Source organism: Bufo gargarizans, chromosome 1 (assembly GCF_014858855.1).
Source record: "Bufo gargarizans isolate SCDJY-AF-19 chromosome 1, ASM1485885v1, whole genome shotgun sequence".
In the NCBI taxonomy this organism is placed as follows: domain Eukaryota; kingdom Metazoa; phylum Chordata; class Amphibia; order Anura; family Bufonidae; genus Bufo; species Bufo gargarizans.
The window spans coordinates 683,028,469-683,100,557 of NC_058080.1; the positions used below are offsets into that span (position 1 = coordinate 683,028,469).

The 72,089-nt window shown below is 44.9% G+C and overlaps 1 protein-coding gene across 1 annotated transcript; it reads left to right on the forward strand.

Moving 5' to 3' along the window:
• Window positions 1-25,950: 25,950 nt before the first annotated feature.
• ELOVL7 (ELOVL fatty acid elongase 7) lies at window positions 25,951-58,453 on the forward strand. The gene is made up of 8 exons (XM_044292434.1): window positions 25,951-26,023; window positions 35,582-35,658; window positions 43,807-43,997; window positions 45,942-46,022; window positions 49,152-49,208; window positions 51,433-51,538; window positions 56,038-56,174; window positions 57,629-58,453. The coding sequence occupies exons 2-8, from the start codon at window positions 35,589-35,591 to the stop codon at window positions 57,854-57,856; spliced, it is 870 nt and encodes a 289-aa protein (XP_044148369.1). The 5' UTR covers window positions 25,951-26,023; window positions 35,582-35,588; the 3' UTR covers window positions 57,857-58,453.
• Window positions 58,454-72,089: the final 13,636 nt, after the last annotated feature.

Genomic DNA, 72,089 nt, shown 5'->3' on the forward strand with positions numbered 1-72,089 from the left:
ACAGAAAAAAAATTCTCTTTCCACCTGACCATGTAGATATTTGCAATCGTGGGGGAAAACTTACTGCCCATAAAGGTAGGTTTTCCACCTCAGAAATTCAATTTCAGCAAAAATTCAACGGCCATAACAAAAAATTCTCAGAGTTCCCTACTGTACATACTATAGATGTCAAGATAATATGAATGAGCAGAAAGGCCCATGTCATAGGGGATAAAAATAAAGGGAGACAACATGGCAGGTAACCCAGGAAAATTCAGGGCCCATGCAATGCCACCAGTTACACCCAGAAGACGTTTGGTATTGCATAGACACCCAGGTCTTTTTTCAACAATAGGCTTAAGATAATGGTCCACCCATGATGCCAGTTGTTCACCAAGAGATCCAATTCTAGCCATGATAAAATGACCAAGTGGAGGTAAGATGTTTTTATGGACATTTGAAAAGGAATGAAAGACTGGCACAGTGGGTTTATCCACATAGAGATAGTCAGCAATGTTATAATTCAGCAAACCCATGGCAAGTCCCTCATCTAATAACCGCCTAAGAACAGCCATTTGTGGATTTGTGGATAAACTAACGGTAAGTAGATAAATCGTCAAGCAAATTTCCATTACCTTTTTTTTTTTTCTATATATATATATATAACCCTGAGTCTAAAATTACTACTCACCCCCCCCCCCTTGTCAGCAGCTCAAAGTACTATATGATTATTCCTTTTCTAAGTGAACTTCTTTCTGAAGGGTAAGATTAGAGATGAGCGAATCGAAGTTGACAAAGTGCAATTCGATCCGAATTTTAGGAAAAATTTTATTCGCACCGAACCCGAATTTCCTCACGATTCATGGTAACAAATCAATTTTTTTCCTAAACTGGCTGCTGCACGTGTGAGGACATGGAGCAAGGAACTCTGCGAAGGTGGGATCACCCATAATGCCATCCATGCAGCCAATCAGCAGCCAGCCAGCCCTGTGATGTCACAGCCCTATAAATAGCCTCAGCCATCTTGGATTCTGCCATTTTCCAGTGTACTTAGTGCAGGGAGAGACGTCGGCAAGCACTAAGAACAGTGCTAGGAAAGACTTAATTGTGCTAAAAAAAACGATTTACAAGTTCAGGGAAAAATTATTCAAGGTGTAGGAAAAGGATAGGGAGGAATCATTCCACAGCATTTATGTAGAACAAGGTTCAGTAGGGGAGGTTACAGCCTGGGTAATAGGAACAATCCTATTACACCTTGCTGCACTGACTGGGGATCCAAATTGCCATTATACAGCTGTGTAATTCCAGCAAACCGTTCTTGTTATTGGGGTGCAAGTGTTGTTTGAGACAGCCATTAACATGGTTTATTACAGGAAATATTTCTACGTCTTATTTGCCCTTGTGCGGTGCAGTTATATGTTCTAAAGCATTTTATGGCTTGCATTAGTGTGAAAAAAGGGCTTATTAGCCGTTGTGTGCTAAAGTGCGAAAATTACAGACTTTTTTGGCGTGTATTAGTGGCAAAAGAAAAATATATTTGCCGTTCAGCAGTGCAGATATATGTTCTAAAGCCCTTTTTGTCATGTATTAGTGGCAAAATAAAAATATATTTGCCGTTCAGCGGTGCAGTTATATGTTCTAAAGCCCTTTTGTGGAGTGTGTAAGTGGAAAAAAGAAAAATATATTTACCGTTCAGCGGTGCAGTTATATGTTCTAAAGCCTTCTGTGCCATGTATAAGTGGAAAAAAATAAGGGCCTATTTGCTATTCAGCGGTGCAGTTATATGTTCTAAAGCCCTTTTTGTCATGTATTAGTGGCAAAAGAAAATATATTTGCCGTTCAGTGGTGCAGTTATATGTCCTAAAACCCTTTTTTGCGTTTATTAGTGGCACAAAAAAAGTATTTGCTGTTGTGTGAAGTGAGAAAATTACAGCCTTTTTTGGCATGTATTAATGGGGGGGAAAAAATGGCTTATTAACTGTTGTGTAGTGAAGTGAGAAAATTAGACTTTTTTGGGGTGTTTTAATTTCCTTTTTATTTATTTATTTGATCTAGCAGTATGTCAGACAGAGAAGTGCCAGGCCCTGCACAGGGGAGTGACAGAGGCCTAAATGTTTCTGGTGCAGACAAAGGTCGCAGCAGAGTAAGGGGGCGTGGCAACAGGAGTCGCAGCGAGAGGCCTGAGCTCCCGGTATCATCTAGCGGTCGTGTCTTGACCAGCAACCCAGCGGTTCTTGAATGGTTGACTCGGTCATCCCCTTTATCCAAAGTGAAATCAGACACCCCCAGCCAAGAGTCAGTGGGTTCGTCAGACACAACCCTTAGTTGGCATGGCTGGGAGCAGGCCCTGTGCCCTCACCTGGCCGCAACCTGCCTCTGTCCTTTTCTGTTCCCTCAGCCAGAGAAGTATTATATGCTGTGGGCTCAGCCCCACTATACAGCGAGGACACGCTACTAGAGGACAGTCAGCAGCTACTGGCCAGCTACTGGCTAGCCAAGATGTGGAGGAGACATCCACCACTTCCTCCGCTAGGCGGGCAAGTAGTGATGAGGAGAGTGGCGTGGGAGATGGTGTTGCGAGCGGTGAGGCTCCTGACCCAGAGACTGTTGAGGAGGACATCAGTGACGTGCAGATGGTACTGGATGATGTAGCTGATCGCACTTGGGAGCCGGGTGAATTAGGGGCTTCATCATCATCGGGAGAAGAGAGTGGACAGCTTGCCCATAAGGCAGCGGCAGAGCCAGCAAGTCACTATTGTGGCCGGGAGTCAGCAGGATGGCAGCAATGGGAGGTCGGTAGCCAAACGTGCCCAGGGTAGACCACTCACTTCGCAGGGGCCTACTGGCCTGGAAAGTAGTGGTGCATGGGTTCACGGAAGCAGAGGCGGTAGCAGTCAGGCAGTGCGTAGTGCTGGGGGTAAAATCACCTACTCGGCGGTGTGGCAGTTTTTTGTTAAGCCGCTGAAGGAGGTGAACATGGCCAAATGTATAATCTGTGGGCAGAAGGTAAAGAGTGGCCAGGATGCAAATGTTGGCACCATGGCCCTGCGTCAACATATGCAGCGTCACCATAAAGTGGCCTTGGAGAACCGTGGCTCCGATGTGGTGGTCCAGCCTGCCGCAGCAACTGCTCCATCACCCAGTGGCACGCACCTGGTTTCAGGCAGTCAAGGCTCCACCACCTCAACCGAAGGGAGCTGTCTGTCCTTCCCATCATCTGCTGTTCCTGATGCCCCTGCTCCTCCTACTCCTTGTCAGTCATTCCGTCAACAATCGATCACCGAAGTGATTGCGAAGAGACAAAAGTATGCGTGCACTCATGAATGTGCTCCTGTCCAAGTTGCTGGTGCTGCCGTCCCTCCCTTTCCAAGTGGTGGACTCTGCACCTTTCAGAGAACTGATGACTTGTGCAGAGCCAAGATGGAGAGTCCCAAGCCGTCATTTCTTTGCCAAAAAGGCAGTACCAGCCCTGCACACACATGTAGAACAGAAAGTGGGCCAGTCCTTGAGCATGTCGGTGTCTGCCAAAGTGCATGGCAGCGCCGATATGTGGAGCTGTAACTACAGTCAGGGACAATACATGTCCTTTAAGGTCCACTGGGTGAATGTGGTTCCTGCACAATCACACCAGCAATTTGGCCAGGTGACGCCGCTTCCGCCTCCACGTTGTCATGCCATTGGTCCTGTGACAATGTCCGCCACTGCCTCCTCATCCTCCACCGTGTCCTCAGCCTCCACTGCAGGGACAATTCACAGTGTCCCTCCAGCATATCACATGTGCAGGGCACAGTGGTGTCCCGCTGTTCTGCACCTCATTTGCCTGGGCGAATGGAGTCACACAGGGGAGGAACTGCTCAGAGTCCTTCATCAACAATTTGTATCCTGGTTTTATCCGCGACAACTCAAAATCAGAACCATGGTGACCGAGAATGGGAAGAACATGCTGTCGGCGCTGCGTCAAGGAGGGCTGAGCAATGTGCCCTGCATGGCACACGTGTTAAATCTGCTTGTCAAGCGGTTCCTGAAGTCTTCCACACATCTGCAAGACATCCTAAAAATGGCCAGGAAACTTTGCATGCACTTCGTAAACCGCAAAGTACACCCTCCTTGAGCTGTAGCGGCAGAACGGCATCCCCCAACATAGGCTGATATGCAACGTTTCCACCCTTTGGAATTACACCCTTCATATGTTGGACAGACTATACGAACAGAGAAAGGCCATAAACAATTTCTTGATGATCCAAGCAGACAGGAGTACTCCTCTATGTAACTTCGATGTCAGCCAGTAGCAGCTGATGCGTGACACCTGTCATTTGCTCAGGCCCTTTGAGGAGGCCACGTTATTTTTCAGTCGCCAGGACTATGTGACGAACAACGTCATTCCAGTGCTTCATGTCCTGGAACAGATGCTGGTAAATCTGGCTTGTCAGGGGACCAGAGACATGGCGCCTAGATCTCATGGCCACATGAGCCCTGTGGGGGATAAACTGGAGATGGAGGACATTAATAGTGATAGAAGAACATCGGCCGGGAGGTTTCGCGAACGCGTGTTCGCGATAAAATGTTCGCGAACCACGCGTTCGCGGCGGGCCCAATTCACTTTAATGGCAGGCGAACCTGAAAAACCTTCAGGTCATATTTGCAGCCACCAAATACTTACTAGAAGTGCACAAATATTCCCACAACACCGAGAGTGACATACCAGAGGGGGATCAATGGCAAACATTCCCACAAAAAATATGTATTTTAATCAGGGGCCATTTTTATGCGTCTTAAAGGGAAACTCTCAAAAATGTGCCCTGCTGAAGCCTAGAAAATTTATATTTTAGGCCACGGGAGTACAGGCCCCAAAAATTAGGCATTAACCTGACAGCAAAGAACAAGTGATTATGTGGCTGGAGGTATATTGGATGGTCAGTGGATAACAATTTTACTGTAGGCCAGTACAGGCTCTAAAAATTAGGCATTTACCTGACAAAAAAGAACAAGTGTTGATGTGGCTGGAGGTACATTAGGCGGTCACTGGATAAAATTTTACTGTAGTCCACTGGAGTAGAGGCCCCAAAAATTCGGCATTCACCTGCCAGAAAAGGTCTTTTATGCTGCTGTATATACATAAGACAAGGACCATTCTTTGTTTTGGGTGGTGGCGGATATGTGTGGGCTGGCATGAGGAAATTCAATTACACATGGTCGTTACAGGTGTTGAATTCCTCCGAGATCCATTACATTTTAGAAATGTCAGGTAGTCCCCACTGTTGTGAGCTAAGCGAGTGCGCTTATCGGTCACGATCCCCCCTGCTGCGCTGAACGTCCTTTCGAACAGGACACTCGACGAGGGGCAAGCCAAGAGTTCCATGGCAAATTGTGCCAGCTCTGGCCACTGGTCAAGCCTGCACACCCAGTAGAAAAAAGGAAGTTTGTAGCAGCACAGCAAAAAGATAGAAAATAAAAAATCCTTTCTAGTGGGGGTGCCAGCAGTGTTGGTTGCCAGTCTGAAGCTCCCCCAGCAACACGTAATACTTGTAAGGAAACCGCAGCACTCACTTGTCTTCAGTTTTTAAAAATGTTATCACCAACACAATGCGACGTTTCGACCAGTATGGTCTTTCTCAAGCAACAAACAGTGTGGACATAGCAAGATATATATACCCTCCCAGAGGGTCACATGACCAAATCAAATATGTTAAATACATACCACCCACTTGTGCGATCTAGTTACTCAGATCAAAATTTACATGTCACCATTCTATTATATATAGTGCCTCTCATAATAAAGTATTAGAACCAAAAACAAGTGCTTACTAAATACTCCTTCGTGGAAACCTGTTGGGCATATCTTAGAAGGTATTATCCGGATCGTTTCTGTATATTCAGAGTGTGCACTCGCCCTGGCGTCCCTCTCTCTGCAATGCACAGGCGCGCCGGGCATATGTATATACTAAGCACGGCATTCCTCCGATCTCCTTGCGCCTGCGCTATAAGCATTCAGTGCGTGCTATGGAAACCATGGAAACAGTTCATTCGGGCATAGCGCATCCAGTCACTTTTGCGCATGCTCCGTACCTCTGTCTGTGCTATCGCTATCCTAATCCTCATATTATGTTTGCCACAGCTCCAGTTAAAACATTTAAACGTATCAGGCAATCATAGCATCGCATCAACAAGAGTCTTTATGGCATTTTATACTCAATTGTATAATAATTATATGTCCATTTTATGTAGATATATGTCATAATTGACTACCTTACCTATTAGGATAATCCAGCAAGTACGTATATCACCAGTATCCAGGTCCCCAGTCAGAAGGTTTCTACAGTGGCAATAAAATTAAAGCCATTTTTGGTATATCTATAAAGCTCATAGGATGGTCTCTGCCATTAAACCAAGGTTCTAGTACCAAAATTATACGATGGTCTCCTCAAATAATGTTCCCTATAGTACATAGAACATAGATAAAATTTATTTACGGGCTCACTTAACCATTTTAACCATTTTAACTATAACCATGTGTTATGTGAGGGTCGTTTCTCTCCCCTTAGTCAGCACATTTTTATCCCTGTAGGGGAGCACATCCCCCCATCGTATGTGGGAGAGATGTACCCCCCTGGGTCATTATACATTCAATCAGTAGGGAGTGTATCCCCCACTCTGTGAGAGAATCGCCCCCAACCCCTATATCAACCAAGATTGACCACCCTGGTAGGGCAGAAGGGCAACCCGTTCCCGGGCTCACCCCCTATCCCCAACAGGGCCGTCACATTCATACCAGCCCTATAGTCAACTATGGAAACCATGGACTATCTATAGCTACAATACTAACAAAGATAGAAAAGAGGCCATTATCCAAAGCGCAAGTATGTATGGTGTAAACAGTAGAGGCCATATTAGGCGGGACAAATGTTCCCAATTAATCTATGCCACAAATAGGTCCCAACTGGCCATGGACTCCTCAGATACCTAGCTATATAACAAAAACAGACAGAGGTATCATATATACTGATAAACTTTATGTTTATTTCTTAAAATAGCTACCGCAAAGTATAAGCAGTCCAAAAAAAGGATCCCTTTCTCAGACTACGCCCCCAGGTGCCATCATCGATGCAAATACCTATATGAAATAACAAATATTAATTCAACAAACACAACCATATAGGGTTGGGTACATTACTTCAATAAAAACATATCCAGTACTAGGACTAGGTATAGTAATCTTATCAAATGAGGAAGAAAACATAATACTGTCCGGTTCAGTAAACTGAACCAACTTTGAATTCACTGTTAAGGCCTTTCGGTTCAAGTGTTTGTAGTTCAAAAATCCACCTTAATTCCAACCTTTTCAATAGCCTTTCTCTATCACCTCCTCTCATTTAGGGAGATACTAAGTTGAGAGACATTATGTCTAAACTTAAAAAAATGCTCAGGTACTGGTAGTTCAGTTCTTGGAGTGTCCACCTGTCTCTCTCCTGAGAGTAATTTCCATATTTGGTAACAATGCTGATTAAGTCTATTTCTGAGTTCCTGTGTTGTTTCTCCCATGTATAGTAATCCACAGGACCATTGCAGTACATAAATTACATACTATAATCTACATGTATAATATCCCCTTATCTGATATTTTTTACCTGTTCTAGGGTGTGTAAAGCAACTGCCCTTTAGCATGCTCTCTCCTGAGAGTAATTTCCGTATTTGGTAACAATGCTGATTAAGTCTATTTCTGAGTTCCTGTGCTGTTTTTCCCACGAATAGTAATCCACAGGACCATTGCAGTACATAAATTACATACTATGATCTACATGTATAATATCCCCTTATTTGATATTTTTTACCTGTTCTAGGGTGTGTAAAGCAACTGCCCTTTAGCATGCTATTGCAGTTGCAACAACCCAAACAGGGAAAACAACCTTTCTTCTTGATCCTGGGTATGTCCAAATGTTTTATATCTGCGTGCATCAATCTATCCCCTAAATTGCGTGACCTGAATATACAAAAATGATCCGGATAATACCTTCTAAGATATGCCCACCAGGTTTCCACCAAGGAGTATTTAGTAAGCACATGTTTTTGGTTCTAATACTTTATTATGAAAGGCACTATATATAATAGAATGGTGACATGTACATTTTGATCTGAGTAACTAGATCGCACAAGTGGGTGGTATGTATTTAACATATTTGATTTGCAATTAACATATTTGATTCGGTCATGTGACCCTCTGGGAGGGTATATATATCTTGCTATGTTCACACTGTTAGTTTCTTGAGAAAGACCATACTGGTCGAAACGTCACATTGTGTTGGTGATTAAATTTAGAAAAACTGAAGACAAGTGAGTGCTGAGGATTCCTTACAAGTATTACATGCACACCCAGTAGTCCAGGGGTTTCTCGCTTCTCAGATCGTCCACATCGGCCATTAATCCGATGTAGTCGGACACCTGTCAGTCTAGGCGTTCCCTGAGGCTGGATCTGGAGGGCGGCTGTCGTTGGGTTGGCTGCAAGAATAATCTCATATCCGAAAAGACCAACACACCTTCCAACCGCCCTCTTCTTGCAGGCGCGGTAGGATTGGTACCCGCACCTGTTTCGATGTTGGTGGAAATTCCTTTGCCAGTGCCCGCAACAGCAGAATGCAGCATTTCTCGCAGCAAGGCCCTCTGTGATTCTGGTAACATGTCCACCAGTTTGTGTTTTGTAAGTACGTTGCCACCCAGTACTGGTCCTTGCCCTTTATGCTTTTTATACTGGGGTCCCTCTTCAAACACTGGAGCATGAAGGCCCCCCTTTGCACTAAATTGGAAGCGGTGGAGTGTCCTGGCTCCAGCTCATCGCCCAGGAGAATGTTGTCCTCGGTCTCCTCCCCCCAGCCACAGACAACACCAGGGATCCCCGAAAAGTTTGAATTCCCCCTCAAAGCCTGCTCTTCTTGCTCCCCCTCCCCCAAGCCACCATCCTCCTCTGACTCCTCTTCAGACTCCTGCTGACTTGTCTCAGATGGAGTATCCCCCCCTGGGAATTCATTCAGCATTGCGACTTCCTCATCTTCCAGCTCCTGCTCCTTGATGGCTTGATCAATGACACAACGCAATGCACGCTCCAGAAATAAGGTGTAAGGTACAATGTCACTGATGGTGCCCTGGCTGTGACTGACCAGTTTGGTGAGCTCATCAAATGGCCGCAGAAGTCTGCATACATCGCGCATGAGCAGCCACTGGCGCGGTGAAAAGAAACCAAGCTCCCCAGAACCTGTCCTGCTGCAGAGTTCGTACAGGAAGTCGTTAACGGCACATTGCTGCTGTAGCAGCCTATCAAGCATATACAAGGTGGAGTTCCAACGTGTCAGGCAGTCACAAATCAGATGTCTGACGGCAGGTGGTGTCGCCGCTGAACGTCCACAAGGCGAGCCATGGCCGTGTAAGATATTCTAAAATAGCCAGAGATTTTCCTGGCCTGCCGCAAGACATCCCGGACTCCGGGTTATTTGGCAACGAATCGGTGCACGACTAAGTTCAGGACGTGTGCCATGCACGGCACGTGTGTCATTTTGCCCTGTTTCAGCGCGCTCAGCAGATTGGCACCGTTGTCGCACACCACTTTACCAATTGTTAAATTGAGCGGGATTTGCCACTGATCGGCCTGTGACAGCAGAGCTGAAAGCAGTGCAGGACCGGTGTGGCTCCTTGCTTCCAGACACAACAGCCGCAGCACAGCATGGCAACGTCTCACCAGGCACGTCGAATAGCTTCTGGGGAGCTTGGGGGGCGCACCGGAAGAGACGGTAGCAGCGGAAAAGGAGGAGTCAGCTAAGGAGGAGACAGAAGATGGAGTAGGAGGAGGAGAAGAAGAGGCAGGCCTGCATGCAATTCGCACAGGTGCCACGGGTTACATGCTTGACGGCCATCAGAAGGTTCACCCAGTGGACAGTAAAAGTTATGTATCTTCCGGGTCAGATGTATCTTGGCACCGACACTGTGTGCCAGGGATATATTCACTTCCCTCTGAATGTGGCCATATAGCTCTGGGATGCCCTTCTGGGAGAAATATTTCCTTCCGGGGACTTTCCATCGCGGTTTGCCAATGGCCACAAATTTTCTAAAGGCCTCCGAGTCCACCAGTTTATATGGCAGTAGTTGGTGGGCTAGCAGTTCCGACAAGCCAGCAGTCAGCCGTTGGGCAAGAGGGTTATCCAGCGTCATCAACTTTTTACTCTTAAACATTTGGGCCAGAGAAGCCTGCCTTCTGGCAGATGAACGCAACAACGGCACGGTGGAGGGTGGAGTGGAGGACAAATGGGAGGAGAGAGGAGAAGGAGAAGAGGCAGGACATGGAGCGCCGGGAGTGTGGCTTTGTGGGTTCTGACAGTGTTGCTCCCACTGGGCTCGGTGATGGGAGACCAGGTGCCTTCTTAAGGCGGTTGTCCCTAGGTGAGTGTTGGGCTTACCGCGTCTTATGCGTTGGCAGCACAGGCTGCAGATGGCAACACTATTGTCAGCAGCTGACACGTTATAAAAAGCCCACACTGCGGAGCCATGTGCCGGCATCCTGGGAGCGCAAGATGTGACCGTGTATGGTGGATGGCTCGCTCCAGATACATTTGCAGTCTTCTTTTTGCCTCCGATGCACTGCGAGTTCTGCCTGCTTCTCCTCCTTATCTGCTGCTCTGTCTCTCCCTCTGAACTCCCCTTCTCGTCCTCTCTTGTGGGCACCCACGTGACGTCCATCGACACGTCATCATCATCACCTTTACCACCACTGACATTAGAGATCTCGGAGTAGGCCGCAACAGCGGGGACCACCCTTCTTGGGCTGATCTGGGTACTGTCGTCAGACCGCTGGGTGACGGCCATTGCTACCTCCCTCTACCTCATTCGATGCCAAGAATGGCTGCGTATCGGTAAGGTCTGGGAATGCATAGGAAAATAATTCCTCTGACTCAAGTGGAGGGGCTATGGTGGTGGTGTCTTTGGGGGTGCACACAGCAGAGAGTGAGGAAGGTGAAGATCCAGAGGATGAGGAGGGTGCAGAAGCAGGTATATCACACCCCTCAATCAGTATTTTGTGGAAGCAGGTGTATCGCATGCCTCAATCAAAATTTGGTGGAAGCAGGTATATCAAACCCCTTAATAAGTATTTTGTGTAAGCAGGTGTATGGCAGGCCTCAATCAATATTTGGTGGAAGCAGGTATATTAATCCCCTTAATCAGTATTTTGTGGAAGCAGGTATATCGCACTCCTCAATCAGCATTTTGTGGAAACAGGTATCTAGAACCCATTAATCAATATTTGGTGGAAGCAGGTATATCACACCCCTCAATCAGTATTTTGTAGAAGATGGTATATAAAACTCCTTAATCAATATTTGGTGGAAGCAGGTATATTGCACCCCTAAATCTGTATTTTGTGGAAGCGGGTATATCAAAACCCTTAATCAGTATTTTGTGGAAGCAGGTATATCACACCCCTCAATTAGTATTTTGTGGAAGCAGGTGTATTGCAGCCCTCAATCGGTATTTTGTATAAAAATCACGTGTTGATCACGGCACTCTATCTGAGCCTGATAGGTTTAGGGTGCGCGTCTAGGTGCGTTCCTTGCTCCACCTCTCGGAACTAGTAAATATTTCAAATAATTTAGACAGCACTCCAGTATGCGGTTAATGCTTTTTATTTGCCGGACATAAGGGTCCTTTTAGGAACTGAGGCAACGTTTCGGGCAAAACACATGCCCTTCATCAGGCTAGTTGCGTGCATGAATGCATGGAGGGCCGGCCCTCCATGCATTCATGCACGCAACTAGCCTGATAAAGGGCATGTGTTTTGCCCGAAACGTTGCCTCAGTTCCTAAAAGGACCCTTATGTCCGGCAAATAAAAAGCATTAACCGCATACTGGAGTGCTGTCTAAATTATTTGAAATCGGTATTTTGTGGAAGCAGGTGTATCGCACCCCTCAATCAGTATTTTGTGGAAGCAGGTATATCAAACCCCTTAATCAGTATTTTGTGGAAGCAGGTATATTGCAGGCCTCAATCAATATTTGGTGGAAGCAGGTATATTAATCCCCTTATTCAGTATTTTGTGAAAGCAGGTGTATCGCAGGCCTCAATCAATATTTGGTGGAAGCAGGTATCTCGCACCCCTCAATGACTATTTTGTGGAAGCAGGCATATAGAAGCCCTTAATCAATATTCGGTGGAAGCAGGTATATCGCACCCCTCAATCAGTATTTTGTAGAAGATGGTATATAAAACCCCTTAATCAATATTTGGTGGAAGCAGGTATATCGCACCCCTAAATCAGTATTTTGTGGAAGCGGGTATATCAAAACCCTTAATCAGTATTTTGCAGAAGCAGGTATATCACACCCCTCAATCAGTATTTTGTGGAAGCAGGTGTATTGCAGGCCTCAATCAGTATTTACTGGAAGCAGGTATATCACAACCCTCAATCAGTATTTTGTGGAAGCAGGTATATCAAACCCCTTAATCAGTATTTTGTGGAAGCAGGTATATTGCAGGCCTCAATCAATATTTGGTGGAAGCAGGTATATTAATCACCTTATTCAGTATTTTGTGGAAGCAGGCATAAACATATAGAACCCCTTAATCAATATTTGGTGGAAGCAGGTATATCGCAACCCTCAATCTGTATTTTGTGGAAGCAGACATATCAAACTCCTTAATCAGTATTTTGTGGAAGCAGGTATATCGCACCCCTCAATCTGTATTTTGTGGAAGCAGGTATATCAAACCCCTTAATCAGTATTTTGTGGGAGCAGGTATATCGCACCCCTCAATCAGTATTTTGTAGAAGCAGGTATATAAAACCCCATAATCAATATTTGGTGGAAGCAGGTATATCAATCCCCTTAAACGGTATTTTGTGGAAGCAGGTGTATCGCAGGCCTCAATCAATATTTGGTGGAAGCAGGTATATCAATCCCCTTAATCAGTATTTTGTGGAAGCAGGTACTGTATATCAAACCCCTTATTCAGTATTTCATGGAAGAAGGTATATCACACCCCTCAATCAGTATTTTGTGGAAGCAGGCATATCAAACCCCTTAATCAGTATTTTGTGGAAGCAGGTATATAAAAACCTCTTAATCAGTATTTTGTGGAAGCAGGTATATCGCACCCCTCAATCAGCATTTTGTTGAAGCAGGTATATCAAACCCCTCAATCAGTTTTTTGGGGGGCAACAGGTATATCACACCCATTGCAAATAGTTGCTCCAATAGCGCTTGTCCCTCTATATACCTGAGGTATCGCAGCAGAACCGCACACAACTGCTGCACAATACAAATGCACTTTATAATTTCTATGTTAGAAAGTATATTATAGGTATATCACACCCCGCAATCAGTTTTTTGGGGGGCAACAGGTATACCACACCAGTTGCAATTAGTTATTCCAATAGCGTTTGCCCCTCTATATAGCTGCGGTATCGCAGCAGAACCGCACACAACTGCTGCACAATACAAATGCACCTTTAATATACTTTCTATGTTAGAAAGTATATTATAAGTATATCACACCCCTCAGTATATCACACCTATCGATAGCACACCTATACCAGTCCTTAAAAGGAGTTTTGTGACCCTATTAGCTAGCGTTTGGTGTCCCTAACAGTCTGTCCCTGCTCCACAAAGCAACCTCTCCCTACACTGGCAAAATGCAGAATGTAAAATGGCTGCCAGATCAGGTTCTGTTATAGGGTGGGGGTGTGTCCATGTGCTGAAACGTCTCAATTTGCTGTTCTGTCCCACCTGATGGATGTGTCATGGGTCAAAGTTCGGCGCAATGCAAAAGAATATGGCGCATGCGAACATCGCCATATGTTTGCATGTTTGGCGAATCATGAACGCGCAAAGTTTGCAGTGAAACGACCGCCAGGCGAACTGCAAGGCCATCTCTAGACATTGGAGCACAAGCAATGTGTAGTGAAATGGGTGGTTTTTACACACAGGTGACAGGAGAGGAGGAGCAGGAGCAGCCAGAGGAGCTACAGGGCGATGAGGAAGACGAGGCAGAGGACCCAAACACACCATGGCAGTATGCAGTGGAGATGGAGGCAGGGAGTCCCTCCGAGTCACTTGCACAAATGGCCCGATGCATGCTCACTTGCTTGCGTAGTGACAGCCGACTTGTCACCATTCGACAGAGGGATGAATTCTGGTTCTCCACCTTGTTGGACCCTCGCTACCGGTCCAAAATGGGGGCCTTTTTTACACCCGCTGAGAGGGAGGACAAACTGAACTACTGTAGAGACATCCTATGTGGTCAGTTGGCCATTGCCTATCTGCACCATCGTCCATCTTCTCGCAGGTCTGACTGGGGGGGCCCTCTGTGCTCACATTCCTCTGCCATGGCTGCTGTGGCAGGGTGGGGTGGTAGGATCAGTTCCAGCGCCATCAGCAGCAACTTGAGTCTGGAGTCGCTGATGAGCAGCTTTCTTCATCTGCCTAGTGAAGAAGCTACTCACCAGCAGCAGCAGCTGCAGGACCTGAACCGGTGGTGGCATACTTGGACAGTACCCTGCCACCCAACATTGAAGATCCGCTGGACTACTGGGCAGCCAAACTGGATTTGTGGCAGCAACTAGCAGAGTTTGCCCAGGAGTAGTGTGGCATCAGAGCGGGTGTTTAGTGCGGCGGGGGCCATAGTTACATCAAGGAGGACTCACCTGTCCACCCAAAATGTGGAGAGACTGACATTTGTCAAGATGAATCAGGCGTGGATCAGCCAGGATTTCCACCCACCAATGCCTGATGCATCAGTCTAGATCATCCATGGTCAGGGCCGGTGCAAGGATTTTTGCCGCCCTAGGAAAAGATCCATTTTGCCGCCCACCCTCATGTCACTCACTCACTGACAGACACACACTGACAGACAGACACGCATTCAGACACTCACTGAATGACGTACACAGAAACTCACTGACACACATACACTCACTGAAAGACACACATACACTCACAGACACACACTCAGACACTCACTGAATGACGTACACAGAAACTCACTGACAGACATACTCACTGACAGACACACATAAACTCACTGACAGACAGACACACACTCACTCACTGACAGACACTCACTGACAGATATACACCTACCCACTGAAACACACACACACAGAAACTCACTGACAGACACTCACTCACTGGCAGACAAACACACACATATACTCACTGACAAATACACAGACGCTTACTGACCGACAGACATCCACACTCACTGACATACACTCACTCACTGACATACACACACAGACACTCAATGAAAGACACACATACATTTACTGACAGAAAGACAGTCATACATACACTCACTCACTGGCATAAATACACAGGCAGACACTCAGTCAAACACTTAAACACTCACCTCCCTGGGATCCAGTGTGGTGCAGCTTCTCAGTCCTCCAGCGCGCCGTTTAGTATGCCTATGGAATGACGTCATATTCCGGCATCACAGAGGGCACACGAGGGAGGAGTGGGGAGCTGCTAGAACAGCCTCCTTTGCCACCCGCCTCCTCTCCGCCGGTAATTTACTGGCAGAGCAGGCACCTCTGCCATATTTAAGAAGGACCTCCACCTCCTGGCCCCCCTGTAACGGCGCTGGGGGCGGCTCAAGAGCCGCTCACCCAGGGCTGCAGCTCCAGTCAGGGGGAGCCCACCAGGGTGCCCCCAGCTGGTCGGCGACCTAGGCGAACGCCTAGTTCGCCTATATGGTTGCACCGGCCCTGTCCATGGTGCCACACCAACACTTTGCCAAAAGAGACCGGTTTCTTCTGGCTACCTGCCTCAGCTACTATTCTGATGCTGCCACCTGCCTGATGCCACACATCTGATGCCAAGTGCTCCTTCTTTCACCCACCATCTTCAGCTGGTACTCGTATTGCCACCCACCTCCCCACTCTGTCACCGGGTCACTTTGTGGTCTCCTGATGCTGCTGCCACCTCCTCACTATGTCACCTTGCCACTCTGTGGTCTCTTGATGCTGCTGCTACCTCCCCACTCTGTCACTGGGTCACTCTGTGGTCTCATGATGCTGCTGCCACCTCCACGCTATGTCACCTTGTCACTCTGTGGCCTCCTGATACTGCTGCTGCCACCTCCACACTGTCTCTGTGGCCTCCTAACCGCACCCCCTTCCCTGTCCCCTCTCCTGTGACTGACAGCCGGCTGTTCGGCAAAGCCAGCCGGCTGTCGGGCATAAGCGCGGTCAGTCACAGTGAAGGAGCAGGGAAGGGGGCACGGTTACCTTGACTTGAAGCAAGGAGGCCACTGCCCCCTTGACTTCAAGCCTGACTGGAAAATAGCGCGGACGGAGGATAAAAGAACGTTTTTCATACTTCCGCCTCATCAGAATGCAGTAACAAAATAATTAGAAACTCACTACCTGCTACTTGAAGGTACTGCTGGCGGTTTGGAATGGGTTTTGCCGCTGACAAGTTCCCTTAAACAAGGTCCCGTTCCACAAGCTCCTGGAGTTTATCCAGAGCGAGTATACGGGACACCACCAGATAAACCTCAAGATTAGGTGTAACAAATGGCTTACCCACATGGTCACTGATTGACACCTACGACTCTGAAGGGTTGATAAATGCTTTTCATCAGGTAGGGGGAAGTATGGTAAAATAAACATTTTGACCACCAACTGTGTCAGTATTACCAAATGACCAAACTCCTTTGAGTTCTTTCGGGATATTGTTTGCCTTCTCTTGTGCTGCATGCAGGACTTTATTTTCTGTCTAAAAAAAAAAATGGATCTTAAATGGAAATGGCTCAAACGGATGCAAAATGTGCATAACTGATGCACAGGATGCTTTTTTCCTTTATTTTTCTGTTCTTCTGATGGATCAGAAGAACAGAAAAATACGTAATCTCCGATCCTCACAAGACCTCCTTCTCTCCTCTCCTTTTCCCACATTTGTCTCCAAGATTTCTCCAGTGCATCCCCCACACTCTAGAATTCTCCACCCCAACACATCAGACTCTCACCTACAGTGGAATCCTTCAAAAGAAACCTAAAAACCCACCTCTTCAGACAAGGCTACAACCAGTGACCCTGCTGCTGCTATACCACCATGACCAGCTTTACCCTCACCTACTGTGTCCTTCCTCCATACCTTGTAGATTGTAAGCCCTCACGGGCAGGGCCCTCTCTCCTTCTGTACCAGTCTGTAACTCGTCTTGTTCATGCTTATTGCAGTTGTCCGTATTATGTATGTATACCCCTTATCCTATGTACAGCGCCATAGAATGAATGGCACTTTAATAATAAATATCAGTGATGTGAACTCTCCTTTAGTTGCAAAGTGCTCCTCCAGCTTTTTTTTTTAGTACCATTTTTGTTACCCCTGTTCTAACTTTTTTTGAAATGTGTTGCTGCCATTAAGTTGTAAATGAGTTATTTTTTTCATGAAATGGTAAATGTCTCACTTCCAACAGCCGAAATGTGTTCTATGATGATCTACTGTGAATAAACTATGGGTTTATGAGACTTAGAATTGGATTTTATATCTACCGTCTTGTAAAACCTAGAGGAAAAGCTATACTTACATGTATATCAATACATGACCTTACATATAGCCATAGCAATTTGGATGAAAGCATGCATTGTGCAACCAGTACATATTGATGACCTGTCCTCAGGATAGGTCATCAATATCTGATTGGTGGGGCCCGACTGCTGGGACACCGTGTAATCACCTATTTCAAGAGAAGACCACTTTAATTGAAATATGCATTAAGGGCCGATTCTCAGCCAAATGATTGCTAACGAGCGTTCATAGTAGCACTCGTTAGCGATTATCTGGCAGTGTAAAGGTGTCGCTAATTAACTGATGAACAAGCAGAGCGCATGTTCATCGGGTAATCGCATCATTCGTGCTGTCACAAAAATCATTGTTTGCCGGCAACAGATCGCGCTGTATAAACAGCCTCTGCTGCCAGCAAAAAAGACTGTATGGGGACGAACAATGGCATTACCGATCGCTCCTCCCCATACTGTGGAGGAAATCGTTGCATGTAAATGCAGCTGTCTCCTCCTCTGACGAGCAGACGCCAATCGCCTGCAAAATTGGCCCGTGTAAAAGGGTCCTAAGATGCTGTGTAATCTGGAGAAGCATCTTATCAGTATATAAATATTTGACTACTTAGTTGAATGGATTAAGTGCCATGACTGCATTATACTGTACTTATGGGCTGATTGTGTCTTTGATTACGGACTTGCATATAAGCTGTTAATTCCTATAAGTGTGAATGAAGCCGAGCTGGTTAATTATTAGTGTCCCCAGTTGACATAGCGATATAGTACTGTATTGTTTGTTCTGCTCGCCTCACAAGCTTCTGCTTCAGTTTGTCTTGCAAATAGTCTCCAGTATTTAGTCAGTGTTGTGCTGCCTTCCCCTGGTACTGAGAAAACTAGATAAGAATGGAACTACTGAGAAACTCTACTTAAGACTCTCCTGACACATATTACTGCTACCAGAGAGTTTTCTTATAGATCAGGGCTGCTCAAACCGTGAGGTGGCCACTAGTTGCCTATTGTCCTAGGATAATCCTAATAATCAGACCTCAGTCCAGTCTGATGTGTGTCACAGGCTTTGACCTAGGTGGCTGGTGCCTTGAGATGGAGATAAGGTGGCTGGAGATCACTGTGGGGTCTTATGAGATTTGACTTCTTTGGGGTCTGGATTCTCAGATGACTGTGGGGGTCTTATGAGATTTGACTTTACTTTGGGGTCTGGATTCTCAGATCACAGTGGGGTTTGGAGTCTTAGACCCCACAGTGATATCAAACCCAGAACCCTCAGTGATCTGTCTGAAATTTGACATTACTGTAGGGTCTGGGTTCTGAGATCTCTGAGGGATTGGAATCTTAGTTCATTGTGGGGTACTGTCTGGGATTTGAAGTCACCATGGGGTCTGAGTTTCATATCACTGTGGGGTTTATCTGAGATCTAACATTATCGTAGGGACCGGGTTCTGAGATATCTGAGGGCTTGCATTTGATAACTTTGTGGAGTCTAAAGTCACTATGGGACCTGTCTGGGGTCTGAGATCACCGATGAATCTATGTACAGTATAGGGTGTGTCGGGATTCATTCAATTGGCGATATTTGGAAGCATGGCTTATAAAAAGAAGTGGCGAATATGCATAGAAATTGTGCTTGGTACTTTACAATTGCCGCTTTGGAGTCCTCCACTATGCTCCATAAATTGCCACTTTGGAGTCCTCCACTATGCTCCATGCCCGCAATATCTATGGCTGTTTGTAACTGGATTTTGGTAACTGTGCAGTTGTTGGTGAAGCTCAGTGTTGGTGAAGGACAGTTTTGACATGTCTCTCTCTGCCTGCAGCAATCTCTTATTTAGGCCCCATGCACACGGCCGTTGTTCACAGCCGTGTGCGGGCCGTGGAACCGCGGCCTGGATCCCTCCTGAGAGCAGGAGCGCACGGCGTCACTGGTTGCTATGACGCCGTGCGCCCCCTGCTGCCGGCACAGTACAGTAATACACTGGTATAGATCGTACCAGTGTATTACTGTACTGTGCCGGCAGCAGGGAGCGCACGGCGTCATAGCAACCAGTGACGCCGTGCGCTCCTGCTCTCAGGAGGGATCCAGGCCGCGGTTCCACGGCCCGCACACGGCTGTGAACAACGGCCGTGTGCATGGGGCCTTAGTGACATAGATGTAGAATTGGTTAAATTGACATGGCCCACTACAGGTTTCTTTTTGCCTAATATTGTTATGCAGACAGGCACTCTACACACGGTCTCACGCAGAAATAAAGAGTTATGAGTGTTAACTATTTTATTATAAATGCAATATAAAATAAGATAAAATGCGATGCAAAAATTCTTTAAGGATAAAAAGGGGAGGGGTGGATAGGAATAGAAATTCAAATAAAAAGTTGAAATAAAAATGATGATAAAACTTCGCCCTTAGGGCAGGAGTGTCTCTTGTAAGAGCAAGATGAAGTGAAGAACGTTGTATATTCCTAAATACGCATAAATGAAACGTTTGCCAACCTTGCAAACATACAGTTATTGACCGCATGTGTAATAATCTGGGTCAAAGTTCATTATAGCCATATGCGGTGGGGTCAAAAGTTTAGTTTAGAAATGTCCACAGAAAGTTCTTTATTTCAGTTGAATTTCACAAAAATAGATATTACATTTCACAAAAGTAAATGTAAGTTCAAATGCTGATATCCATGAGCAGCAGAATTTTGCCTAGGCAGATGCTCTCAATACTCCAAACTGCTGTTACCTCTCTCCTATGGCGCCTTCACGGACTGCTGCCGCTCGTATGGCGTCGTCGCGGACTGCTGAAGACTCCATACACGGCAGCAGTCCGCGAAGACGCCATACAAGCGGCAGCAGTCCACGAAGACGCCGTAGGAGAGAGGTAACAGCAGTTTGGAGTATTGAGAGCGTCGCCACGTGGGACGCCAAGATCGGCTCAATACCCATCTGCTTAAATATACATGTATATGCACACCTGTACATTCTGACAATAGCCTCATGGATCTGTATTAACTACCGTGGGGGGACAAAACAGACTATCGAAGTATATTTACTTTTGTGAAATATAATATCTATTTTTGTGAAATTCAACTGAAATAAAGAACTTTTTGTGGACATTTCTATACTGAACTTTTGACCCCACTTACCGCATATGGCTATAATGAACTTTGACCCAGATTATTACACATGCGGTCAATAACTGTATGTTTGCAAGGTTGGCAAACGTTTCATTTATGCGTATTTAGGAATATACAACGTTCTTCACTTCATCTTGCTCTTACAAGAGACACTCCTGCCCTAAGGGCGAAGTTTTATCATCATTTTTATTTCAACTTTCTATTTGAATTTCTTTTCCTATCCACCCCTCCCCTTTTTATCCTTAAAATAATTTTTGTCAATGCCATTGGAGCTGACTAGCAAGGACGGGTGATTAAAGAGGTTATCTACGACACAAATATACTTAAAACATATCAGCATGGTGAAAATAAATAGAAAAAAAAGGTATGCACACCTTACTGACTCACGCTGCTCCCATTTTGGGGATGACCGGTCCCTTGCCGTTCTCCGTTTTCCGCTGCAGCAATGACGTCCCGACACAGATGACCTACTACAGCTAGTGATTGGCTGCAGCGGTCACATGTCCCTGTGTTGGGACGTTATCACTGCAGCAGGAAATAGAGAACAGTGGCTGACTGGGCATCCTCGAAATGGAACGGCAGGGGATCAGTGAGTATTTTTTCTCACCACGCTGAGACATTTTGGGGGAGCTTTATCATATGACGAAGCTTTGAAGTCTTGCTTGAGTCTGCGTAATTCACGTCAAATTTGTCAAATGTTGCATCTTTAAAATAACACTTTTGTCTAGAGATGTTACTTCAGTTTTTCTGCAACCCCCTAACTGGACCCCTTGATAAATCTGACATGTTCCTAGTTTCCTTGCTAACCATGACCACTTTGCCATCGATTTTTCAAAAGTGTCAGGAGTGCATAAAATTACAAAAAGTTTCTAATTGTTGCACAAAAAAATGGTGCGTACAAAAATTGCCAATAATTTTTTATGCCAGACAACTGCATACAGAGCTTGATAAAATCTCCCCTCTAAATATATTTTTTTCATCTGGACACCCCTTTAATGTCTACCCACGGCACAACTTCATTAAAGGGGTTATCTGGTAATCATTATATTTTATGTAATGTCCGCAGCCTGCCTCCTGGAGCGCACGGCGTCATAGCAACCAATGACGCTGTGCGCTCTTGCAATGCCAGTCCGGTATCTCACGGACCGTGTTCCACGGACCTCTGCATGAGGCTTTACTATGTGTCCCTGCCAAAGTTATCAAAGCATGTTCTGTATTTGTGCCTTTTGTCCAGTAAAACTCATTCATTCAAATGAATAGATCCTAATAGCCGTAGAGGATGTCTCATATCTAGATCGTTCACTTGCTTCTAGTCAACCATGGGATCGAAGGATCCATAAATACCCTGTCCAGACATCAACCAGGCTCAGGCTGGATGATAAATTTGGCTGTCGTTTTTATCCGGCGGCCTCTTAGCATGTTTGCCGTGCTGCAGCCGGATCTCTGTCCCGTCCCGGTTATAGTGAATGGGGCCAGGGCGGACTACCGGCAGCACACGTGTGCAAACGTTAGTACCTAAATCTACATGCCAGATTTTGGCACAATTTACGACAATGTCTAGGTGCACTTACATTAGTAATGCTCAGTTCACACTACAGTTATCTGGTCAGCCATTTCGATCAGTTATTGTGAGCCAAAACTAAGGTGCACATTTATTATGACTGGCGTTTTAGACCTGTGCAGGGCCTGTGCTGGCGGTGGATCCGCCAAAGTTATAAAGAAGCGCCAGCCTCTCCATAACTTCAGCGCAGCTGTCTTACATTTAGACCATTTTCTACACCTAAAACAGGCATAGAAAATGATGAATGAGATGGACCTGCCGGCCCATCCCCGCCCGCAATTTAAAACCTGGCGTGAGCGGGGAGAAGTCGCATCTACGTCTGATATACACCTAATTTAGGTGTATTTCACATTAGTAAATGACCCCCTAGGTGTGGGTCAAAAACACAGAACAGGCGAATATCTTTCCATTACACATGATCTCTGTGGAGTCTTCACTACTGGTTTTGGCTCACAATAACTGATGGAAATATCTTATCAAAAACTGAAGTGTGAACTCAGCCTAAGGCCTCATGCACACGACCGTTCCGTTTTTTGCAGTCCGCAAATTGCGGATCCGCAAAACACGGAAGCCGCCCATGTGCCTTCCGCAATTTGCAGAACGGAACAGGCGGCACATTGTAGAAATGCCTATTCTTGTCCGCAAAACAGACAAGAATAGGACATGTTATATTTTTTGGGCGGGGCCACGGAACAGAGCAACGGATGCTGTCCGCATCTTTTGCATCTCCATTGAAGTGAAAGGGTCCGCACACGAGCCGCAAAAACTGCGGCTCAGATGCGGACCAGAACAAAGGTTGTGTGCATGAGGCCTAAGGGCTTGTTCACACTGTGGACCGCAAATTCTGGTTCGCAATGCACGGGCACGGACCGTGGCCCAGCCGCATGGGGATCGCAGACCCATTCACTTGAATGGGTCAGCGATCCGTCCGTTCTGCAAAAAGATAGAGCATGTTCTATCTTTTTGCGGTGCGGAGGCACAGAACGAAACCCCAGGAAGCACTCCGTAGTGCTTCCGCAGTGTTCCATTCCGCATCTCCGGATTTGCGGTGCCCGTGTATTGCAAATGCGGGCCTCAATACGGCAACGGACAGCACATGTTCGAGTGAATGAGCCCTAAAGGGTGTCAGTTGTGTTTCCTGCATTGCAGTCATGTTCTTAGGACATTGTGGTTTCCAAGGAGTTTTCCACAGCCACACCTGCTTTTGTAAGCCGTCAGATGAGGAGAAGTATATTCAGGATCTGGGTGTAGAAATAACCTCGGGCCATTTTAACTGACATCCAAATGCTTCTTCTGCCATCTCAGCCCAGGACATGATTACCTCTCTGTAAGGCCTCATGCACACGGCCTTTGGATGTTTTACAGTCTGCAAATTGTGGATCTGCAAAACACGAATACCGGCCGTGTGCTTTTTACATAATGGAGCGGCCGGCCTCTAACAGAACAGTCTTAACCTTGTCCGTAATTTTGTGGAACAGAACGGAAAATATGTTTGTGTGCATGAGCCCTCAACGTTGGGAGTTTTCTGCAATTGAAATACATGACATGTTCGATAACCCAGTATTTGGCACAATGAAATATATCTGAAATATTTACACCATTGTATAGTTACACGCTCTGTATAAGGCTCCCAGTGCATACCATAGGGCCACATTCACATGGCGTATGCCAAAAGAGGGTTCATGCTGAAATGGTGTATGGTGGGATCCTTTTCTTTCACTGTATGGAATAGGACAGTAGACTACGCTTTTCCATGGCCAAGTCCTATGGGTGGTACAGTGGCATATATACATTGGTGCCTTCACCCAGAGGTATAGATATGGAGATCCTGATGTAAACCTCCAGCAGAAGATAATAATACAGTGCGAACAGGACCTTTGAGAGTCAATTAATCCCACCAAAAACCAGTATGACTCCATACTAAAGAGATGGGAATTTATCAGCGGCTATACAACCGAAAACTGCCTGCAAAAGCAGTACATTTTGGTGCCTGAAAAGTGAGTGGGGAGGTGGTGTGGCCTTCCATAGCCTGACAGATTAAGGGCTCATGCACAAGACCGTATGCATTTTGCGGTCCGCAAAACCCGGATCCGCAGAAAAAATGGATCGCATCCATGTGACGTCCGTGTTGCATCTGTATTTTTGGGGGATCCATTGTAACAATGCCTGTCCTTGTCTGTAAAATGGACAAGAATAGGACATGTTCTGACTTTTATGGAACGGACATGTGGATGCGGAAAGCACACGGATCACGCATCCGTGTTTTACAGTTGTGTGCATGAGGCCTATTAGGAGGCCTGTGCTTCTTGATAAATTATTTGCATTTAAGGCTCATGCACATGGCTGTCGTTGACCGGTGCCTGTATTGTGGCCTGCAAACAGCAGCTCCGCAATATACGGGCACCAGCCGTTTTTGCACCGCATCATGCATGCGGGACCCCTTCACTTGAATGGGTCTGCAATCCGGTAGGTATGGTGCGGAACGGAGGCACGGAAGCACTACAGAGTGCTTCAGTGGGTTTTCCGTCCACGCATGCGGAACGCAAGTGAACGGGTCCGCACTGCATACGGCAGTCACGTGGTCGCAAAAAAAAAAACGGAAACGACTCCGCGTGCATTCCATTTCCGTATGTCCGCATGGCTGTTGCGCAAAAAGATAGAACATGTCCTATTCTTCTCCATTTTGGGGACAAGTATAGGCGTTTTTACAATGGATCCACAAAAAACCCGGAACCAATATGGATGTCACACGGACGTCATCCGCATTTTTTGTGGATCGCAAAATACATACGTTCGTGTGCATGAGTCCTAAGGCTTAAAGGGGTTATCCCACCTTCTAATTTCATCGCAGCGTCTCCTGTTCGTTCTGTACTAACACCTATTTCCTGGGGCGTTGTCCTTTCTATTGATGGGCAGCTCGTCAGCGCTCTGCTGACCAGTTGACTCCGCGCTCCCGTTATAGCCGAACTTCACTCTGGGAGACGCTGCATCGCTTTCTAAACCCTCTCACGTCCTGCATTCCGCGGCTCTATTTCAGAAGCAGCACAAGGGAATAAAGAACCGCGCATGCGTGGCCGGCGGCGTGCGATTTCATGGAAGAAATGCAGGCACACACTGGAAGGTGGTTTCGCTCGCCGCGCATGCGCGGCCATTGCATTCGGCCAGTGAAAGGTGGCCGTAACTAAGGGAGGACACAGTACAATAATGAGGTAAAAGGGGGAGGTTTTTAGCGAGAAGGGTAGGAATTGGCTTAAACATTACATTTAGGAAAATTATCATTGTCGCAGCGTAGACAAATTAAACTATGATCCTTTTGATGGGATAACCCCTTTAAGTGTGCCTTCAAACACTGCGGATTTTGTTGCAGAACGTCAATCCGTTCCATTCACCTCAATGGGGGCTTGCAGAAGTCCATGTGCTTGCAGAAGTCCATGGAGCTGATTTTAAGTGTAAATTTCTGCAACAAACTTCGTAGCGCGTGAAGGCGTCCTAATATACGGCACACGAAGTGGCACGTCACGTTTCTTGTATGTCAATTAAACCTCCATGTGAACTGACAGCCGTAAGCCTGTTCCACAGCGTGCATGAGCACTTGATTTTAGCATTCCTGAAGATAGTGACCTGCCTGAAAGCTGCTTGTCAGCCTCCCTCCATCCCAGCCTCCTCATGTAAGAGCCACTCCCTGTAGCCATGTGTAATGGGAGAAGGGAGGGTCTGCCAGTGACTCATTGCCCCATCCTGTGTGCAGCTCCTCTGTTCGGTTCTCTCTTCTCACCTGCACCGTGGACAGGTGCTGCTGGTCCTGGGAGGTAAGGAAACTTCTCTGCCTTTATGTCTTTTCTTATCTGTATGGGAAATGTGAGGCTCTACCCTCTAAGTGCATATATAGTAGTAGAGCGACTGCGGGTGTATGGATAAGGGTCCATTCACACGTCCGTATGTGTTTTGTGGATCCGCAAAACACGGACACCAGCAATGTGCATTCCACATTTTGCGGACCGCACGTCACTGGCACTGTCATAGAAAATGCCTTTATTGCGGACAAGAATAGGACATGTTCTAATTTTTTGCGGAACGGAAGTGCGGATGCGGACAGCACATTCCGGCCCCATTAAAAATGAATGGGTCCGCAAAATTGCGCAATGGATGTACAAGGTTCGGGTTACCTAAGAATTCTGTTATGGATTCCGCTACCACGGACCACAGTCCGTGGCGGCGGAATCCATAACGGAATTCTTAGATAACCCGAAATTTGCATGCCGAACTGAAAACACAAGTTCGCTCAATCCTAGCTCCTAAACATCTATCCCAAGTAGATTAGAACCTGCTTTTGTGTTACTTTTTAAGGCTACATTTACACGACGTAGTTTATGGGGTTATCCACACATCGTTTTTTTTTTTTTTTTTTTAGACGACGAATAACAGCCCCCATAAAGTTGAAGGGGCCCGCATTAATTTCAAAAAGTGAATGTAGCCTAAAAATGCATGTCCTAATTTTTTTGGGCAGCGTGGACCGTATTGCATTCAACTGAATGGGTCCGCATCCGCAAACTGTGTGCACACGAACAGTGCTGGTGCATTGCGTACCGCAATCTGCGGTTTGTGTGCATGAGCCCTAAACATTGTCTACGCATTGGACTAGTGTTCCCTGCAGCAGGGGTATTGAGGTTCTGCTCTCTGAAAGGACTGGAATGGGGAGTCCTCCATTCATTCTCCTTCCATGATACTATGGACCCTGTGCGGATATGTGATATATGACAGGGCTGGGTGTCGTCCTGGCACCTGCTTCACTGCTCCGTGTACATTTATAGCCTAGAGCCAATCTGCTTTAGTAAAATATTAATGTCTGTGCTGAGAGCAGAATGTTTTTTTCCTACTGCAGGTTTGAATTTTAAATCATGCGTGGTCCTATTTGAATAAGCCTGCGCTTGATCTTTTGATTTGCCTATTTGAACAGTGAATATTCTTTACTTGTCATGCTGCCGTTTTGACCAGCATGGTGTCTTCAACAGTGATGGCCAGTTCACATTGTTCGCCCACGAACATATGCGGGATGCCATCTTTTTTCACAAGTCCGGGGAGGCACAGGTAAGCCCTTGCCTATGCCTGTGCGCGAGCCAGTCTGAAAACAAGTGCGGTCAGCGGGAGCAGGCAGTTCTGAGAACAGCCACCGGGGGCCTTCATCGGGCTGTTCTCGGAACTGCCTGCTCCCGGTGACCGCATTTGTTTTCAGACCGGCTCGCGGCACAGGCACAGGTAAGGGCTTACCTGTGCCTCATCGGACTTGTGAAAAAAGATGGCAGCCTGCATATGTTCGCGGACGAACAATGCGAACTGGCCATCACTGGTCTCCAACATGAACTCATTGCTGTGTTTTTTGGCTGAGTTTTTTCTTTCTTAATTAGCCTTTATTATATTGTCGTTAAAATCCACAGGGACCAATAGCATATGGTTGTTGTTCCTCACTGTAAGGCGTCATGCACGCGACCGTGTCTGTTTTTCGGTCCGCAAACTATGGATTCCGGCTGTGTGCGTTCTGCATTTTGTGGAACGTAACCTCCGGCTCTCAGTAGAGCAGTCCTATTCATGTCCGTATCCCAGAAAAGGATAGGACATGTTCTATTTTATATTTTTTGCAGGGCCACAGAACTGACATACGGATGCTGTCCGCATCATTTGCGGCCCCATTGAAGTGAATAGGTCCGCACCCGACCCTAAAAAAAAAAATGCGGATCGGATATGGACCCAAACCACAGTGATGTAGATGAGGTCTAATACTAAGGTTATTTATTAAGTTTTAGTTAATAAATGTGGGACGTGAACATGTGTGCACGGTAAGGCCTCGTTCACATTTCCATGTCACATATTCCATTCGTAAAAGGATCCGTGGTTGGTCCCTGTTTCCGTTTTTACCATCCGTGTGTCATCTGTAATTCAAAGAGGTTGCTCAGCTGAAAATTAATTTCCACAGAATCTCTTATTAGTCTTCAGTGAAGAAACGGACGCACCACAGATGCTATTCGTGTTGTCAGTGATTTTCACGGATCCATAGATTTTAATGGGCGTGCTTGGTCCGCATCACGGATCAAAGTAGTGCATGTGTCCGTGATTTTTAATTTTTTTCCCATGGTCAGTAAAAAAAAATACTGAAATGTGAACGAGGCCTAAGGCTCCATGCACACAAACTTATCCGTTTTGCGTTCGTATGCCGCCTGCGTTTTATTTGAGGACCCTTTTCAATGGGTCCATGGCCTCGATTTCATGGGCATAGTCTGTCTTTCCATGGAACAGACAAACGGATGTGGAAAGCACATGCACGATGCAGTTATTCTATCTGTTTGAACACTATTAGGGCTCATGCACACGAACGTATGCCATCCGAGACATACGATCCGTGAGCGGGCCATATTTCCCGGAGCGGCATACATCGTGTGCATGGGAGCGCACTGCATCATAGGTTACTATGATGCTGTGCGCTCCTGTGTGTACGATGTATGCAGCTCCAGGACATATGGCCTGCTCACGGACTGTATGTCTCGGATGGCATACGTTCGTGTGCATGAGCCCTTAGCCAAAATTGTCCCCAGATGACCTGTGAATCACATCACAGGAAAATGTCTTGGGAGGGAGTCTATTCACAGGCTCTACTCTGTCAGTAAGGGTGGTGAAGATTATGCCACTTACCTCGAAAGAACTGTAGACAGGCATCGTCCGATTATCGGGGGACATACTGGTAGCTTCTTGGCTGGAGTGACATTCTCATTGTTTGGATTGGGGGTGGCCCTTTCCAATGTCGGGGCATTTCTGGAAATTAACAGGAGGTTCCTGACATGGGATTGACCTTAGGGGTCACGCATACGACCGTATATTCAGTCCGCATCTGATCTCTCTTTCTTATTTTTTTATTTTTTTATTTTTTTTGCGGATCAGATGCGGACCCAGCTGACAGCTGTTTAACATGTATAGGCATCTGATGTGGAAATTATGGCTATAAACTGCAATCATTTTCTTTTTTACTATAGAAATCAATTCCATGTATCATTCTAAAGTTGGTGTAGTATTAGGGCTCATGCACATGACCGTATGTATTTTGCGAAACAGAACAGCCGGCCCCTGATAGAACAGTACTATCCTTGTTCGTAATGCGGACAATAATAGGACATGTTCTATTTTTATGCGGGACGGACACTCGGAAACGTGCAGTAGCGGCAGCACCAATCCGACAGACTGTTCACCTGCCGGAACAGCCTGTCGGAGTTCCTTGCTGCTAGTGTGAAACTAGCCTTACTAAAAACAAAGCAAAACCCACCGTGCCTCCGTGTAGTTGGGCTGCTTACACTTGGGGTGTTGGCCTTGTTACTGCACACAACACAAAGTGGTCAATGTGATGGTTACTAAGGTGTGATCCGTCTGGCCATAGTGTCATGTTGCACATGCTGTATTCTAGGGACGTGCAATCAATCATCTGGCTTTTACAAATAGTGTAATATGTTTTATTAATATTTACAGATTTTAAAAAATGTGCGTCACATTATTATCTAGAGGTCAGATAACACATAGATATGATGTCTGTGTTATGTATTAATGATGTCAATGAGTGGCATGTGATGTAGAGTATATAGGCAGTCCTTAGATATAGTCCTCTGTACTCCACCTCCTCGAGGACTCAAAAAGCAGTAAGGTGACAACCGGAGATCTCTTTGTATAAGTCCTCAACCGCAACTTTATTGGGTATATTGTACTTTAGGTCAACAGTTTAAGCCCTGAATAAAACTTTTTTTTATCCAATTTAGTGTTTATAGAGTTGGAAATAGTATTTTATGTCAAAATTTAGCTTGATCTTCTTGCATAGCAAAACACTGTGAGAAAAAGATTTTTGAGCGGCCCTTATTGCACCACGGAGGAGGTTCTTTGACCTTTTACCAAGGTAGAACATAAACTATTCTTACATCATTCATTGATCAGACTTCCTGAAAGGGCTTGTCCACATAACAATATCAGTTGATATAAAGATATAACCTGGATCAATAGTTGAGTAACTTTGTAAATAAATGACATGACTTCTGTTGTATTGATTTTATGGTTACAGCTCATTTCATAGTCCTGATCTACATTCATAAATCTGCTGGCTGTCACTGGAAATGGTTATCAAGCATGTCATCGGACCTGTGACTCATATTTACTCGTTGTTGATTTTGTTGTTTAGATTTCAGTGATGTCGTCGTGTGACATGATCTGGACAATACTATTTTGTTAGCATTGAACCACAATATTCAAGGGGTGCTCTCACTTCAGCAAATGGGGCAACCGAGCAGCAAATGTTCAATTCCCTGCAGCGCCACCACAGTCTAAATGAATCATTACACAATTCCCTAACTGTCATTGGAGGGAATACAAGTAAAATCATGATAGCAGTAAGGTAATGATAGTTTTAGATCAAGAGGAGTCACTCCCACATGTGACAGAAAATACCCAAAAAAAAAAAAGCAAAACCTATGACAAAAAAATGCATGTATCGGGGCTATTGCACACGACCGTTGTTGGACGGTGCCCGTATAGCGGCCCACAAACCGGCGGTTTGCGCACTGCATCATGGATGCGGACCCATTCACTTGAATAGTTCCGCAATCCAGACGGTGTGGTGCGGAACGGAGGCGCGGAACTTGTTCTATTTTTGCGGGGCGGATGGATCGTAGACCCATTCAAGTTGAATGGGCCAGCCATACAAGACGGTGCCCGTGCATTGGAGACCGCAATTTGCACAGAACTGGCGGCACACTTTTTTGTGCATGAGCCCTCATATGCAGTTTTTGCCAGAAATGGGTGAGGGGAATCGCATCTCCATTGAGATTTTATGTTGAAGATATTTTAAGCAGCCTGTAGATGAGATTTCTTCATATGTCATCCCCTCTGCTTGTACGGTACAGTGCAGATTGCCAGCATTCAGTGATGTGTGGACGTGGACTGCCTTTAGTTACTGTAGATTTCATAAAAGCATATATAATATCTGTATCTTGCATTAGTTTGTCTAATTCCTATATATATGGTGTGTGTGTATAGATATATAGATATATCACATTTGCGGCACAGCCTTCCGGCAGGCTGTTCCGGTGTAGAATCTCTGCTGGACTCCATTATAGTTAATGGGGCCTTCGGGCATCCTGGTAACATCTGGCAGTGCCGGATCCAGAGAACTCCAGCAGACTGCCGGAATGATGAGCCGGAAATGTGAAACTACCTAAACAAAGTTACCATTAGCTTTACATACTCTCTAAAATGTTTAACTGCAACTTATGTTCCTATTACTATTTTATATGATGACAGGAGATCGGAGCCGTACCGCCCAATCCTGTTCAACTTGATCAACCAGTTTTCTGCACATGTGCTGTATTGTTCCCCGGTCTAGTTTTTCCTGCCACATTTATTTAATCTGCAAAGTAACTTACAGTGCTGTTTTAAAGAAAGTTGTTGATGCCCAAAATGAATCTAAACAATTATATTGATAGAAGAAGGGGGGACTTGAGGTTATCCAGATATTACATTTCATATTACATTTTGTATTTAGTGCATGAGGTTATATATTAAATATCAATAATTGCATAGTAAACAATGCCCAAAATGAATCTAAACACATGTATTGATAGGAGAAGGTGAGACCTGAGGTTATATAGATATTACATTCTAAATATGAAGGGAATGTGTCACTGATCTTGGACAGTTACCTACAGTAATACAGGTAGTACTGCAGGTAAGAAGTCCAGATCACAATTTTTTTTTATTTTTCTACTGCATCCCACCCCCCCTTCCATTTTCCTGCTGTCAGCTCTTAAAGCTGTGCTAAAGTACACATTCGAGACTGCTGCGCGGTGCTAACATAACGCTGGGTTCACACCTGAGCGCTCTGTATGTGCAATTGTACCGGCGTTTGCAATCGCGCATACAGAGACAAGCGAACGCCCATTTTCGCGCGTTCCCAAAAGTCTATGTACGGGAACGCGGGACAAGACGCCCCAAAGAAGCTCATGTACTTCTTGGGGCGTCGGGCATTTTACAGCGCGATCGTACGTGCTGTAAAACGCCCAGGTGAGAACCATTCCCATAGGGAAGCATTGGTTTCTCCTTGTTGAGCGTTTTACAGCACGTAGGAACGCGCTGTAAAACGCTCAGGTGTGAACCCAGCCTAATGGAGAGGACTTGTGTGCGCATGCACATCAGTCCTGACAATGTGTTTCAGTGCAGCTTTGAGTGTTGACCGCTAGGAAACGAAGGGGGGGGGGGGAAATGGGTATCTGGATTCCTTATCTGCAGTAGTAGTCATGTATCAGTCTAAGACCCTGGTGACAGATTCCCTTTAGTAAGCGCATATGCCAGAGATTAATCTAAACACACATATTGATAGAGGTAGTGAGGACCTGAGGTTATCCAGATATTACATTCTAAATTTAATAAGTGCATGGTAAACAATACCCAAAATGAATCTAAACATGTGTATTGATAGAAGTAGGGGAGACCTGGGGTTATACAGATATTACATTCTAAATGTAATAACTGCATATGCCCAAAATGAATCTAAACATGTGTAATGATGAAGGTAGTAGGTAGGGGAGACGCACTGTTTTACAAATATTATGTTCTAAGTTTAATAAGTGGCTGCACACCATTATATATACAAACAACAGAGCTAAGAAATGGGGGTCATTCTAGATAAAAGTGGTACAATTCCGACTATAAATGAGTAAACATGAATAATGGAAGCTCTTAGCGCACATACGTGTCTGGCCCATCTACCAGGCGTTAAGGTGGCTTCCGCAGATGGGTCCCTATCACTAAAGAAACTGCCTCACTTTGGACTTACTTAAGCCTACAATATTCAGGGCAGTGTAGGAACCAGATACAAACATCTTCTGAGCAGAGTATGTTTGTAGCTGGTTCCTACACTGCCCTGAATATTGAAGGCTTAAGTAAGTCCAAAGTGAGGCAGTTTCTTTAGTGATAGGGACCCATCTGCGGAAGCCACCTTGACGCCTGGTAGATGGGCCAGACACGTATGTGCGCTAAGAGCTTCCATTATTCATGTATACTCATTTATAGTCTGTATTGTACCACTTTTATCTAGAATGACCCCCATTTCTTAGCTCTATTGTTTGTATATATAATGGTGTGCAGCCATGAATCTAGGCACATGTATTCATAGAGGTAGCTGAGACCCGAGGTTATACAGATATTAAAATCTAAATTTTAATAAAGTGAATAGTAAACTATGTTAGAAAAAGGAGATAGAGAAGTAGCTGCTGCATCCAGGCCCTTGTATATAAAGGGTCCAAAAGCTCAAAGACACCAGTAGTATAAATGGAAGTAGTGGGGTCTTCTTAGAGATTTCGTTTTCCAGCCCAGTAGATTCAAGAGCTACCTCTAAACCTACCAGTCACCATGTATCACTAAAAGTATTGCTATGTACTAACACTGATGCATGTTAATCATGTTTCTTTGTAGATAAGCAATGCATAGAAAGTCACGATGAAAGAATATTGTGCCCAAAAAAAACAACAACAAACTAATAAATATAGATCCTTTTTTGAACAAAGGGCCATGGAGCTCAAGTCCGTGCTGTGGCCCAATCTAGGGCTGCAACGAGTACTCGACTAAATCGAGTAATTCGACACAAAAAATTCCTCGATGCTATTTTTTTGCATCGAGGATTCGTTTGTGTCACATGACCAGAGAGCGGGAGTGAAGCGCTTGCTATTACTCCCACTCCGTGGTCTCCCGCTGCACTCGGAATACTCACCTTTCCAGCATGGGGCCTCCAGACACTACACAGCACATCCATGATCCCACGTTGCACTGACGTACGCACGCTGTGACCTGACGAGCTGTGTGACGTCAGGCGCAGAGCAGCGCGGAACGATGGAGTGTCGGACGCACCCCTGCTGGAAAGGTAAGTTGGTGCCACTAAGGCCTGGTGCCCGGAGTGCACAGCGTCATAGCAACCAATGACGCTGTGCACTCTGGGTGTCAGGAGGAGCAAGGGGGAGAGCTGATGGCACAAGGGGGGGGGGGATGATGGCAAAAGGTGGGGAGAGCTGAAGGCACTGGGGGAACGGAGCTGATGGCACAAGGGGGGCTGATGGCACTGGGGGATAGTGGAACTGATGCACTTGGGCTGATCGCGCAGGGGGAATGAAAGGTGTTGGGGACTGATGGTAGAGGGTTTGATGAGTTTTTATAAAAGAAAACAGTCTATTAATGAATTTTTTTATTAGATTACTCGATTAATCAATCGCAAAAAATAATCGATATAATACTCAATTTCTAAAATAATTGTTTACTGCAGCCCTAGTCCAATCTATGTTCAGCCCTATATAATTGAGCAGGAGCACTGTGGCCCAGTTTTGCTGATCATGGTGGTCCTGAAGGTTAGACCCCCACCAGTTATCCATTAAAGGGGTTATTCCATAAATAATGTAAAAAAACTGAAAATCATACATAATCTAATACATGACCCAACAAAAGTAGAGCCAGCCCTGTACTTCACATGGATCCAGAGCTTTCCCGTTCATTGCTCCGATTGTTCTGCTAGATTGTTGTCAAGCTGGCCACTCAGAGGGCATATCCTTTCTACGGGTGTGTATTTTCTACTTACAGCTTGTGGCAGTTGAAGGATGGAACTGAGCATGTGCTTCCATCTCAGTGAGCAGGACAGAGAAATTAGAAAAAGAGCAAACAGCAGGTGGCGCTATACAGATAGATTTCAGTGAATAACTCAGTAGCTATACAACATTTTTAATTTCATGAAAATACAAAAGTATTCAGATCCAGGTGCTGGTTTTACAACTGTAGAATATTTTGCGTGGGACAACCCCTTTTAATGACCTATCCAAAGATTAGGCAATCTATGTGATTTCATGGAAAGCAACTTTTGTTACTTTTTTTTGGGTGAAACTATGTATTAGTTTCATCTAACTAGTAACTTTGTGTTTAGTAAGCTTGTATAATGTCTGTATACCAGGGGAGGAATGTGGAGGAATGTAAACAATTTACTTGTGGGAAGATTTCGGTATGTCAAGAATATGTCAAGTTTGCTGCAGGTTCAGTATCTGTATAGATGTAGAAAGGTTAGTTTTCTTATAATCAAGGACAGAGACATTCCATATGGGCATCCTGTGCAGAGAGGCATTTTCATGACACTGTAGATCCAAAGATCCAACAATTCGTCAGATGAACATATCATGGCTGGTAGTCAAGTAAAACCCAAGCGAGGCATGCAGCTGTAAACCATGTGGTTTTCATAACCAGTTTGGCATCTGTTATTATCGGTCTATATTTGCAAGTCTAATTAAACTTCTATAATTTTTTTTTTTTAACAGAACACAAATGAACATGGCCTTCAAGGACTTAACATCAAGAGCAGTGCTGCTTTATGACGAGTGGATTAAAGATGCTGGTGCGTGGCAGAGCGTAAATTCCGTGTATTACTTGTTCTCGTTGCTGATAGTTGTTGCCTGCAGAGAACGGCTTTATGGCGGGGTTCATCTTCACTGCGGTTTATTTCGCTGGCACGTGAAAGTAAAAGGTTATGACTTTCAAGTCCATAGGTCTCTGAACAAAGCCTACTATTGAGAACGTATATTCTATGCCAACATGAGATTCCGCTGTATCACGCCACAGTACAGGAAATATTCCACTTCACTTTCTCAAACAGATATGGCATACACATGATACAATGTACACAATTTAAATAGACCGCCAAAGCGGAAATGACATCAAGTAACCATAGTGATCAATTAAACAAAAAGAAGCAAAAAACAGAAACGCGTGAGGAAACAGCCCAACTGCAGCAGCATCAGTCAAGACAACATTACTTAGAAAATATATGAAATTCTCAAAAAATTGAGACAACTTCCAAGTCAGATGATGCGGTTGTTCTTTCAGAAAATGTGATGAACCCCCAACCGCATCATCTGACTTGGAAGTTGTCTCAATTTTTTGAGAATTTCATATATTTTCTAAGTAATGTTGTCTTGACTGATGCTGCTGCAGTTGGGCTGTTTCCTCACGTGTTTCTGTTTTTGCTTCTTTTTGTTTAATTGATCACTATGGTTACTTGATGTCATTTCCGCTTTGGCGGTCTATTTAAATCGTGTACATTGTATCATGTGTAAGGCTCGTATTGTGAGCCGAAACGCCCGTCACAGAAATTGTATCTTATAAGTGACGAATAAAAGATTTAATTCGCAGAAGACCAAGTGATTGCCGGCCTCTTCCTCTATCCTTAGGATAGATCATCAATATATGAACTGCGGGGGTCTGACTCCCTGCACTATACGTCATCTCCCCTGCAGTGGCGTCGTAGCACAATTACAAGTATTCGCTCCATTTAAGTCAGGCATGTCGAAACTGCGGCCCTCCAGCTGTTGCAAAACTACAACTCCCAGCATGCCTGGATAGCTTACAGCTATTAGGGCATGCTGGGAGTTGTAGTTTTGCAACAGCTGGAGGGCCGCAGTTTGGACATGCCTGATTTAAGTGAAAGGAGTGAGTAATTACACTGCACCTCTGAGACTATGTGCAGTGTAATGAAGAGAAGGCAGCACTCGCATGGAGCGCCGGCTCCTCTTCAAACAGCTGATCGGCGGTGGTGACCCTGCCGATCAGACATTGATTGCCTATCCTGAGGCTAGGTCATCAATGCAATTAGGCTGCAAAACACCTTTGATTTAATGCAAACATAATGATTTTGGAGAAATATACTGATCAGCCAAAGTGTATGAGAGGCCTCCTGACTCTCACCGGACGGCAGACATCGGGATTATTAGATTTTAAAATGTCCAATAATTTTGTTTTCAGTGGAGATACGATCCCACCAGGGCATGTATTGAGGACGCACACATGTGTATGGGCCAGGGGTAGGTGCAACGGGCGCCTCCCCCTAGGGCCCTCTATAACGCGACCCAGGTGTAGGAATGTAACGCCCCAGAGTGGCATTACAACTTCTGCACCCCGCTACTGTCTCCTATAGGCAAATACAATGTCATCTATGCATTTATGTCAGGTCTTAAAAACTGTGTATATTTATTTCTTGTAACTGTTATTGTTCATGTAATTTACCTGGTTCACCAGAAGGTGGCAGCAACCATGGCAGAGAGAATGGAACCCTTCTTTCCATTCTAACCCTTTCTCTAAGGAGGGGAGGGACTAGTTAGTCAGTTGCAGTTTATCCCCTGCCAAGGGAGGGTGTGCAGCAGGTCCCTGCTGGACGTGCCTTGCATAAGTCAGCCAGAGCACCTTCAGCTCTGCTGGATGTGGAGGCCACAGCTTGGAGCCTTTAAAGCCAGGTGGAAAAGTTCCCTGGATTAAGCTAGAGTCAGACTATAAAGAGAGAAGTTGCAGCATACAGCTAAAGCTAAGTTATTCAGTCAGCACAGCAGACACAGAGAGCAGAGTTGAGATTGTTTGTCTGCCAGAGTAAATGCTAAAGCCTGCTGGGAGCCAAGATAAAGCTTGAAGATTGTTTCTGATGAAAGTTTGCCAAAGTAAAGCTGTTATTGAACTTAATCACAAGGTCTGGACTCATTCTTTCATCCCCTACTACTACTACCCCTTTTTTCTGCTTTCGGAAGGCAACGCTTGGGGTCAAGAGTATCCAGGTAGGAGTACCATGACATGTGCACAAGTACACTTAAAGGGACATTGTAGGCCACCCTACACCACTATGGCATTCCTACACCTGGGTACCACCAACACAATTTCTTTAAGGGACTCTGTCCCATTGTTGCTTTGTAGCAACTGACATCACGAAAACATCTACTTTAAGGGACCCCTTGCCATACCCCGCCTGACGACTGCAGTAATGCCGAGTGGTATAGTGAGGTCTAAAATGTCTGTGTGTGATGGTGCTCCTACCTGGATACCGCTGGACCCCGGGCTTTTGCTCCGAAGCAATAAATAGGGGGAATAATTGAGGGATAAAAGAATAACTTGAGTCCAGACCTTGAGATGAAGTTCAATGGCAGCTTTACTTTGCATAAACGTTCTCCAAAACAGTTTACAGGCTTTGTCTTGGTTCCAGCAGGCTTTAGCATGAAACTGACAGGCAAACTCCACTCTGCTATATCTGTTTCTCTCTGACTCTGCTGTACTGACAGGCTGGATGTATAACTCAGATTCTTCTGTATGCTGCACTTCTCTGAAGTCTGACTCTAGGTTATGCCAGGGAGCTTTCCTCCTGGCTCCTGAGGCTTCAAGCTTTGGCCTCCATGGCCAGCAGAGCTTAGGGTGCTCTGGCTGGCGTGGGCACGTCCAGCAGAGACGTACCCCTGCACACCCTTCCCCTAGCTGGGGGTAAACTAGACTGACTCTAACTGGTCCCCACCCTTTCTGCAGGAAGTAGGACTAGCCCACTTTTCTCCAGAGGGGGGTTAGAATGGAAAGCTCCATTCTAAGCACCGATCTGCCGTGTTTGCTGACACCTGCTGGTGAACCAGGCATATCACATGAACATAACAGATTAGGAATGCACAGTGTATAGGACCTTGACAACAATAGATAAGATGACCTTATATTAGCCCATTAGATATAGTAGCATGATACAGGAGTGTGAACACCACTCTGGGGTGTTACATAGGGAGAAAGAACTAATGGTTGAAGGCATCTAATGTGTATGGACAATCTTAGACTTAAACGTGTTATCCCACAAATGTTTTTACCACCTATCCACAGAATAGGATGTTGGTCCTCTGCTTACTTCTGTGGGACTGAGGGAGCGCTGTCTATGTCTGTCCCACCTTCTATTCTTAAGACTGATCATGGGTCCAACAGTTAGATCCCCACTGATCTCGGCAAAAATGTCTGTTCCGCAAATTAGAAAAACAAAACTCGTCCTATTCCGGTCCGCAAAACATGGACCACGGTCCCATTGAAGTCGATGGGCGCACAGAAAAAATGCGGATGGCACACCAACGGTATCCGTACTTTGTGGATCTGCAGTTTGCCGACTGCAATACAGATACGGTTGTGTGCATGAGGCCTAGGGCAAAGTATCTCTTAAGTATTTGCATAGTTTAAATATAATATGGTTGTCCCCCCTCCTGTTGGAATAATGGTCCAAAATACATGGTAGCAGAAGATGGAGTGCATAGTTTAGGCTGCATGACCCACCATACCTGCTGCCTTATATAAAATAAGCCAAAGTCTGCACACTCAAGTTGACTGATGAGGTGTAATAAAAGCCGATCTGGCTGTAAGTGATATAAGGTTAGACGTTCCAGGTTTATTAGGTTCTGGAAGGAACACAAGCCTCTAAGTGTAAGGAGATGAAAGTCATGCTGGGCTGGCTAATGCGCTCACAAGGAGCCAACTGCTATTTATGAATAACAGTGGATTAATAATTATAGCTCCCATCTATACCATGCTGGCTGAAGTCCAGGAGCAAGGTTAAAGCCAATGTCCTTCATTAGCTATGCACTCATGACACCTGGCACAGGGCTTTACAGTCCTATCTGTTTTTTCTATGGCCGCTTTTAGGCTATTTTCAAATGATTCCCACTAGTAAAGGTGCCCGCTTATAAGGGTAAACCGGGGCAGAAACTTGCAGCGACCTGTCCCATTTTCCACTCTGCCTGGCAGATCTCCACATTGCATGGAGGCAATATTTTACTTGGCTGGAATGTAAGAAGTTACAGCGTGTAATTGTTGGACTAGGATGTACAAGGCACTGCCAACCTCCTCCTTCCTTCCCCTTCACTGTTAGGGGCAATCACTGCCTTTCACTCACTGGATACAGTGCACTTTTGTGCTGGTGAAAGAATACTGCCTCCATATGTAATGAGATTCTGAACTCCTACGAGGTTTGGAATTTACAGCTGAGGGATAATTAGGATTGTAATGTGTGTTTCATCTTGGAAAAAGATACAGATGTAGCAGAGCTGTGTCTGTAATTTGCCACAACCAATTACGATATCATGTTACTTAGTTAATATAGCTGAAAAGGGACATAAGTCCATCAAGTTCAACCAAGGGATAGGTGAGGATGTGAATCCCAGAAGGAAATAAGTCTCAGGATTTCTACACATTTTCATAAGCATTAATGTCATTTACTTTTAAGAATTAATCTAAACCCTTTTTAACCCCTTAAAGGGAACCTGTCACCGAGATTTTGTGTATAGAGCTGAGGACATAGGTTGCTAGATGGCCGCTAGCACAACCGCAATACCCAGTCCCCATAGCTCTGTGTGCTTTTATTGTGTAAAAAAAACGATTTGATACATATGCAAATTAACCTGAGATGAGTCCTGTCCCTGACTCGTCTCACATACAGGACTCATCTCAGGTTAATTTGCATATATATCAAATCGTTTTTTTGACACAATAACAGCACACAGAGCTATGGGGACTGGGTATTGCGAATGTGCTAGCGGCCATCTAGCAACCCATGTCCTCAGCTCTATACACAAAATCCCGGTGACAGGTTCCCTTTAACGCCCAAGACCGTACATGTACGGCGCGCTGATCGGGCGAGTAAAGGAACTGCGCTCATCTGTCTGCGGCAGGGGTCCGGCAGTCACTGATAGCCGGACCCCTGCTGTATGCGCCTGCATCGGTGAAATCAGCACGGACCGCGGCACGTGTGGGCTTTAGACGTGTAAGGGATGTCCATCGGGTCCCCGTGCTGCTGTGACGGGGACCCGATGGCAGGGAAGCAGCTGGATGCCTTCCTTAGGCATCATGGCTGCCTTCCTGAAGAGCCTGTGAGATCCAGCCCCCTGGATCTCACAGGCAAACAGGCTGTAAGTGTATTACACTGGTGATACACTTACAGCCAATGTATCACAATATAGAAGTATTGTAAAGGGGATCAGACCCCCAGAAGGGCAATAAATATTGAGTTTTGTTTGGCTCTTAACCCTTGCTTTGTTAGCGTAATTTTTTTTAATTAAAATCGAAAATCTGCCAAAAAAGTGAAATTCTGAAATTTCATCTCCATTTTCCATAAATTCTTGTGGGACACCTGAAGGGTTAACAAAGTTTGTGAAATCGGTTTTCAGTAACTTGAGGAGTGTAGTTTCTAAAATGGGGTCATTTTTGGGTGGTTTCTATTATGTAAGCCTCACAAAGTGACTTCAGACCTGAACTGGTCCTTTTTAAAAAGGTGGGTTTTGGAAATTTTCTGAAAAATTTCAAGATTTGCTTCTAAGGCTTCATTGACACATCCGTGGAACACGGTCCGTGAGATATCGGACTGGCATCCTGCTTAATGCAGGAGCGCACGGCGTCATTGGTTGCTATGACGCCGTGCGCTTTGTGCCGCCACCGTACAGTAATACACTCGTATGATCTATACCAGTGTATTACTGTACTGCGGTGGCGGCACAAAGCGCACGGCGTTATAGCAACCAATGACGCCGTGCGCTCCTGCATTAAGCAGGATGCAAGTCCGATATCTCGCGGACTGTGTTCCACGGATGTGTCAATGAAGCCTAAGCCTTCTAATGTCCCCCAAAAATAAAATGGCATTCACAAAATGATCCAAACATGAAGTAGACATATGGGGAATGTAAAGTAATAACTATTTTTGGAGTTATTACTATCTTATTATCTAAGTAGAGAAATTGAAATGTTGAAATTTGCAAATTTTTGGTAACTTTGGTATATATTTAAAAAATTATTCAATTTTACCACTGTCATGAAGTACAATATGTGACGAGAAAAGTCTCAAAATGGCCTGGATAAGTAAAAGCGTTTTAAAGTTATTACCACAAAGTGACACATGTCAGATTTGCTAAAAATGCCCTGGTCCTGAAAGGGTTAAAACTGTCGACTGTTCCTGCTGTGACCATGTCCTGAGGAAGTCTATTCCACAGATTCACAGTTCTTGCCGTAAAAAAGTTTTTTCGCGTCTGGAGACTGAACTTTTTCTTCTTCAGTCGGAGGCTGTGCCCCCTTGTCTTTTGAGCGCATTTTACATGGAACAGTTTTTCACAGTATTTTTTGTATGGCCCATTTATATAATTGTACAGGTTAATCACGTCCCCCCTTAGATGTCTCTTCTCAAGACTAAATACATTTAATTATTTTAATCTTTCCTCATAACTAAGACCCTCCATGCCCCTTATCAGTCTAGTCGCTCTCCTCTGTACCCTCTCCAGCTGCAGTGCATCCTTTCTATGTACTGGTGCCCAGAACTGGACTACATATTCCAGATGAGGCCAGACCAGCGCTTTGTAAAGTGGTAGTATTACATCCCTGCCCCGATTTACATGGCCTGATACTCTGGCTGATTATCAGGAACAAACATTTGTGCGAACGTTCGTTCCTGATAATTGCCCCGTATAAAGATGACACAGATCACAATGCTCATTTATCGAGTGAAATGATCGTTCATGCGGACGCCTAAATTATCACTTCCGGGCAGCAGATCGGGCTGTCTTGGGGCCCCTTGCACACGACCGTATTTTTGGTCTGCATTTTTAGATGAGGGATAAGGGTTTATAATGGGACAACCACTTTAAAGTGTACCTCCAGCAGTGAATATCATTAAATTTTTAAGTCCAAAATTATGTACTGAATAATTTCATCATAGATCCATAAGGTTGATTTTTATTTTTTTCTGATACAGAGCTTTAAATCTGCTGCTTCTGTCCCCATAGCCCCATTAGATGATAAAGTGGTGTTTACTGGATTTATACAGCTCTCATTGAGATCTAGAATAGAAGAGGTCATCAATATCAGATCAGTTGGGATCCGACTCCCAACACCCCCACTGACCAGCTGTTTAAAGAGGCCATGGGGCTGCTTTGAGCACTGTGACCTGTGCCTAGGCCGGCGATGTCACGTTAATCGGTCGCATGACCTACGTGCAGCTCAGTCTCATTCAACTGAATGGGCTTGGACTGCAGTACCAAACACAGCCACTATACAATGTACGGCACTGTGCTTGGTATGTTGTGTGGAGGCCACAGCACTCATTCGAGTGCTGCAGCCCTTTTAAACAGTTGATTGGCGGCAGTACTAGGAGTTGGACCCTGACAATCTGATAATGATGACCATCAATATTGTACTCCTGGAAAACCGCTTTAACTCAGGTAACTTTTGCAATCGGGGCAGATTGGGAACTAAGTGGCCCTGGACAAAAAACCTAAAAGTGGCCCCAAGTTGTAGGAGAGTTCAAATTGACAGAAGGCAGGGACAACAATACCGTAGTGCAGCACAAAATGCTGCCCCAGCAAAACCAAATGCCACAGTGCAGCATTCACAAGGGCACCAGCGGCTGCTGGAAAGGTACATGAGTACCTGATACTCCTGGTATTAATGCTGATAGCATCAGATCTTTATGTACCTGGCCAGCTGCCGTGAGGTGGCCTTGGGCTGCTCCCTGGGCATCGGCCCACCTGATAATTTCTGTGTAGGATTTATGGCTAATTGGCCAGTCCGCCGCTGCTCACAACGCACAAAGAATAAATCTCCAAAGACTTAAATCACAAATGTAGCTCGGTAACATTTTATATTTTGTGTAAAAGAAAATAAAAAAAGTGAATATTTGTTCCCTGATGTTTGAAATTAATCACATTTCTCTCTTTGTCATCTGTCTCGATAGATCCACGGGTGGAGGACTGGCCACTCATGTCGTCCCCGATCCCCCAAACACTCATGATAGGGGCATATATTTATTTTGTTGCGTCATTTGGACCCAGGCTGATGGAGAACAGGAAACCGTTTGACCTAAAGGGCATAATGGCAGCCTATAATGTATTCATGGTTTTGTTCTCTTTGTACATGTGCTATGAAGTAAGTGACATTTTAGATCCTTATCCTTTTAGTAAATAATCTATATGGCGCTGGAATTGTCAACTACATAATATAGACTTTCATTTGTAACCTACTACTGACTTATATTGGCGTCTGTCGGAGTTGCTCACGCTTTCCTTGGATTTGAAGACAAGAATAGTGCTGCATGCCATGCTCTTCTTGCTGTCAAATCTACAGGCTCCAAACAAAGCCCCCCATGCCCGTGTGAACAGAGCCCAGTTCTTCTTCTGGCTTCTTTCTGCTCTCTCTCCTATTTTGCAATGATGACCAGATCATTGTGTCTTGCAGTCGGTGTGGGAGTAGTGCTTTCAGTAGTTTGCAATAAATGGAGGACACAGACACTTATTCCGTAAAGCAAAATATATGGAATTATATTCACCATACATATTGTGGGGCCTACAATTAAATTTTCCTAGTTCAGGCACGTATACTTTACAATTAATTGCATAGGAATTCAGGTGCTCAGCTTCCCAAAGCCTGTGTAATGTCTGGGCATCATATGGTTTCAATCGGACCGCCCTGTCTATCACTGTGTCTCTGACCAAATTTTTGATTAAAGGGGTTGTCTGGCTTCAGGGCTGATATCAGGTGTTCTTTATTCTTTTACTCCATATGAGTGGAGCACCAGAGCATTTCCTTGCTCCGATGCTCCTTGCCTTGCACTGCATCGCACAGCACAAGGTGACATACCGGGGTTCTCCTCACTATGCTAGGCAGAGACTTCCACCTAGCACTGAGCCTGGTGACGTCACTATTTTGCATCTAAAACAGCCTAGGGCAGCGCTATAGACCACCTATCTGTGCCAGTGACATCACCGGACTCGCTGCTAGGCGGATTCTCTGTCTGGCATAGTGAGGAGAAGCCTAGTACGTCGCTGGCAGTAAACAGACTTTGCTCTCTGCGATGCAGCACAATGCGAGAGGGGGCATCGTAACAAGGAAATGCTCCGAGGCTCCACTCATATGTAGTAAAAGAATGCAGAACAGCTGATATCTGTGTTCATCCCTGAACCAGAACAACCCCTTTAAGACAGGACAAGTGTTCCCAAATTAAAGGGGATGGCCTATCCTAAGGATAGGTCTTTATTATCTGATCAACAGGGTTCTGACACACCCGCCAATCAGCTGTTGTGCAGTAGCTCCAGGACCTGAACTACACAGGTCCGTGCGATGGACAGACCTGGTTACTGCAGTGCAGCTCCCGTTGAAGTGAATCGGAGCAGCACTGCAGTAATCGGCTCCATACACTGCATAATGGACAGAGCTGTGTAGCTCCAGCGGCGGAGCTACTGCAGAACAGCCGATCGGTGGGCGTGGGCTGTTGTGTTCTCCCGGCAATCGGATAGCGAGGGCCTAGCCTGAGGATAGACCATCACTTGTAAAGGGTTGGACTGCTTGTAAAGGGTTGGCGCTTCCACTTGATATGATAAAAATGCCTGATGCATGCAGGTTCAACCTCATTACAACCCCCCCCCCCCCCCTCCCTCTTAGTTGCTTCTCTTGTCTCCATATAGTTCACTAGAGGTGTCAGCACTTGTACATGGCTGGACCCTCTCCATTGAATTCTATGGGAGTAAACTGATAACCTTACAACCTGGAGGAAACGCGCACAAGCTTGGGGAGCTGCTGTCCACCAACGCATGCTAAGCCACCATGATGACCATGTATACACACGGTAGATGGCCCAGACACTGCTACTGCCAGAGAAAACTGCGGCTGCGGAAATGCCGATGTAGTATTAGGTGGTTGGTCATTAATTTCAATACCTGACTAATGCTCTGGTTAATATTGGATGGACCCCCTCCTTTATAACATCTGTAATAGGTCATAATGGGTATAAAATATATAATAATGCACATAATATAATAGGTCAATGATGTGTTGCATATTCTTGGTGTAACGCTACCATGTGCTCTTGTTTAGTTCCTTATGTCAGGCTGGGCTACCGGTTACTCCTTTCGATGTGACATTGTGGATTACTCAAGATCACCGCAGGCGTTAAGGGTGAGTAAATGATTTATGATCATTCGGATACTTTACTGGGTGACTCGGAGCAGTTAATCATTGCACAGAAATCCCTGATTACAGTTAAACATAATCCCTTATAACATACATTTTATGCAGATTATCGCATCTTTCCTGGATTTTTACTTCCTCAATGTCTAAAAATTGGATTTTTTTTTAACCTTTTACCTTTCTTTAACCTCTGCCTGGTCCAGCCATTTATAAACTAATTTATAAGATTAAAGGGATACTTCCATCTAGGACATCCATCGCATATTTTTAGAATTTGCCATAAATGTCAGATAGGCGCAGGTCTCACCTCTGGGACTCGTTTCTATCTTCAGAAACAGCGGCCACCCTCCATTCACCGCGGTGGGACAGAAAACCGCTGAGTGCCGCTTTGGTTTCACACTGGTGGCCGAAGGGGTGGGCGCTCTTGTGCAGCTCTCTCTCATTCACTGCTATGGGACTCCTGAAAATAGCCAAGTGCGTCTGCTCAGCTATTTTCAGAAGTCCTATAGCCGTGAATGGAGACCACCTCTCCATTCATGGCAGAGCCCTGTTCTGAATATAGGGGCAGGTCTCTCCTCTGGGACCTACCTCTTTGATCTTTATGGCATATACTATTGATATGCCACAGAAATCCAAAATAGGACAACCCCTTTAAGGCTAGGCATGCATGGTGACTTTGGTCACGTGATTGGTTATGCAGCCATAAATTGCAGGATGCTACATCGCAATATAGTGAAAGTGAATGTGGTTATATTGCAATCTACAGGTTGCCCTGACTATGACATGCAAGTCTTGGGAAAGCAAATTACATGTTATGGTTGTCGCAACTTGTGGTCACAATGCAACCACATTCACTTAAATTCCATTGCGATGCAGCGTCCCGACAAAACGATCTTTGATTTGTAGCACTAGCCCAAGATGTAATGCGTAGGACACTACTGTGTGCATGGAGCCTGTATGCCAAGACATTTGATCCTTATGTGCCCCTGTACATAGTGATGGAGTGTCATAGAGGCATTTTCAGACTAGTTTTTAGAATGGATGCTTTACGGAAAAAAAAAAAAGTTAGAATGACATTACCGTTATGTAATACTGTCTGTAGTGACATCCGAGGAACATAAACCCAAAGATTTCACCAATCCAGACCTGAACATAATAAGGAAGAAAGAGGGTCTTCTGTTCTCACTCCAAGATTTTTAAAAAAAACTGGTATCTAGGGCTTTAATAACATTTTTCAGACTGAAGTTTTTTCTGAGATTTCTTGTGTTGTCCCATTAAAGGTGCGGCCACAAAGGACATTTCCGCCATGAATTTCACCTCATGCGTTGCAAAGGGTGTGAAAGTCTCAGCATAAATTCATATCCTGTGGATTTCATTCCACACTACAAGGCGGTTTGTTAATGGATTTTTCTTTTCTGCAGCATGTCATCCACATTGCTGGTACTGCATGTGGCAAATCCCCAGCATATCAGTCCTGGGTGGACTTGCCCTAAAAGTGGCAAAATGTATCTCCTACTGAGGCTGCATCTGTATTTCTAACAGCCGAGGGAGAAACTGGTTATATTTACATGCAGCAGATTCCATATATGTGAATAGGGTTGTTTTTGCAACATGTGCAAGCCCGGGCTTGAACTGGTCCACAGGGGAGCAGATGAATCCCCTGGTAGGCCCCTGAACCAGGGTGGGGCCCTAGTCCCCCGACCCCTGCACATGTGGCACATTTCACTGACTATACTACTATAGATAGGCAGTGTACAGCATCTCAAACAGCCTATGGACAATTTCACAGGAGCGTATTCAGTCTGTGTGACAGCAGCATTTCCCAGACTGAACACTGCTCCTGTGGCATTATAATGATTTATAATGCTGTGTGTTTCGGCCAGACCTTGGCTGTACTGAATTTTATTGACGGCATTATGAGAGTACAACTCAGTACAGCTGGGGTTGGGCCACAACACACAGCATTATAAATCATATAAAAAACAGGACCAACGTTCAGTCTGGGAAATACTGTTGTCATGATGATGAGCGTATTGTGTAGACTGAATACGCTCCTGTGAAATTGGGCTATGTCCATATGTCTGGGCAGGTTATTTAAAGGTGTTATCCAAGACTATAAAATGCTCATATGCCTGGGCCCCTCACAATGAATATACTTGCCTGTCTCCCTGCTACCTGCTGCTGCTTCTCCCCGGTGTCGGGGGGGGGGGGGGGGGCAGCCAATGGCAGGCGGGGGGCAAGCCTCCCTAGCATTGCGTGTGACGCTAGAAAGGCTCATCCCTACTTCCCCCTCCGACACTGGATGTTTTCATCCTCGCACGGGAAGAAGTGGCGGTGCAAGGACCAGGAGCGGCACAGGGAGCCAAGTATATTTAGTGTTAGGGGCCCGGCATATGGGGGACATTTTATAGTCTTAAATAACCCCTCTAACAGACTACCCAGATTATTATTATAGATGCATCGGGCGGCTGAGAAGACTTGCAGGTACAGCGACAAGCCAGCCAGCTTCCCCTTTCTCTGGGAACCCGCCTTATCAACGTTGCTGTAGGGGCCCCCATCATCAACCCATCCAAGGCAGGAGCCAGCCTTGATACTGAAGGGTCTCTGAGACAGAACAGTCTGAGGCACAGGCTAAGCAATGGGCTGCTACTAAAACAAATGTGTGTTGGTGCATTTCTAGGAATTTGTAAAGAAGGGATGGGGCAGGGGAACAGGTAATATTTGCATGCAGCCATACAGTGGGCCCCCAGAATGAATTTTACTGGTGGACCCAAGACACCCCAGTCCGACACTGAGCAAGCACCATAGAAACTTCAATGCATGGCTTAACTGGACTATCTTAACGATCAGACAAGATGCCAGTAGGCAGGGTAAGGCATTGTATGACTGGTGTATGCAGCCACTTCTGAACATACATTGTAAGCGGTTTCAAACACAGCTTTGTCCTCCAGACGCCTCTGTAATTAAATGAGCTCTCTTTATCGATGGCCTTTTCCTGGACTAGATTGTGGAAAGAACAATGGTGTGTGCTTCACTACTTATAACCAAGGACGAAGGGAGATAATGTAAAGGAGAAGTGCTAAATCCTAATTGGTCTCCTCTGTTCTCCTTCTGCAGATGGCCTGGACATGCTGGCTCTTCTACTTCTCCAAGTTTATAGAGTTACTTGACACTGTAAGTATAGCCCGATAAGGTTATACATGTTTATCTCATTCAATGAAGCTATTACTGTACTTCTTGGAGCTAAGTGCTTATCAAAGCTATTGCAGTGTGTAACGGTACATTCACATGACGGTAAAAAAATAATAATTTTCGTGCCCATTTTGCATTAGTGCGTGCATCCACTTTCTGGCCAGCCATTAAAAATGGATGATTTTCATTGTTTTTTGTTTAAAACCCCAACCCCAGCAGTCCCCTTAGTATATATTATGCCCCTCCAAAGTGCCTTAGTATTTATGTGTGTGTGAGAATATATAATCTAAAATAAAATATCACCTCATAGTGCGCCACCTCAAACCCCCCCCCCCCCTTCCCGGTTTAGATTATTCTCCCTTAGTACATCCAATAAAAATATTGCCCCTCTGTGTTGCAGTTAGCATAAATTATGCCCACCATATATATATTATGCCCCTCTTATAGCTTCCCGTAAATGTTATGCCCCCCTTTGTGCTCCATTGTAATGGCAGCCCAACGGCTCGTCACCTACTATAGAGCAAGATAAAGAATACTAACCTCACCACAGGCACATGTGAGAACACCCACTCCACACTGGAGGCAGCAGGACCTGAAGCTCCCAGTGTGATCATGTGACATCATGACTCTGGGAGCCTCAGGCCCTGCTGCTTTCAGTGCAGAGTGAATGTTCCTGCGCAAGACTGTAGTGAGGTTTTTTTCATTTATATATATTTTTTTCCATAGTCTGTCTGTCTAAATGACCATTAAAAATAGGCCCAATTATTTAATCGGGCCCGTCTGGCTGTGAAAACGGCCCAAAGTAAGTAATGTTATATATATATATATATATATATATATATATATATATATATATATATATATATATATATATATATATATAATTAATATATTTCCCTATTCACTGGGCAAAATAGGCCATATGGATAACCCCATAGACTGCCATGTTTATGGCAGGTTTCCACTGTCAGTGTGAATGTACCCAAAGGAATCCAGAACATATGTACCTGTGATAGATAATCAGTTATTGACAGCTATCTCTGTACACAGGGAAGAGTGTCAATCATTGATAAGACCACGCACTGGACTCCTATGCCCAAACCCCCTCTATTCCAGCTCCGCCACTGCAGCCACAATGTCATGTTTTGGCTGCACAGATAGCGTACCCATATATCACATGTGACCACTGCAGCCAATCACTGGTTTCAGTGGTATATGCTGCAAGCCTGCTGAAGTCAATAATATGCTGCATTCACATTTGGTCTTTAGCCATGTTGCCGCTGCAGTGAGGAAAACCAAACCTGTTTGTTTTTTTCTTTTTCATTCTAATAGCATTCCTGCCTTTTACACAAATGTAGCTCTTACAACTGCTTTAAGGATGTCCTATATCTATTAGTGCCCCTATAGACAGTAAACTGCAACTGCGGCAGCTGCCCGGTCAGGACACAAATCTGATTGTGTTGATTCTGACAATCCTTTAAGAAAAAAAAAAAGTTGTTGTAGTGCATCTGTTTATTTTTTCATGTGCAGGGCTGGATCGCGCAGGGCACGGGCTCTTTTATTTACAATAACACATTGCCGGGCACAGGGGCGTAGATAAAGGCTCATGGGCCCTGGTGTAAGAGTTCAGCTTGGGCCCCCCCTTCCCTCAAACCTTCGTGCTGCATGAGGCAAAAATTGAAACTGCACCCCCCCCCCTCCTCCATACCAAATTCTTAACCTAACCCCTTCTGTCCAGCCAGAGGTTTAACTTGCATACACTTTCTATAATACCAGTGTCTTCTTATGTGGCACAAGGGTCTTTAGCCCCTTAGGCTCCTGGGCCCGGTAGCAACTGTTACCTCTGCACCCCCTATAGCTATGCCCCTGGCCGGGCAGATGCTTCCGCCCAGCAGTGTGTTCGGTGACGTCACCAGCTCTGATGGTCCGGCTTTAGCGCTGCCCTAGCCATTTTACACTGCCTGTGACATCACCGGGCTCACTGCTGGGAGGAAGCCTCCGCCTGACAGCCCTAAGGTTCAGTCACCGGAACTCCAGAAAATGCCTTTGCCCTGTGCGGTTCAGAGCAGGGCAAAGGAGAGCATCAGGGCATGAACTGCTCCGATACTCAAGTCGGGGGGCTGCCTAGGTGAAAATAGGGATATGTCCGGAGAACCACTTTAATAATGTAGAACTGATTTAACAGCGCACGATATTTCTTTTTCAGATCTTTTTTGTTTTGCGTAAGAAGAACAGTCAGATCACATTCCTGCATGTGTACCACCACTCCATCATGCCGTGGACCTGGTGGTTTGGCGTGAAGTTTGCTGCTGGTAAGTTGATCTATTTGACCATACAATGCTCAGATTTGGTGCTGTTTCTGGAAAATGTCAGACCCTATTATTTCTGATCTCATACACTGCTTCTAGATAAATGACTTTCTTGTATTGTATAATATTTTTTTTTTTTATATTGAAATGTAAGGTCCATTCAGATGTCTTGGAGACGTGTTTTTCCTCAATGAATCATCTACTAGGGAGTCTTCCACTCCTGGCTGTTCTTGCCATGTTCCTGGCACAGCAATTTTACAATCTACTTTCAAAAGGAAGGGTTGTATGATTGCAAAATGTTCCAACATGTTGGAAAATCACTGTATGGTGATAATTGCTAGTGTTGAGCGCGAATATACACAGTACACATCAGGTGATCATCCCTCCCTTCTTGTAGCTGGTGGGCCAATGAGAAAGCTTTGTCATAGCTTAGCAACATCCCTAGCAACCAATAGGAAAGCTGCCTACCTCTTAGTATATAAGAACCTCCCCAGCAGCTATTTTCTAAAGTTTATTTGCAGTTATGAAAGAGACAGCAGTGTCATTGCTGTGCTTTGTGTTATTACATTAGATAGTTAGGGGGAGATAGTCAGTGTAGGTTGGATTGATTTATAGTATAGCTGATAGGTTCTGCTGTCCATACATACATGCTACAGACATAGTGCTGTGATGTCACAAGTTGCACGTATTGCGAAAAATATGCGCATCATTAATTGCCGAAAACTTGCAAGCGCAAATGTATTGGAGCACTCTATCTGCATATAAAGCTATTCTAATGTTCTGCCGTGACCCACGCCTGTATTTTGCGCGCATTCTGTGAATATTACATTGCCAATTTTCGCAATCAAGAATATAATATTGCAAATTCGAATATTGCCCCTGCCGCTCATCACTAATAATTGCCTCTGAACGTCCATGCTATACATGGTCCACTTACTGGCCAGGTCATCAAACAGGAAAGAAATTTTAAGTAGTATACAAACATCTTAAAAGGAGTTGTTGTCACAGTGTAGGGGGAGGGGTGTAACACAAGACTGACAACAGAAGGAAAATGACCAGGAACTAGGCCTCAAGGCTAGGGAAAGGGAAATGGTGACCACCTATGGAAACCCTAAACCTAGCCCTGACTCCTGTCAGTATGAATAGACCCTGAAGGTGGGAATATTCATACACTGGAAACCTAGGCCCTAGAAACCCTGAAAATCCCTAGGATTTAGTGACGGGGTCTGAGACTACTGGTTCCTTCCCAGACGAGGCCTAGTCCCCCGAGGCCTAGTAAACAACAAGCAATTGGGAGCAACAAAATACCAAGAGAAGTAAACTTATCTTCAATAGAAAATGGATGAATAGGAACTCGGATGAGAACAACACACCAGCTCTTCCAACTCTAGGTAGAGAATATCAACCACATGGTATGAAGTGCGAGTCCAGACTAAATAGAGAGCAGTAATGACCACCAGCTGCACCTGGGATAAGAGGTGTGGTCATTACTAACAACACTGCAATAAGTATAAATGGAGAGACTGTCAGATAACCTCACGTGCCGCCAGTCTCTCAGATCTTCTAACCTCTGTCATGGGAGGGACCATGACAGTTGTCCACTCTTACTATTGATGGCCTATCATCAGGGTAGGCCCCAAATCCCTGATTGTCATGGTACGACTCACTGCCTTCGTGCAAATCGACTATTTCAGAGTAAAGGTCGACAGAGCAGCAAATTATCCGGAAATAAGCATTCCTTCCTGACAATCTGCTGCTCATTGGTGGAGGAGACGACTGCATTTACATGCAACGATCTCCTCCAGATTATGGGGAGGAGTGATCACTAATGCTATCGCTCTATCCCAAACTGACTCCTTGTTTGCCAACAGCAGATCGTGATTACACAGCAAGATCTGCTGCCAGCAAAGGAAGTTTTTTGTGCATGCACAAATGATCACATTACCCAATGAACGAGCGTTCCGTAATCAGCGATACATTTACACCGGCAGATAATCGCTATGAACGCTTGTTGGTGATTATCTATAAGATTCTTGGCCCGTGTAAAGGGCCCTTAATTTTGGTGCCGGAACTATACAGCACCGTCCATTGGGCAGTGGACAGAGCTTGAGCAGCACTACCATTCACTTTAATGGGAGCGGTGCTGCCGTAACCAGCTCCGTCCACTGCACAATGGGAAGAGCTGTGTGGTTCTGGAGCCTGAGCTACTCTCGAACATCCATATGTTCGTCATAAAAGGAACCCACAAGTAGGTTTGGGGCCAGTAAACCACCACCATGTCCTTATGCAGCTGGGGTATAACATTTGCCGTTAAAGGGCTTGTCTTACTTCAGCAAGTAGCATTTATCCTGTAGAAAAAGTTAATACAAGTCACTCACTAATGTATTGTGATTGTCCATATCTGCTTCTTTGCTGGCTGGATTCATTTTTCCATCATATCCAGGGGTTATGACCACCAATCCAGCAGTGGTGACCGTGCTTGCACACTATAGGAAAAGGCAGCCACCTTGATACTGCTTTTTTCTATAGTGTGAAAGAGCGACCACCGCTGCTGGATTACAGGGTGGTCGTAACCATGGAAACAGGCAGTGTATAATGTGATGGAAAAATGATAAGCAATATGGACAATCACAATACATTAGTAAGTGCCTTGCATTAACTTCCTCTACATGAAAAATGGCAGTTGCTAAAGGGAGACAACCCCTTTAAGTGGAGTGTATTGTACTCTGCTTCATCAGCCATATGCTATTCACATGTGCCCAGAGCAGATGGAAACAAGTCTCAAACTCCTCTATGATAATTCGGGTTTCCTTTAGCTTAAAGGGCATCTGTCGTCAGATTTGTACCTATGAAACTGTCTCTCCTGTCACATGTGCTCTTGGCAGCAGAAGGAATCTGTGTTGGTCCCATGGTTATGTGGCCACATTGCTGAGAAGCCAGCAATCATTCGGGGCACTGGTCAAAACATTCGGGGCTCAAGCCCTGAATGTTTTGACCTAACGACCCCCGTGCCTAGAGGCTCTGATTTCTCTGCAAATGTTGCACCCTGTGCATTTTGATTGGTAGGGCACGGCAGTGAAAACATTACCATTTCTGGTCCTGTCACTCAACATGCAGATGGCGTGGCAGTTGCAGAGAGAGCGGAGCCTCTAGGTGTAACAGCAACGCCCCCTTTGCTCCTAGAGGCTCATTTGCATATATTAAAGCATCATTTTTCTCAGCAATGAGGGCACATATGAACATGGGACCAACACAGATGTCTTCAGCTGCCAAGCGCACATGTAACAGGTCAGCCAGTGTCATAGGGACAAATCTGCTGACAGACAATGCAGCAATGGGTGGTTTTGATATAGGTAGAGTTGAAACTCTAAAACCTATCTGCTGAAGGATATACTGGTGGTTTAGTGACCCCCAAACCTACAGACAGGGTCCCTTTAAGTCAGACTTTTTGTGAAATGTAATGTTTTTTGTTCACATCAGGGTCATTGGTTTCTGTCAGGTTTCCAGTATAAAGGAAACCCAACGGAAACCTGACAAGACTTCCAATTAACATCACCGCAGTTCGATGGGATTTTTTTTTTTTTTTTTAAGTCTTCTCACGATATTCAACAGAAACCAGAACCTTAAAGGGCTTCTGTCACCCCCCCAAACAGCAATTTTCAGTATTGGAGTTAATATAATTGCTAATGTACGCAGAGTCCATATATACCCCTCTTACCGCTGGCTGTGCTTTAAATTCTTTAAAAATAGTACTTTTGTGATATGCAAATTTCTTCACTATCAACAAGTTTGGCGGACTTGCTGGTAGCCGCCGCATCCTCGGTAAAAAAAAAAACGCCCCTCCTCTACTTGATTGACAGGGCCAGCGAGCGCTCTCCTCCTCTCGCTGGCTCTCTCTGCCAATAAAATCCCTCGCCTGCGCCGTACCGGTCCTCATTCAGGTGTAGGACTGACGTCATCGGCGCAGGCGCACTGAGGAAGGAGCAGCCAAGCGAGCATCCTTCTCTCAGAGCGCCTGCGCCGAATGAGGACCGATACAGCACGGGATTTCAGCTGCAGACAGGGCCAACGGGAGGAGGAGAGCGCTCGCTGGCCCTGTCAATCAAGTGGAGGAGGGGGCGCTTTTTTAGACAGAGGGTGCGGCGGCTACCAGCAAGTCCACCCAACTTGTTGGTAGTGAAGAAATTTGCACATCACAAAAGTACTATTTTTAAAGAATTTAAAGCACAGCCAGCGGTAAGAGGGGTATATATGGACTCTGCGCACATTAGCAATTATATTAAGTCCAATACTGAAAATTGCTGTTTGGGGAGTGACAGAAGCCCTTTAAGATGAACAGAGTCCTAGTTGTTTGGTCATTTGTTGTAATGGAACCAGTCAGTCTTTGACGTTCATTAGGATAATTTTTCTCATCTTTTTTTAAACGCAAAGCACTTGTGTGACCTTTCCTTGTTCTTCATGCTTCTAGTATGTCACTATTTTCCATGTCTCTTCTCGATCAGGTGGTTTGGGCACATTCCACGCGCTGGTGAACTGCGTAGTGCACGTGATCATGTACAGCTACTATGGCCTCTCTGCACTGGGGCCTGCTTACCAGAAGTACCTGTGGTGGAAAAAGTACATGACCTCTATCCAACTGGTACGTAATGTCACAGAGGAAACGCATTTATAGAACGCACTTCTGCATTTGTATCGCTAGTGGTTAGTTTTACTGCAGGTGAATTTACATCATTTCCCATGTTGGGTGATGTAATCCAACAATAAAAATAACACTGATTTATATATAAAGGGAAATAATTATGTTTTTACGGTCTGCCCGAGGACAATAGGATCCTTTTCCTTTGGAAAAGACACGTCCTCATCCTGGCCGTTAAAGAGGGATATCCCAAAAATGGAAGACCTACTTCACTATACCAACACAACATGCACATCACTGTATTTTTCTTTAATGTGCTATCTACATTTTTGCGGACGGAACACTGACCCATTCATTTCTATGGGACAGTTCATGGAGCCATGTGGCCGTTCTGCAGATTATAGGGCAGCAGGTCCTATTCTTATCTGTATTGTGGATAAGTCCACAAATTTCTGGACAGTACGTAAAAGTAGGTGACTTTTCTTTCCTGTGTCGGAAAAAAAGATTTGTTTTATTTTATTTTTTTCTTCAGGCTGGTGGTTCTTACCTAGATTATTTTGGTGGTAATCATGATTTTACAGCTCACAGTAAATGCTGGTAATTTATTATCAGTATATTGAGCTATAGACATGGATTACTTATCTTCATCATTCATTATACTTTTCCAATTTGTCCCTAAAAATGTTGTCAAGAAAAAAGAAAAATTCTGGTTGGCAACTCTGACCCCACCCCCTTTTTGGAAAGTGGCCAGGGTGGCATAGAATTGGCACTTGTGAATAGAATTAAGGCTAGTTTCACACTAGTGGTAAATGCTTCCGGTCTGTCGGAAGACAATGTGTCTGGCACAGCATGATACTACTTGAGCCGCCAAAGCCCATTGACTATAATGGAATTCGGCAGGGATCTGGCCTGTTTCCGGCATTAGTACTTGCAGCAGTATTTGTCCAGCCGAATCCCGGCACTAATGCCGGTTCCCCGTGGGGTCCCATTACAGTCAATGGGGTCTGGTCGGATACTATGTCTTCCAACAAGCTTTTCTTCTGCTGGAAGAATTTATTGCTAGTGTAAAACTAGCTTTAGGCCCCCCCAATGCTTGGTCCTCTCAGGTTATACTTACCCTGCTCCCTGGCATCTGCGTTGCTTCTGATCCCCGCATGGCCGCAGCTGGATCTCCCCATTGCGTGGATCAAAACATCCGGGGGTGGTTGGGGTTAGCCAATAGCAGGCTGCGATGGGGACGAGCCTCCCTAGTGTCACCTGCAAGATGCCGGGGAGTGAGGTAAGTATAACCTGAGGGGCCCAGGCATTAGGGGGGGGGGGGTCATTATAGGGGTTTTAATGCCCTTTAAGCCAGAAAACTGGTGTAGGGTGATAGGACCACATGGTATGGTTGGATCGGAAACAATGAGGCTGATAAATGTTACTCATTTCCCTCCTTTTTTTTTTTTCCCTCCTAGACACAGTTTATCATGGTCACTTTTCATATCGGGCAGTTCTTCTTCCTGAAAGATTGTCCGTACCAGTTTCCGGTTTTCTTATATGTCATTTGGCTATATGGAGTCATCTTCTTAGTCCTGTTCCTCAATTTCTGGTTTCACGCCTACATCAAGGGGCAAAGACTGCCGAAAATGCATCAGAACGGAAAAGCACTCCAGAACGGACACGCGAAGGACAAACCTCATTGACCATACTGGAAACTACCTAGCCATACCCAGGTGTGGTACTGTGAATTACTTGACAATCGGGCATACACTGGTTACCAAAAAACACAACGGCGGACATTTATGAAACTGTCTGAAAGAAAAAGTGTCTTTTTGCCCTTAGCAGCCAATCACAGCGCAGCTTTGATTTCTCACAGGCTTCTAGAAGACTAAAAGCTGGTTTGTGATTGGTTGTGATGGGCAACAGAAAGTTTTGTCTCTACAGAAGGTCCTCATGACTCTGGCTACTTTCACACTAGCGTGATCCGGCAGGGTTCAGCAAAAATGCTTCCGTTACTGATAATACAACCATCTGCATCCGTTATGTACGGATCCAGTTGTATTATCTGTAACATACCCAAGACAGATCAGTCATTAACTCCATTGTAAGTCAATGGGGGACGGATACGTTTTTTATTGTATCAGAGAAAACAGATCCGACCCCATTGACTTGCGTTGTGGGTCATACCGGATCAGTCTTGCTCCACATCCCATGACGGAAGGCAAACTACAACATGTTGCGGTTTGCTCTCCGGTCTGGGAGCGCAACTAAACGGAATGGAATGCATTTTGGAGAATTCCGTTCTGTTCTGTTCAATTTTGTCCCCATTGACAGTGAATAGGGACAAAACTGAAGCGTTTTTTTTTTTCCCGGTATTGAGCCCCTATGACGGATCTCAATACCGGAAAACTAAAACGCTAGTGTGAATGTAGCCTCTGTCCTATATTTTGCACTTTGCGCCAACAAGATGATAAACCTGTATTTTTTACTGTAACTTATTTGGGAAAGCGTGCTGTCTCCTTTTTTCTTTTTTGTTGTCGTTTCAACAAATGTACATATATTTATCTGATAATTGCCCATGAAGCTGAATACTTGTCCTTTTGTACACAGGGATAGATGTAGAAGTATTTTTTTACTTTGAAAATCCTTATGAATCACAAACCAATGTTAAGTGAATGTCTGAGGCATCGCCTTTGAATGAATGATCTTGGATCTGACCATGGAAGGTTGTACCGAGTCCGAGATATGACATAGGCTTTATTGAATGCATCGAATGCTGCAAGCCAGCACCCAGTGTCCAATTTTATATAAAATTGTGCCAAAATAAAAAAAAATCCTGGAATGCTGTCTCTGAAATCTTGTGTGTAATTATGTGGGATATGGTTCTGGGGATGTAATGGAATGGAGCAGGAAAATTCATATGAGAGGTTGGGTGGGCGCCTGGCAGAAGACTGAGTATACTGGGGCACAAACGGATGCAGCTTTACACATTTTCTGCATGAATTTCTCAGCATTTCTGCACCAAAATCTGCATGTGTTGTTTGCGGATTTTGATGCTGATTTTTGCCCCAGTTTCACCTTTTGCAAAATAAAAGGTGAAATCTGCGCTAAAAACCCGAAGAAACAATTGCCATGCCGGGGATTTCAGAATCTGCACAGCTGGTCAATTTCCGCACTGGAAAAATATGCAAAGTGTACATGAACTTTGGCAAATCTCATTCACTTTTCTGGTACTAAGGGTACTTTCACACTTGCGGCAGAGAGATCCGGCAAGCAGTTCCGTCGCCGGAACTACCTGCCGGATCAGGCAAAACGTATGCAAACTGATGGCATTAGTAAGACTGATCAGGATCCTGATCAGTCTTAAAAATGCCCGATCAGTCGAAAACATGCATTGAAATGCCGGATCCGTCTTTCCGGTGTCATCCGGCAAAACGGATCCGACATTTTTTTTTCACCTTTTTTTTTTTTTTTATTAAGTCTGCGCATGCGCAGATCGGAAGGACGGATCCGGCATTACGGTATTCTGAATGCCGGATCCAGCACTAATACATTCCTATGGGAAAAAATGACGGATCCAGCATTCAGGCAAGTCTTCAGTTTTTTTCGCCGGAGATAAAACCGTAGCATGCTGCGGTTTTATCTTTTGCCTGATCATTTAAAACGACTGAACTGAAGACATCCTGATGCAAACTGAACGGATTACTCTCCATTCAGAATGCATGGGGATATGCCTGATCAGTTATTTTCCGGTATTGAGCCCATGTGACGGAACTCTATGCCGGAAAAGAAAAACGCAAGTGTGAAAGTAAATTAGGCAGTGTTTTGTTTTTTCTTCATGAAAATACACACTGAAAAACTGTGCATAATCCACAGCATGTGCATTAACCCTTACTAACGTTGTTGCATCTCTTTTCTGGCAGGGGTTGTGTCATCTCATCACTAGGATGTGCCACCAATGTCTGATAAGTTCGGGTCCCAGATTGCCTACAGCCATCTCTAAAACAGAGCCCGTAGAGTAAAGGAAAGTGGACCACATAGGCGTGGCCATCCTCTATTCATTTCTATGGGAGTGCCAAAAATACCCGAGCTGAGTTCTTAGCTATTTTCTGAAATCCTATAGAAATGAATGGGAAGCGCACCACGCAAGTGTAGATACCGCTCCATTCACTTCTGATGGAAATAGCTGGGCCAGCGCTCCGCCATTTACAGCAATGCCATAGAAATGAAAGGGGGCGGCAAAAAGAATTATTGGAAGGAATTTTTATGGTCCATTTTGCAGGAATCTCTGTTGCCTTAATTTGTGCCAAGTGTATCAAATGTCACACAGTGGTTTGATGAATTTAGTGCATCGTTAAAGGGGTTGTCCCATTAAGACAACTTCTCCCCTAGCCACGGTATAGAGAATAAGTGTCTGATTGGCATTAGTCTGACCACTTGGGTCCCTGCCAATTACGAGAACTGGGACCTGTGCTGTCCTGGGAACATGGGCTCCCATTCTCGTGATTGGTGGGGGCCCCCAGTGTCGGACCCCTGCAGATCCAAGATAAGTAGTCCTAACGGGACATCCCCTTTAAGCCTAACACGATGTTGCTTCACTTTCACAGTTGATAAATTTTGGGTTAAATCCACTCGCCACAGACTAACAACGCCAACTTATCAAAATTAGAGTGAGTGGTGAAAAAATGTAATAGGTCTCCATTTTTTTCTTTTTTAGATAGTCACAAAGCCCAGTTTTGCGACTTGTTGAAGACAGGGGCGTGCACAAGTCTTTTAGCACAAATGAATGGTATAAAGTAAGCCAACTAAAAGCTGGCATAATTAAAGGGGTTGACTCGCCTCAGACATTGGGGCATATCGCTAGAATATGCCCCAATGTCTGATAGGTGCGGGTCTGCCCTCCAATCATTCATATGGGAGCGCCGAAAATAGCGGAGCTCCATCAGCCCCATAAAAGTGAATGTAGCGGTGGCTGCGCTTCCCATTAATTTCAAAGGGACTGCCAAAAATACCCGAGAGCATCGCTCAGCTATTTTCTCTGCTCCCATAGGAATGAATAGAAAGTGGCCCTGAAAGCGCAATGCGCCTTCTTTTACTGTGCGAACTCCGTTCTAAAGATAAGTGCAGTTTCCACCATTGGGACCCGCAGCTATCAGACATTGGGGGAATATCCTTGCAATATGCCCCCAATGTTTAAGGTGAGACAACCCCTTTAAGAGAAACCATCTAACTTGTGCCAACTGTGTCACTGTCAGCGGGCGCCACTATTAGGCCTGGCCTATACTGCAACTATAGCACTCAAAGATCGTAGTGTAACACAACCGGCATCACAACTAATGAGTGAATGGGGTCACCTTCAGCGCATGCACAGTACAAGGCTGGTGAACGGCAGCTTTTTGCTGAGCAGAGTCCATAGAGCATGGATGACACATGGAGGGCAAAATATAGACACACGGACCAAACACTGATTTGTCGCGGACATCTTCACGATGAAACGCGGATGGATTTTCCATGGACGTCAAATGGACATGAAAATGTGAACGAGGCCTAATGAAGTTTATTTTTTCACAGCGATGGCAGCAGACGACATCTGTGTTGGTGCCATGTTTATATGTGCCGGCATTGCTGAGAAAAATTAAATTTTCATATATGCAAATGAGCAACTGGGGCGTTGCCATCACACCTGGAGGTTCTGTTCCTTTAGGTGTAATGGCAACGCCCCCATTGCTCCTATAGGCTCATTTGCATATATTAAAACTTCATACTTCTCAGCAGTGCGGGCACATATGAACATGGCACCAACACAGATGCCTTCAGCTGCCAAGCGCACGTGCCACAGGACGGCCAGTTTGATAGGTACAAATCTGCTGACAAAGTTCATCCACATTGCTGGTACTGTAAAATACTTTGGATTTGCAACATACAAATACTTGGTGGCAAGTATGCAGCGTTTCAGTCCAGTGTGGATGTGAGCTAATGGGGTTTCTGTGGATTTTTTTAGGTGCCTGTGGAGGTGTCCTAGTACATTATTATAGGAGGCTGTTCTTAGTACACAATATGAAAGGGGCCACACCATGGCTGACTTAATTACTTACCCCAGTGAGCCCCATTGAAGTTAGGATTTAATGTGAAACCTGACAATCTGTGTTCTGTACTGCAGAATATGCTGACGCTATATAATCAACCAAAATCATTTATTGCTTGTACTGAATGTTGGGGCCCACAATGTCGGTCCAGGAAAGGCCCCAGATTAGTAAAGGAATTATTGCAGGTGCAACCAGTAAATATTTGTCTTCTTTCTGTTCTTAGGTCTCATAAGACCTCTAGTGGTCATTGTCTATTACCACATTTACATTTCCTTCCTGAATATCACATCTGGCTGCATTGTTTTTTTGCAATTAAATGAACTGTACTTTTTTCACTCTGCTGCCAACCGCACATACTTATTTATTTATTTTTAAATAACAGAGAAACTCGATCTGTGTGGATAATTTTAAAAGTGTCTGAACTCGCTAACAGCATACAAAGTTAGATAAAGAAATGAAGCCTATATAGAAACTAAACAAACAGACTACGTAATGACATTATAGAGTCATACAATGGATTCCGAAAGTCTTCAGAGCCATTCACTTTTTTTCACATTTTAAGTTGCAGAAAGGGAAAACGGAATGTTAGAACTCTTTGCTAATTTATTAAAAAGGAAAAACTAAAATCTTACATTGACATAAGCATTCAGACGCTTTACTCAGGACTTAGTTGAAGCACCTTTGGCAGGGATTCCACCTTTCAAACTTCTTGGATATGATACCACAAGGTTTACACACCTGGATTTAGGGATTTTCTAACATTGTTCTGTGCATGTGATTGCAGGCTCTGTCAATATGAACTGGGACCTTCGGTAGACAGACATTTTCAGGTGTCTCCAGAGATGTTCAACTGGGTTCAAGTCAGGGCTCTGGCTGGGCCACTCAAGGACATTTAAAGAGTTGTCCCTAAGACATTCCTGTGTTGTCTTGGCTGTGTACTTAAGGTCATTGTCTTGTTGGAAGGTGAACCTTCAGCCCATTCTAAGGTCCAGAGCACTCTGGATCAGGTTTTCATTAAGAATATATCAGTATTTTGCTCCATTCATCTTTCCCTTAGCCCTGACCAGTGGTGTACATAGAGAAGTAAGGGCCCCATAGCAAGGATCAAACCTGGATCTTTGGAGCTCAGCCAGAGTGACCGCTGAGTACTTGGTCAACTCTCTTACTAAAGCCCATTACCCCTGATTACTTAATCTGGTGGGGCGGTCAGCTCGAGGAAGAGTCCTTGTTGTTCCAAACGTCTTCCAGTGGCGTAACTATCAGGGAAGCAGGGGAAGCAGCTGCTTCGGGGCCCGGGAGCAGTCACTGTACTTCGACACCCCGGGCCCCTGTCAGAGCAGCTGACTTTTCCTGCACCGGGTCCAGAGTCCTGCACTTGCACCTCTGACCTGACATCAGTGACACTGCTCCGCCTCTCCTCAGTTCTTATGATGGACAGTGACCAGCAACAGGACGGCCCGACATCGCTAATGTCAGCTAGCTTAATAGGGTTAACTCTGGTGACATAAACCCTTTAAAGCTGCTATGTCACATTACCATGGTGGATGGGCACAAATTATTTTGAAAAAAACACATTTGCTAGGTACCTAATATTCATTTATATAGTATTAGTCCATGTATTCTATATTTGCAGAGTGCTATTGCATTGTGTTTGCTATCCTCGGGACATGTCCTCAATGTCAAATTGGTGAGGGTCTGACTTCTGGCAAACCTGCTCCTGTCAGTGCTGTGTCCTCCTCTGCGTTTACCTGCACATGGTCTACTGTGGCTGTGAAGTGAAATTACAGCTTCCTCTGCTCTTCACTTGAATGGGATGAGCAGTTGTAATTGCATTACACCATCTTTACAAAGCTAGTGCAGGTAATGCTGCCATTTTTTTTCCCATATTTGTAGAAATGTCCTATCCTTGTCCACTAAAGTATAGGATATGATCTACCTTTTAGCGGGGTGGGCATACAGATGTGGACAGCACATGATGTGCCCCACTAAAATATATGGGTCCGCACCTGATCCGCAAAAAGTGATCAGATGCAAAAAAAATATATAAATAAATAAATATATATATATATATATATATATATATATATATATATTTTTTTTTTTGTGTGCATGAGGTCTAAGTTTGTTGATCTCTGCTGCATATTTCACCCTTTGCAAGTGCAGCATTTCAACATCCATATTGGCTGCAAGGCTCCAGCTGAGTTGGTGCAGATTTTGCCATTGTGGATTTTGTCCTGAACTGCTGTGGATGCCAAACCTTAAGGGGCTCATGTACCCAAACGTAAGGGCTCCGTGCTGCGGACCACAATGCTTGGGCACCAGCCATGTGCACTCCGTGCTGCAAATGCAGACCCATTGACTAGAATGGGTCCACGATCCGCAAGATACGTCAAAAGATAGGACATGTCTTATCTTTTTTGGTGAGGGGGCACGGATCCAAAAGTCTACAGAAGCGCTTTGTAGTGTTTTCCGTGGGCTTCCGATCCGTGCCTCCACTCCACAAATGACAGGACGTGTCCTATCTTTGGCTGTATATTGCGGATCGCTGACCAATTCAAGTCAATGGGTCGGCATTCGTAGCATGTAGCGCACACGGCCGGTGCCCGTATATTGCGGACTCGCCACTTGCGGTCTGCAATATGGGCATGGAGCCCTTACGTTCGTGTGGATGTGCCCAATACAGGACAAGTACTCAGTTGAACCCAGGGCTTTTGAATGAGAAGCTTCATAGGAGGGGCAACGAAATAATATGAAGTATGGAAGATCTCAGTAGTGGTGAAGTGTCAAAACTAATATTACCCAAGGGCAGAGAAGGCAGAGGGCACAAGATATGAGTGATCTTAAACCAGTGTGATAAATTATTGTATATGAGGACTATATGAGGAAAGCATTACTTTACTGTCATAAGCCACTGGTTAGGAAACATTGTGTTACACAGACATGCGTATACTCAAGATACTGCAAGTAACCATACAGTAACAGCAGTTAGCATTCGATGATTAGGATAGAATGTCTCAGCACTACCACCTGGTGGTGAAAATGTATTTTACAACTCGAGCACTTATAAGAGCTTCACTTTTGAATTGAATGGAATCTAGTTGGACAGAAATAATACTGGATGTGGATGCGCTGTTAAGGCTACATACAGATCTGTGTTTGGTAATTCTGGTAGTGTGTTCTGGCAGAATTAGACATAGCCGGACACCATCCCTAAAATGGGATCCGCCGGGTCAGTGGGGTAGCATGGGTTGCCAGCGACCCAGAGCAAGCCAAGTACTGTGCCCCCTAACCTGTAGACATGCCCCTATTTATCTACCTGCAGTCCTATGTAACACCAAAGATCACACAGTGATAACTCTCTAAGGAGAGAAATTCAGCACGGCATCTCGATAAAATTATTTTTTATTAGTCACTTCTTCAAAAAGATCCAAAGAGTGCAAATTCACGGACGAACGCATGACATCCTTTATCATGTCAACACTCTGAGTACAGATAATGAAGCAGATGTCACCTGCCGTGTCCTTCTCGTCTTCCAGGAGGACACAGCAGCAGCGGGGCAAGAGGGAGGAGGCAGCTTTGAGAGCGCCGCACAGAATATCCTAGGTAACAAAGCCCACTTCGGATTTCTAATTTAAAATGTTGTATAAATACACAGATAGGAACACCGGACTAATTCCCTGAAGTCTCACACAACTTCGGGTGATATGACGCCAATACATTTTAATGCTGTACGGAAACAGCATTTAAAAAAATGGGGTCATTTATCAAACTGGTGTAAAGTGGAACTGGCTTAGGTGCAACCAATCAGATTCCACCTTTCATTTTCCAAAGGAGCTGTGAAAAATTAAAGGTGGAATCTGATTGGTGGCTACGGGGAACTTCTGATCTATTATCTGAAGATCGATTTGCATTAGCCTAAACAGGACGTTAAGACAGAGCCCCAAGGGCATTGTGGACTTTATGGCTTGTCCTGTTTCGAGTTCTGAGGCCGCCCACCCCGGCAATACACACAGTGAAAATAATCAAATTATCTATCTATCTATTGTGACACAGTGAGAGGTTTGGTCTGGGAAAACAGGTATTCCCTTACTTTCTACCAGCAGCATAGATGGGGTTAGCCACCCCCCTGTGGACTGGTAGGACCGGCAGAATTATTGAGCCCAAGTAATAAAACAATTAAGTATCCCCTATAAAGGAGGGAATCACCCCCAGCCCACTGTGTTTTTTTTCTGTCCTCCCGGACAGGTGGACTGGCAGTGATCCCCCCCTTTTTTCTAGGGGATCTTTCTCTTGCCAATTTTTTTCCATTGGCTTATATTTTTTCCAGGCTTTTGCCCAGTCTTCTTTAACCGCTTCCCGACCATGTAACGCACGGATGCGGATGCGTCCGAGAAGCGAGATTTCCTGTGAACGCGTGCGCACACAGGCACGGAAGGTAAGCGAGAGGACCTCCAGCCTGCCAGCGGCGATCGTTCGCTGGCAGGCTGGAGATGCGATTTTTTTTAACCCCTAACAGGTATATTAGACGCTGTTTTGATAACAGCGTCTAATATACCTGCTACCTGGTCCTCTGGTGGTCCCTTTTGTTTGGATCGACCACCAGAGGACACAGGTAGCTCAGTAAAGTACCACCAAACACCACTACACTACACCCCCCCCCCTGTCACTTATTAACCCTTATGAACCCCTGATCACCCATGATCACCCCATATAGACTCCCTGATCACCCCCCTGTCATTGATTACCCCCCTGGTAAGGCTCCATTCAGACGTCCGTATGATTTTTACGGATACATGGATCGGATCCGCAAAACACACAGGGGGGTGATCAATGACAGGCGGGTGATCACCCATATAGATTCCCTGATCACCCCCCTGTCATTGATCACCCCCCTGTAAGGCTCCATTCAGACGTCCGTATGAGTTTTACGGATCCACGGATACATGGATCGGATCCGCAAAACACATACGGACGTCTGAATGGAGCCTTACAGGGTGGTGATCAATGACAGGGGGGTGATCACCCATATAGACTCCCTGATCACCCCCCTGTCATTGATCACCCCCCTGTCAGGCTCCATTCAGACGTCCGTATGATTTTTACGGATCCACGGATACATGGATCGGATCCGCAAAACACATACGGACGTCTGAATGGAGCCTTACAGGGGGTGATCAATTTCAGGGGGGTGATCACCCATATAGACTCCCTGATTACCGCCCTGTCATTGATCACCGCCCTGTCATTGATCACCCCCCTGTAAGGGGGTGATCAATTTCAGGGGGGTGATCACCCATATAGACTCCCTGATCACCCCCCTGTCATTGATCACCCCCCTGTAAGGCTCCATTCAGACGTCCGTATGATTTTTACGGATCCACGGATACATGGATCGGATCCGCAAAACACATACGGACGTCTGAATGGATCCTTACAGGGTGGTGATCAATGACAGGGGGGTGATCACCCATATAGACTCCCTGATCTCCCCCCCCCCCTGTCATTGATCACCCCCCCTGTAAGGCTCCATTCAGACATTTTTTTGGCCCAAGTTAGCGGAAATTTTTTATTTATTTTTTTCTTACAAAGTCCATATTCCACTAACTTGTGTCAAACAATTAAAATCTTACATGAACTCACCATACCCCTCACAGAATCCAAATGCGTAAACATTTTTTGACATTTATATTCTAGACTTCTTCTCACGCTTTACGGCCCCTAAAATGCCAGGGCAGTATAAATACCCCATATGTGACCCCATTTCGGAAAGAAGACACCCCAAGGTATTCCGTGAGGGGCATATTGAGTCCATGAAAGATTTAAATTTTTGTCCCAAGTTAGCGGAAAGGGAGACTTTGTGAGAAAAAAACAAAAACAAAAAAAAATTTCCGCTAACTTGTGCCAAAAAAAAAAAAAATTCTATGAACTCGCCATGCCCCTCATTGAATACCTTGGGGTATCTTCTTTCCAAAATGGGGTCACATGTGGGGTATTTATACTGCCCTGGCTTTTTAGGGGCCCTAAAGCGTGAGAAGAAGTCTGGGATCCAAATGTCTAAAAATGCCCTCCTAAAAGGAATTTGGGCATCTTTGCGCATCTAGGCTGCAAAAAAGTGTCACACATGTGGTATCGCCGTACTCAGGAGAAGTTGGGAAATGTGTTTTGGGTGTCATTTTACATCTACCAATGCTGGGTGGGAGAAATATCTCGGCAAAAGACAACTTTGTATAAAAAAAATGGGTATATGTAAAATGACACCCCAAAACACATTGCCCAACTTCTCCTGAGTTCGGCGATACCACATGTGTGACACTTTTTTGCAGCCTAGGTGGGCAAAGGGGCCCACATTCCAAAGAGCACCTTTAGGATTTCACAGGTCATTTTTTACACATTTTGATTTCAAACTACTCACCACACATTAGGGCCCCTAGAATGCCAGGGCAGTATAACTACCCCACAAGTGACCCCATTTTGGAAAGAAGACACCCCAAGGTATTTCGTGATGGGCATAGTGAGTTCATGGAAGTTTTTATTTTTTGTCACAAGTTAGTGGAATATGAGACTTTGTAAGAAAAAAAAAAATCATAATTTTCCGCTAACTTGTGACAAAAAATAAAAAGTTCTATGAACTCACTATGCCCATCAGCAAATACCTTAGGGTGTCTACTTTCTGAAATGGGGTCATTTGTGGGGTGTTTGTACTGTCTGGCCCTTGTAGAACCTCAGGAAACATGACAGGTGCTCAGAAAGTCAGAGCTGCTTCAAAAAGCGGAAATTCACATTTTTGTACCATAGTTTGTAAACGCTATAACTTTTACCCAAACCATTTTTTTTTACCCAAACATTTTTTTATCAAAGACATGTAGAAAAATAAATTTAGAGAAAAAATTATTTATGGATTAGTTTTTTAAAAAAAATTTAACAACTGAAAGTGAAAAATGTCATTTTTTTGCAAAAATGTCATTAAATTTCGATTAATAACAAAAAAAGTAAAAATGTCAGCAGCAATGAAATACCACCAAATGAAAGCTCTATTAGTGAGAAGAAAAGGAGGTCAAATTCATTTGGGTGGTAAGTTGCATGACCGAGCAATAAACGGTGAAAGTAGTGTAGTGCAGAAGTGCAAAAAGTGGCCTGGTCATTAAGGGTGTTTAAGCTAGGGGGGCTGAGGTGGTTAAAGGGGTTATCCCATGACTAATGAAAAAAATTCTAATCAGTCATCATATAGTACACGACAACCTCTTTCTAACAAAGCTAGAACCAGCCCTGTACCTCACATGGATCCAGAGATCTCCCCATTCAATGCTCTGCTAGATTGATATCAAGCTTAAGCTAACAGTAGAGCAATTGCAGCTGATTTCCCACCCATTTACAATTATAGAACTGAGGAAGGCCCTTAAGGACTCTCCCCTTCATAAAAGCCCAGGTCCAGATGGATTACCTATGAAATACTATGACTCCTTCCAAGGCATCCTTTTACCCAAACTCCTTCAAGTTTGTAACTCAGTCTGGGAAGGGAAACCCCTACATCCCCATATGCTTGCTGCCCAAATAACCATCATCCCTAAAGAAGGAAAAGACCCCTCCTTGTGTGCCAGTTACAGACCAATATCTTTGCTCAATACCAACCTGAAACTGCTGGCAAAGATGCTGGCTTCTCGTCTTTAGTCCCTCCTGCCTCAAATGATCCACATGGAGCAAGTGGGCTTTGTGGGAGGGCGTGAAGGTAGAATGAATAGAAGCCTCCTGATAAACATAATACATCATGCTCACTTCACTTCCACTCCACTAGTCCTTCTTGGCACTGATGCCGAGAAGGTTTTTGATAGAGTGGACTGGGCATACATGAGTGAAGCCTTGAAAAGCTTTGGCATTCCAGAAAGCTTTATTGAGGTGGTAATGGCCATGTATAGCAATCCTTGCGCAAGAGTCTTAGTAATGGTACCAGGCAGGGCTGCCCCATTTCCCCACTTCTCTTTATCCTTTCCATTGAGCCGGTGTTACAAGCGATACGGCAGGATCAACGGATACAGGGTATGACCATTAAAGGAGTTATTCACTTGCTAGCTGCATTTGTGGACGACCTACTTCTCATCATCACTAATCCCGTTGAGGCCTTCCCTGCAATTCACGAGTTACTAGAACGATTTGGAGCCCTCTCCAATTTCAAAGTAAATTTATCCAAGTCACAAGTATTAAACGGATCATTAGATTCACAAATACAAAATGCACTAGAGTTGAGCACTCCCTTTACCTGGTCCACACGCAGCATTCCCTTCCTTGGTGTGAACATCACCTCCCATCCTTCAGCTTTGTATGTGGAAAATCACAAAAACATACCATGTATAATCAATGATCTTATGACATCCTGGGACTTGCCATTTACCCCCTGGTTTGGTCGTAGAATTCTAATTAAAACGATAGTTCTCCCAAAAGTATTGTACTATTTACAGGCGCTGCCAATTCCCATACCTGGATCCTTCTTTCTCCAATTAAAAAAGGTCCTGACGCGCTTTCTCTGGAGTGGTGCCAGACCTAGACTGCCCTACTGTCAGGTGATTAAGTCTCAGAAATATGGCCGTCTGGGTATTCCAGATTTTCTTAACTACTATAAGTCTATACAAGGTCTTAGGGTTTTAGAATGGATTCGTAGTCCGCCAGGAAGGTTAGATGTGGCATTAGAACAAGACCTGTCAGGAATTCCTTTGCGCTCTTTGGCCCTGGCCAGAAGGTATAGAACGAAGATTTTGAAATATATAACAAATCCCTTCACGCGCAACACCCTCAAGGTGTGGTACTCGGGGGTGGCGGGAAAATTGTTGTCAGGTCCAATTTCACCAGTATTACAGGTTAGATTACTCTATTACAATACTGGATCTCATAGCAAGGCCTTATGGTAGTGATGAGATGTTTGGGTGCTGAGGGGTCTTTTTTACATTGAGGGTGGACATGTCACTTAGTGAAACCCTTTTGGATAGGAGTATGTAATGCCTTGACCAAATTGCAGGGTAGTGAATTTCCACTTCTACCACAATGTTGTCTACTAGGGCTTCAGTCCCCACAGCGTCGTCCCCATCAAGCTTACCGCCTTCAACAACAACTGTTGGCAGTGGCCAGGGTCGCCTCTAACTGGTAGTCGAATGTAGTACCAGGTATCCCACAATGGCTCTCTAGGTGCGATCAAGTGTATCGCTTAGAGCAGATTGGGAGACTATTTTGTTGCTTTCCAGTTTTCTGGACTCACAAAGGAGTGTCTTCGACTCCTTTACACTGGGCATTCCATGACTGGTTTCATGATCCTCCCATTAATTGGTCCAGCAATTTCATTTATTCTTCTGATAAAAAATGTGATATAGAAATATATATGTTAAATTAAAAATATCAATGTTTAATACCATGAAGCACAAAAACACTTTTATATTGATTTATCCAAACAAAAATAAATAAAAATAAATTAAAAAAAAAGAGGACAAAATTATCTTTGGGCAAAAACACTTGTCTCACTTCAGCAAATGGCATTTATCATGTAGAGAAATGTAATACAAGGCAATTACTAATGTATTGTTATTGTCCATATTGCCTCCTTTGCTGGCTTGATTCATTTTTCAGTCACATTATACACTGCTCATTTCCATGGTTACCACCACCCTGCAATCCAGCAGCGGTGGTCGTGCTTACACAATATAGGAAAAGGCACTGGCCTATGTGCACTCCCACAGTCCTGGCCACCAGGTGGTGAGGTGACAGGTTCTCTTTAAGTTCCGTTGAAATTAAGGGGCACATTTATTAGGACCAGCGGTTTAGACGCCGGTCATAATAAAAGCCTGTAGCTAGCCTCTGCATAACGTCC

What these genes read in the sequence shown, in the direction of transcription:
- ELOVL7 (XM_044292434.1), top strand. Translation starts at nt 35,589, where the DNA reads ATGAACATGGCCTTCAAGGACTTAACATCAAGAGCAGTGCTGCTTTAT. An exon ending in CGAGTGGATTAAAGATGCTG is followed by an intron (nt 35,659 to 43,806) that starts GTGCGTGGCAGA and finishes CTGTCTCGATAG; the next exon opens with ATCCACGGGTGGAGGACTGG. An exon ending in TTATAGAGTTACTTGACACT is followed by an intron (nt 49,209 to 51,432) that starts GTAAGTATAGCC and finishes TTTCTTTTTCAG; the next exon opens with ATCTTTTTTGTTTTGCGTAA.